This window comes from Bos grunniens, chromosome 15 (genome assembly GCF_055505025.1).
Source record: "Bos grunniens cultivar Pamir isolate PY7600 chromosome 15, Bosgru_T2T1.0, whole genome shotgun sequence".
NCBI lineage: Eukaryota > Metazoa > Chordata > Mammalia > Artiodactyla > Bovidae > Bos > Bos grunniens.
The window spans coordinates 6,020,655-6,092,743 of NC_141179.1; the positions used below are offsets into that span (position 1 = coordinate 6,020,655).

Here is a 72,089-nt window from a genome sequence, read left to right on the forward strand (position 1 = left end):
TAAACATGTATCCACTCTTTTTTAGATTATTTTACCAAATAGGGCAATGGAATATTTCTTGGCCATAAAAAAGAATGCAATAATGCCATTTGCAGCAACATGGATGGACCTTGAGTTGTTTTTTTTAAGGAATTTGTATTTTTTGTTCAAAGAGTTTTAAGACTTTGATGTCTGTGATTGAAAAAGCTGTATCCCATTCTTTCTAATTTTTATTCCCCTGGTAGAATAATTCAGTATGGGACCTGTATAACATCTGAATCAGAATCACTTGGTTTGTTTAAACTGAAGAGTTCAGTGCCCCATTCTAGAACTGCTGAACCAGAAGGTCTTATTGTGAAGCCAGGAGCCTGCTTTTGGCATGCTGCCAGGTAACTCTTAGATATTTAGGAGCTGATAATTATTTTATTTAGTTTTCAATATGTGATAAAGTGAATCTCTGTTTTGCTTTCCTTGTTAAACTTTTCGTTATGTAATTTTAAAGCTATTCATCAGTTAGGGTGTTTTGTGGCTTAAGACAACTTTTTGTGAGGGCTGGAACTTTCTCTCTCCACTCTGTACAGAGACACACAATCTTATCTTCTGATAACCTCCTAATAGTACCCTAGTCCTAAGCACTAGTGAAACTTGTACTGTTATTACAAGTTTGTCTATATCTGATACCCTCCACTTCCACCAGATTGTAAATTTCTTAAGCATGAGGGTGCACAGTATATAATAGGTTTGTTATACAATAAATGTTTCTTGTTATGAATACCAAATACCTTTTATATTGCTGTTTAACTGCTTCATATCTGTTAAACATATATTCTCAACATGAGAGAGCACCTAAGCATAGATTTACTTATAGTTCCTTGGTATCCTTTACACTTCTGGGTACATAGTGAGAGATGAATGTGAGTAAACCACTTCACTTTACTCACAATATGAGTAAATAAGAATTCATACTTTTAAAAATAATTTAATATAAAACTGAGCAAATTTAATTTATATATTGAAGCAAAACAGGAAGAAAAAAAAAACCAAGCCTTCACTTAGTCATTTCTGGAAGAATAGCTCAGCAGGGCTGAGTGACATTGTGTTTACAAACATGGTTTCCATAGCTGAGTAAGCTTTTGCATGACCAGCTGAGCCATTGTCTCCTGATGCGTTGTTATTTCTAGCAAGAGCATGAGGTTGGCAAAATTATCCAAAATATTACATCCCAGATCATTCTAGATACAGCTGAGAAGCTTGGTTTTCAAAACAGGAATGTGTAACTAGTAAAACTAAGTGGAAACGTTCTTAGTTTTAGGCAGATGATTTCTTTTTCTCTAATTAAAAGCACATTTAGATGGATATTGTTTGGGGATATATGACTCTCTTAAAACAAGTTTCCTGTTTCTGTTTCATCTCTGAAACAGACAGAACTTTTCTCCAGTTCTGTCTGAGAATAAGTAACTAATGCAATTTATTCAACAGTATACAAAAATCAATGAAAAGAAATAAATCTTAGATTGAGAATAATGTTTTGAAGATGTTGTACTTAGGCTTCTGAATTAACAAGCTATCCTATTCTTACAGGGTTAAGCCTGAGTGATCACCCTCAGACCAGCTTAATGTGATATTTTGTTTGCACCCCACTTTCTCTATATCCAGGTTCTGTCTATTGTCATATTCAGTTCATAAAACTATCTCATAGCAACTTCATGGCAACTTAATGGAAAGAAGGGAACTAATGTTTGGAGATTCTGTTATGTGCTTAGTACTCTAAAAATGTTATCTCATTTAATCCTTAAAATTCTTGAGGTGGATTTTATAATCCTCAGTTGACAAATTTAGATTCAAAAAGTCACACAGATGATAACAGAGTTAACTAATGCTTAATACCAAGATTTTTATTTTCATGTTTGGTATTCTCATTACTGTTTGAGAAACTAGTACTGTGTAGTAAATGGTCAGTGAGCTTTGCTGAGTGAATGAATGGATTCCATGGATGACTAATATCTTTCGAATATCACCTCGAATCTCTCTGATGCTTCTTTTTTCCCTCCTCCCTCCCATTCCCACTGCCTCTCTCTGGCTCTCTTTCTTTCTTTTCCCTATGGTAAACATTTATTTGAATGAATTTGGGGGTCACATGACCCACCCTCTTCCATGTGTAGAAGTCACCTCCACAATATGTCCTTGACACAAAGCCCTCCATCCCTTGTTGGCTTTGTTCTGGAAAACAAAGCTCATTAATTTGTGAGGCAGCCTGTTTCATTCTTGTGTGGTCCTTATTAGAAAGACTTTCCTTGTACTGAGATAAAATCTGATTCTAAGTGGGAAAATAGCATGGCATGATGGGGAAAGCATAGGTCTTGGGTCAGAAAATTGGAATTTGGACCCCAACATTTTCACTTTAGGCAAGGGCCAACTTCTCTGGACCTGCTGCCTCACCTAAAAAATGGTGGTAGTTGGTAGTGCCTGCATTGCCTAACTCTTGGGGTCATTATGAGAGCCACATTTTGTGGTTCACAGAACATGGGACCATTCTTTCCAAAGAACGGAAGTGAAGTGGAAGTGTTAGTTGCTGAGTTGTGTCCAACTCTTTGTGACTCCACAGACTGTAGCCCACCAGGTTCCTTTGTCCATGGAGTACTCCAGGCAAGAATACTGGAGTGGGTAGTCATTCCCTTCTTCAGGGCATCTTTCCAACCCAGGGATTGAACTTAGGTCTCCCTTCTGCATTGCAGCGGATTCTTTACCATCTGAGGCACCAGAGAAGCCCCGATAAAAAGTTAGTTGTTCCTGTTTCACCCTCAAGGACTTCATAAAATAATTCTACTCATTGTTAATGAAAACAATAATGTGTTTCACTACATCTTCCTTTCTTTAGACTAAAGAACTCTATTTCCTTACACATATTCAAAGATACAAGATGAACGGGTTTTATATAAAAAACCTCCTGGTTTCCTCCTCCTGAATTCTATTACATCAAATGCTTCTTCGAAGGGTGCCCCAGAACTGGATCCCACACTGCAGAATCATCCTTACTAGCATAGAATGCAGTGTCGTAATAGTCCTTGGCTTGGATATGCTGCTTTGATAATGCAACCTCAAATTACACAAGTGTTTTCACCCATTACATTTCACAGCTAAGCTATATTGAGTTTGTGTTTGAGTAAGAGTCAAGTTTTATATTGAGTTCAGTTCAGTCGCTCAGTCGGTCCAACTCTGAGACCCTATGAACTTCAACACACCAAGCCTCCCTGTCCATCACCAACTCCGGAGTTCACTCAAAATCACGTCCATCGAGTCAGTGATGCCATCCAGCCATCTCATCCTCTGTCGTCCCTTTCTCCTCCTGCCCCCAATCCCTCCCAGCATCAGAGTCTTTTCCAATGAGTCAACTCTTTGCAGGAGGTGGCCAAATCACTGGAGTTTCAGCATTAGCATCATTCCTTCCAAAGAACATCCAGGGCTGATCTCCTTCAGAATGGACTGGTTGGATCTCCTTGCAGTCCAAGGGACTCTCAAGAGTCTTCTCCAACATCACACTTCAAAAGCATCAATTCTTCGGCACTCAGCTTTCTTCACAGTCCAACTTTCACATCCATACATGACTACTGGAAAAACCATAACTTTGACTAGACGGACCTTTGTTGGCAAAGTAATGTCTCTGCTTTTGAATATGCTATCTTGGTTGGTCATAACTTTCCTTCCAAGGAGTGAGCATCTTTTAATTTCATGGCTGCAGTCACCATCTGCAGTGATTTTGGAGCATAAAAAAATAAAGTCTGACACTGTTTCCACTGTTTCCCCATCTATCTGCCATGAAGTGATGGGACCAGATGCCATGATCTTAGTTTTCTGAATGTTGAGCTTTAAGCCAACTTTTTCACTCTCTTCTTTCATCTTCATCAAGAGGCTTTTTAGTTCCTCTTCACTTTCTGCCACAAGGGTGGTGTCATCTGCATATCTGAGGTTACTGATATTTCTCCCGGCAATCTTGATTCCAGCTAGTGCTTCTTCCAGCCCAGCGTTTCTCATGATGTACTCTGCATAGAAGTTAAATAAGCAGGGTGACAATATACAGCCTTGATGTACTCCTTTTCCTATTTGGAACCAGTCTGTTGTTCCATGTCCACTTCTAACTGTTGCTTCCTGACCTGCATATAGGTTTCTCAAGAGGCAGGTCAGGTGGTCTGGTATTCCCATCTCTTGAAGAATTTTCCACAGTTTATTGTGATCCATACAGTCAAAGGCTTTGGCATAGTCAGTCAAGCAGAAATAGATGTTTTTCTGGAACTCTCTTGCTTTTTCCATGATCCAGTGGATGTTGGCAATTTGATCTCTGATTCCTCTGCCTTTTCTAAAACCAGCTTGAACATCAGGAAGTTCATGGTTCACATATTGCTGAAGCCTGGCTTGGAGAATTTTGAGCATTACTTTACTAGCGTGTGAGATGAGTGCAATTGTGCGGTAGTTTGAGCATTCTTTGGCATTGCCTTTCTTTGGGATTGGAATGAAAACTGACCTTTTCCAGTCCTGTGGCCACTGCTGAGTTTTCCAACTTTGCTGGCATATTGAGTGCAGCACTTTCATAGCATCATCTTTCGGGATTTGAAAGAGCTGAACTGGAATTCCATCACCTCCACTAGCTTTGTTCATAGTGATGCTTTCTAAGGCCCACTTGACTTCACATTCCAGGATGTCTGGCTCTAGGTGAATGATCACACCATGGTGATTATATGGGTCGTGAAGATCTTTTTTGTACAGTTCTTCTGTGTATTCTTGCCACCTCTTCTTAATATCTTCTGCTTCTGTTAGGTCCATACCATTTCTGCCCTTTATCGAGCCCATCTTTGCATGAAATGTTCCCTTGGTATCTCTAATGTTCTTGAAGAGATCTCTAGTCTTTCCCATTCTGTTATTTTCCTATATTTCTTTGCATTGTCTGCTGAGGAAGGCTTTCTTATCTCTTCTTGCTATTCTTTGGAACTCTGCATTCAGATGCTTATATCTTTCCTTTTCTCCTTTGCTTTTCGCTTCTCTTCTTTTCACAGCTATTTGTAAGGCCTCCCCAGACAGCCATTTTGCTTTTTTGCATTTCTTTTCCATGGGGATGGTCTTGATCCCTGTCTCCTGTACAATGTCACGAACCTCCATCCATAGTTCATCAGGCACTCTGTCTATCGGATCTAGTCCCTTAAATCTATTTCTCACTTCCACTGTATAATCATAAGGGATTTTATTTAGGTCATACCTGAATGGTCTAGTGGTTTTCCCTACTTTCTTCAATTTAAGTCTGAATTTGGCAATAAGGAATTCATGGTCTGAGCCACAGTCAGCTCCTGGTCTTGTTTTTGCTGACTGTATAGAGCTTCTCCATCTTTGGCTGCAAAGAATATAATCAATCTGATTTTGGTGTTGGCCATCTGGTGATGTCCATGTATAGAGTCTTCTCTTGTGTCATTGGAAGAGGGTGTTTGCTATGACCAGTGCATTCTCTTGGCAAAACTCTATTAGCCTTTGCCCTGCTTCATTCCATATTCCAAGGCCAAATGTGCCTGTTACTCCAGGTGTTTCTTGACTTCCTACTTTTGCATTCCAGTCCCCTATAATGAAAAGGACATCTTTTTTGGGTGTTAGTTCTAAAAGGTCTTGTAGGTCTTCATAGAATGGTTCAACTTCAGCTTCTTCAGTGTTACTGGTTGGGGCATAGACTTGGATTACTGTGATATTGAATGGTTTGCCTTGGAAACCAACAGAGATCATTCTGTCATTTTTGAGATTGCATCCAAGTACTGCATTTTGGACTCTTGTTTACCATGATGGCTACTCCATTTCTTCTAAGGGATTCCTGCCCACAGTAGTAGATATAATGGTCATCTGAGTTAAAGTCACCCATTCCAGTCCATGTTAGTTTGCTGATTCCTAGAATGTCAACATTCACTCTTGCCATCTCCTGTTTGACCACTTCCACTTTGCCTTGATTCATGGACCTGACATTCCAGGTTCCTATGCAATATTGCTCTTTACAACATTGGACTTGCTTCTATCACCAGTCACATCCACAACTGGCTGTTGTTTTTGCTTTGGCTCCATTCCTTCATTCTTTCTGGAGTTATTTCTCCATTGATCTCCATTAGCATATTGGGCACCTACCGACCTGGGGAGTTCCTCTTTCAGTATCCTATCATTTTGCCTTTTCATACTGTTCATGGGGTTCTCAAGCCAAGAATACTGAAGTGGTTTGCCATTCCCTTCTCCAGTGGACCACATCCTGTCAGACCTCTCCATCATGACCCACCCATTTTGGGTGGCCCCACATGGCATGGCCTAGTTTCATTGAGTTAGACAAGGCTGTGGTCTGTACAATCAGATTGACCAGTTTTCTGTGATTATGGTTTCATTGTGTCTCCCCTCTGATGCCCTCTTGTAACACCTACTGTCTTATTTGGGTTTCTCTTACCCTGGATGTGGGGTAGCTCTTCCCGGCTGCTCCAGCAAAGTGCAGCTGCTGCTCCGTACTTTGAACGAGGAGTATCTCCTTACCACCGCCTCTCCTGACCTTGAACGTGGAGTAGCTCCTCTCGGCCCTCCTAGGCCCACGCAGCCACCACTCCTTGGACCTGGGGTTGCTCCTCTTGGCTGCCGCCCCTGACCTTGGGCGTGGAGTAGCTCTTCCTGGCCGCCACCCCTGACTTCGGGCATGGGGTAGCGTTCCCAGGCCACCGCCCCTGACCTCGGACGTGGGGTAGCTCCTCTCGGCCACGCTTCTGCGAGGTCCTTTGCAGCCGGCACGCTTCTAAGTTTTATATTAGATGCTGTCAATTTAAGTTTTTCAGGTCTTGTATTCATGTGATTATGTTTTTTAACCCAAATGTAGACCACTACATTTATTTATTTTTATTTAATTCATCATGGCTTTAATCCATTATTACAGCCATTGTAACTTTTTTGACTTCTTATTTTTACCTACTAATGTATAGCTACCTCTCCAAATTTTATGACATCAAGAAAAATGATAAACTAGTCCTTTCTGGTCTTAGCCACATTATTGGGAAAAAAGTTCAATAAGGTAAGCTTGAGAAGAAACTTGTGTCTTTTCACTAAAGATTTCCCTCTAATTTTAGTTACTGAACAGTTTATTGCAGTTATCTGTGATAGAACTGCTTCTCCCTTGTAGACCATTCCGTGGTCTTCTTCAGTTCAGTTTACTCACTCAGTCATGTCCGACTCTTTGCAACCCTATGAATCGCAGCACGCCAAGCCTCCCTGTCCATCACCGTCTCCCGGAGTTCACTCAAACTCATGTCCATCGAGTTGGTGATGCCATCCAGCCATCTCATCTGTCATCCCCTTTTCCTCCTACCCCCAATCCCTCCCAGCATCAGAGTCTTTTCCAATGAGTCAACTCTTTGCATGAGGTGGCCAAAGTATTGGAGTTTCAGCTTTAGCATCATTCCTTCCAAAGAACATCCAGGACTGATTTCCTTCAGAATGAACTGGTTGGATCTCCTTGCAGTCCAAGGGACTCTCAAGAGTCTTCTCCAACACCACAGTTCAAAAGCATCAATTCTTCGGCGCTCAGCTTTCTTCGCAGTCCAACTCTCACATCCATACATAACCGCTGGAAAAACCATAGCCTTGACTAAACGGACCTTTGTTGGCAAAGTAATGTCTCTGCTTTTCAATATGCCATCTAAATTGGTCATAACTTTTCTTCCAAGGAGTAAGCGTCTTTTAATTTCATGGCTGCAGTCACCATCTGCAGTGATTTTGGAGCCCAAAAAGATAAAGTCTGACACTGTTTCCCCATCTATTTCCCATGAAGTGATGGAACCAGATGCCATGATCTTCGTTTTCTGAATGTTGAGTTTTAGCCAGATTTTTCACTCTCCTCTTTCACTTTCATCAGGAGGCTTTTTAGTGTATCTAAAGGTTGTCAACTACAAATTGGCACTTGCCAAGAGTCATTTGCCAGCGACTGAACAACAACAAGGGCATTTGCCATCTGCCTCTGTTGAGATTGAACCTTGTGGTGCTGCAGCTGTTGACCTTCGACACCCCTTGAGGGAGTGCAGGGTGGAGTGAGGCACTCTCTCAGTTAGGAGTGAGGCACACTCCTAACTATCTAACTCTCTTTAGATAGGTATTTTCAGGAACTGATTTCATGATCCCAACTCTTGCGTCTCTTCATATCTAGAAAAATCACTAAATCCCTTCATGGTGGCATTAGCTCCTCTTGACTAGCAGAAAACGTTTTGTAAAGTAAGTGCTTGATTGCACTGAACTCCCCCTTCACCAAAATCTTATGTATTGACCTTCCCCACTGCCTCTTTGGAGCAGGCTCTCAGGGCTATCTGAGGTGCTGCCTCCTGGGCTGCAGTCCTCATTTTGCCCCAAGTAAAACTTAATGGACAACTGTCAAGGGGTGCATCTTTCTTTCTTGACAGGCTTAACATAGTGCCTGACAAATAGAAGCTGCTCTAAGAGTTTATAATTGGAGAATTAACAAGGGAATGAATTAACGTATTAGGCAGTATGCTTTGAGTTAGGTTATTCAGCTAGATATCTACCCATCTAACCTAGCCAGCATCCAACTTACATTTTCCTTTTTTTAAATTCACAAATGTACTAAGACAGTTTGTCAGATAGACCCTAAATCAATAGAAATCTTTCCTTGATCTATTGATTTAATAACCCTATTTTAGAAGGAAATTAGATCTGCTGACAAGACTCGATTTTGGTGAATCCATCCATACTTCCCAGGACAGGGAAGCCTGGCATGCTGCAGTTTATGGGATTGCAAAGAGTCGGACAGGACTGAGCGACTAAACAACAATAATCCACACTCATTGGTAGTTAACGCCTATTTCTTCTTAAGTATCCACATAGTTTCTGGAAGTTTCTTACTTCCTCCAGACTTTGCTTCGTGGTCTCCTTACCTAATTACCATCTGTTGTGGGATGTACATCTGGGCAAGTACTTGCTCCTCCATCACCTTCCTATCCCTTCCCTGCTCCCTATTTTTATACTTTCTCTGCTCAGTCATTTTAAGGCACACGGTTTTCCTTACGTGCACTATTGAGAATAGACTCCTCTTTGCCTTGAGTTCTCCTATTTATCCCTCTCCTTTCCTACCTGGATTCTTTTCTTTAGACTAAAATTGTAAAAAAGTAAATTTATAACTGTGTTGAATAAAATGTTGTATCCCAAGATTGCATTTTTTAGAACAAATATGAAAGAAATACATTTTATCTCTACCTAAACAAAACTAAAATTCATGCAACCAATACAAGTACATTAAAAAAAAAAAAATCTACTGACAGATGAGTGGGTCAGTGGTACTCAGATGGAGAGGAATTATTGCAGCTTGGGTGATCAACAAAGATCAAAATAGAAACCTTCTGAATAATCATGATGTGTGGTATTTTGTAAGGCTAGTTCTGATTCCTTCAGAAGACTAAAATATTCCATTACGTCGTTGTGAATTCTGTTTTACTTACCAATCTAACTTACCTCTTGAGTCATAGTTTAGATTTTGTCATAAGGACAGGTTTGGCTTAGGTTGGTTTTCTGGGAATAGAGTTAAATGAGGTCATTGATGTGTATTTATGTTTGGCTTAAGGAAATCGCCTCTTGTTTGCTGAAAGCATATACACAATCCTCTGCTATTTCCTGTATTTCGATAACAAGTAGTATTTTCTGGAGTGGAAAATATGTGTTATTCTCTTAAAGGTTTACTGTAATCTTAATCTGAAATTAATTAGTAGCTGCATTTCTTTACGTTTATTCACATATTTTGCCAATCCTTTTTACTGCCAAGTTCAAGGGTATCATTTTGTTCCACACGCCAGCTTTTCCAAAAGTTTATCCATAATGCTACTATCTTTTTCATTTGAGTTATTTTGAAGGCTGCTTTTTATTTTTTATGTACGAATTGTATGATTTTATACTTAGAATGTTGGTTTACGCCATTTGGTAGTTATCATGTAACAAGATATAATCTCTGAGCTTTTAATTAGTAGAAAAAAAATATACAAGTCAGAAAGCCTAGGAAGGAATGTAAAAGAAGTCTTAAAATGCAGTCCCATAAGTACTGTCTCAATCAGGAACTAAATTACCATGTGATGTAAGGATTGTGTCTATTTCTTGTTCAGTCGCACAGTCGTGTCTAACTCTTTGTGACCCCATGGAAGCAGCATGCCAGGCTTCCCTGTCCTTCACTGTCTCCCGGAGTTTGCTCAAACTCATGTCCATTGAGTCAGTGATGCCATCCAACCATCTCATCCTCTGTTGCCCCTTTCTTGTCTTGCCTTTAGTCTTTCCCAGCATCAGGGTCTTTTCTAATGAGTCAGTTCTTCACATCAAGTGGCCGAAGTTTTGGAGCTTCAGCTTCAGCATCAGTCCTGCCAATGAATATTCAGGGTTGATTTCCTTTTAGATTGACTAGTTTGATCTCCTTGAAGTCCAAAGGACTCTCAAGAGTCTTATCGAACACCACAGTTCAAAAGCATCAATTCTTTGGTGTCTAATTCTAGGGGCACACTGAGGATCTCAATGAGTACTGACATAACTACAACTCATGTTAACTACTGTACTTCCTCTAGGCTACCACTGAAGCTTTATTAAATTCATTTATTTATCTATTTTTCCTATTAGACTGTGTGTTCCTTGAGTGCAGGGTCTGGGAAAAGCATTTCAGTTCAGTTCAGTTCAGTCACTCAGTTGTGTCCGACTCTTTGCGACCCCACGAATCGCAGCACGCCAGGCCTCCCTGTCCACCACCAACTCCCAGAATTCACTCAGACTCATATCCGTCGAGTCAGTGATGCCATCCTGCCATCTCATCCTCTGTCATCCCCTTCTCCTCCTGCCCCCAATCCCTCCCAGTATCAGAGTCTTTTCCAATGAGTCAACTTTTTGCATGAGGTGGCCAAAGTACTGGAGTTTCAGCTTTAGCATCATTCCTTCCAAAGAAATCCCAGGGCTGGTCTTCAGAATAGAAGCAGAGTAACTAAAAGTATGGTTTAAAAAATGCCTCTGACAGAACACTTTCTAACACCATACACAAAAATAAACTCAAAATGGATTAAAGATCTAAACGTAAGACCAGAAACTATAAAACTCCTAGAGGAGAACATAGGCAAAACACTCTCTGACATACATCACAGCAGGATCCTCTATGACCCACCTCCCAGAATATTGGAAATAAAAGCAAAAATAAACAAATGGGACCTAATTAACCTTAAAAGCTTCTGCACATCAAAGGAAACTATTAGCAAGGTGAAAAGACAGCCTTCAGAATGGGAGAAAATAATAGCAAATGAAGCAACCGACAAACAACTAATCTTAAAAATATATAAGCAACTCCTACAGCTCAACTCCAGAAAAATAAATGACCCAATCAAAAAATGGGCCAAAGAACTAAATAGACATTTCTCCAAAGAAGACATACAGATGGCTAACAAACACATGAAAAGATGCTCAACATCACTCATTATCAGAGAAATGCAAATCAAAACCACTCTGAGGTACCATTTCACACCAGTCAGAATGGCTGTGATCCAAAAGTCTACAAGTAATAAATGCTGGAGAGGGTGTGGAGAAAAGGGAACCCTCTTACACTGTTGGTGGGAATGCAAACTGGTACAGCCACTATGGAGAACAGTGTGGAGATTCCTTAAAAAACTGGAAATAGAACTGCCTTATGATCCAGCAATCCCACTGCTGGGCATACACACTGAGGAAACCAGAAGGGAAAGAGACACATGTACCCCAATGTTCATCGCAGCACTGTTTATAATAGCCAGGACATGGAAGCAACCTAGATGCCCATCAGCAGATGAATGGATAAGAAAGCTGTGGTACATATACACAATGGAGTATTACTCAGCCATTAAAAAGAATACATTTGAATCAGTCCTAATGAGGTGGATGAAACTGGAGCCTATTATACAGAGTGAAGTAAACCAGAAGGAAAAACACCAATACAGTATACTAACGCATATATATGGAATTTAGAAAGATGGTAACAATAATCCTGTGTACGAGACAGCAAAAGAGACACTGATGTATAGAACAGTCTTATGGAGTCTGTGGGAGAGGGAGAGGGTGGGAAGATTTGGGAGAATGGCATTGAAACATGTAAAATATCATGTATGAAACGAGATGCCAGTCCAGGTTCGATGCACGGTACTGGATGCTTGGGGCTAGTGCACGGGGACGACCCAGAGGGATGGTATGGGAGGGAGGAGGGAGGAGGGTTCAGGATGGGGAACACATGTATACCTGTGGCAGATTCATTTTGATATTTGGCAAAACTAATACAATTGTGTAAAGTTTAAAAATAAAATAAAATTTAAAAAAATGCCTCTGACAAACTGTAATTTTGAAAAATTACTCTTTTGATACCAGTGTAACAAGCTATAGAAGAGTAACAGCAGTGTCCTCTTTGTAGTTTTGTAGTTATCGTAAAGATAAAATGAAACACTGTAGGTAAAGGTAAAGTAATTTGAAATGTAAAGAATTTGTCTAAAAGGAGGAACCATGAGTGAAAAGGCTCAAATATTTGCCCATAAACAAGATTAAAAGGTAGATGGAAAATTGGGCAAAAATGTTGGTGATATACAGGCCAGATGAAACATTGTTAAATAAATAAAATAATGGCACCCCACTCCAGTACTCTTGCCTGGAAAATCCCATGGACAGAGGAGCCTGGTAGGCTGCAGTCCATGGGGTCGCTAAGAGTTGGACATGACTGAGCAACTTCACTTTCACTTTTCTCTTTCATGCATTGGAGGAGGAAATGGCAACCCACTCCAGTGTTCTTGCCTGGAGAATCCCAGGGATGGCAGGGCCTGGGGGGCTGCTGTCTATGGGGTCGCGCAGAGTCGGACACGACTGAAGCCACTTAGCAGCAGCAGCAGCAGTGACTCAGATGGTAAAGAATCTGCCTGCAGTGTGGGAGACCCAGTTCAGTCCCTGGGTTGGGAAGATCCCCTGGAGAAAGGCATGGCAACTCACTCCAGTATTCTTGCCTGGAGAATTCCATGGACAGAGGAGCCTGGTGAGCTACAGTCCATGGGGTTGCAAAGAGTCAGACATGACCGAGCAGCTTTCACTTTCACTTTTTCCCAAGGTCACAGTGCTGGTAGGCTGGTTTCACTGCAGGGAACATACGACATTAAAGGTTGGCATGGTTCTTTTCAGGATTTAGCACACTTGAAGAAGTTACATCCAACTCTCAGTGGCATCTCTCTTCATCAGTTTAATTTAAGAAGGATCCCCTTGGCCAAAAGCCCATCTTCATCCAGCCTCTATCCAGCCTCAAGGTGCACAGCGGGGAGACAGTTTTCATGCCAGGGTTTCTGGAATTCCCAAGCCAGAAATCCAGTGGTTTCATAACCAACAATATCAATTCTACCAACAAAAGATGTGGTTTTCCACTTTGAGGAGTCCAAAAGATTGGCTTTAATACTTATAGTTGATGCTTACTCAGAGCATGCTGGGCAATACTGTTGCAAAGCAGCCAATAGTGCTGGGGAAGCCACTTGTGCAGCTACACTCACAGGGACTCCAAAAGGTAAAGGAAGCCCACCTTGCTTCAAAGACTTTGACCTGCTTCAGCCCTGCTCCTCCCACTGTTACTAATGAGAGTCTCTGCTGTGTGTCTCAGTGCATACTGTGGCTGGTCCATCATTTACTAACAGTTCCCCCTAAGTCCTCAACTATGGTTTAACCAATATACTTGAAATCTCACTGAAGTATGTGTTCAGGGCATTACACCAGTTATTATTTGGGAAGATACCCCTAGAGGAGGGCATGGTAACCCACTCCAGTATCCTCACCTGGAGAATCCCATGGTCAGAGGAGCCTGATGGGCTACAGTCCATAGGGTTGCAAAGACTTGGATACAACTGAAGTAATAGCATACACAATGAAAACATATGTCTACACAAAAATTTCTATATGAATATTAATGGATTTTCTTTTCAGTCATTATCATCAAAACCAAGAAATAATAAAAGTTTACATCATCTGGTGAATGGATAAAGACACTGTGGATATGCATAGAATGAATACTATGAAAGGATAATAGAAAGGAAAGCAATAGAAAGAAGAAAAAAAAAAACCTGATACATGGATATATCTGAAATGTATTCAGTTCAGTTCAGTTCAGTCGCGTCTGACTCTTTGCGACCCTGTGAATTGCAGCACGCCAGGCCTCCCTGTCCATCACCAAGTCCCGGAGTTCACTCAAACTCATGTCCATCGAGTCAGTGATGCCATCCAGCCATCTCATCCTCTGTCGTCCCCTTCTCCTCCAGCCCCCAATCCCTCCCAGCATCAGAGTCTTTTCCAATGAGTCAACTCTTCACATGAAGTGGCCAAAGTATTATACTAAGTGAAAGAAGTCACATTAAAAAGGTTTCATACTGTATAATTTCATTTATATGAGATTTTGGACAAGGCAAAACCACAAGGACAGAAAAAAAAATCAATGATTACTAGGGAGAAGAGTTAGGGGGAAAGAGAACAAGATGGAACTTTTTTTTTTTTTGCCACACTATGCAGCATATAGGATCTTAGTTCGCAAACCAGGGATCAAACCCGTGCCTCTTGTATTGATAGCATGTAGTTTAATCACTGGACCACCTGGGAATTCTCAAGAGAGAATTTTTTAGGGTGATAAAACTACTCTATATTTTGACTGTACTGATGATTGCAATAATAAAGAGGTGTCACAGCGTCGGACACGACTGAGCAACTGGACTGAACTGAACTGAACTGATGGTTGCATGAATGTGAATGTGTGCATGCATGCTAAGTCTCTTGAGTTGTGTCTGACTCTTTTCAACCCTATGGATCATAGTCCAATAACTTCCTCTGTCCATGGGATTCTCCAGGCAAGAATACTGGAGTGGGTTGCCATGCCCTCCTCCAGGGGATCTCCACGACCTAGGGATCCAACCCCCGTCTCTTAAGTATCCTTCATTGGCATTGGCAGACAGGTTTTTTGCCACTAGCACCACCTGGGAAGCCCTGCATGAATGTATCCTTTGGTTAAAGTTCATAGAAAAGGGAAATTATCACTTTAAAAATATAATATCTTAATTACCCTTACTGTGTGTGTGTGTGTGCTTAGTCGCTCAGCCATGTCCAACTCTTTGCAGTGCTACGAACTGCAGCATGCCAGGCTTCCCTGTCCATCACCAACTCTGGGAGCTTACTCAAACTCATGTCCATCGAGTCAGTGATGCCATCCAACCATGTCATGCTCTGTCATCCCTTTCTCCTTCCACCTTCAATCTTCCCCAGCATCAGGGTCATTTCAAATGAGTCAGCTCTTGGCATCAGGTGGCCAAAATATTGGAGTTTCAGCTTCAGCACCAATCCTTCCAATGAATATTTGGGACTAATTTTCTTTAGGATTGACTGGTTGAATCTCCTTGCAGTCCAAGGGACTCTCAAGAGTCTTCTCCAACACCACAATTCAAAACATCAATTCTTCGGTGCTCAGTGTTCTTTATAGTCCAACTAGCTCAGTTGGTAGAGAATCTGCCTGCAATGCAGGAGACCTGGGTTTGATCCATGGGTTGGGAAGATCCTACTGAGAAGGGAAAGACTACCCACTCCAGTGGTCTGGCCTGGAGAATGCCATGGACTGTATAGTCCATGGGGTCCCAAAGAGTCGGACACAACTGAGCAACTTTCACTTTCACTTTCTCACATCCATACATGACTACTGGAAAAAGCATAGCTTTGACTAAACAGAACTTTGTCGGCAAAGAAATGTCTCTGCTTTTTAATATGCTGTCTACATTGGTCACAGCTTTTCTTCCAAGGACCAAATATCTTTTAACTTCATAGCTGTAGTCACCATCTGCAGTGATTTTGGAGCCCCCCAAAGTAAAGTCTCTTATTATTTCCCCGTCTATTTGCCATGTAGTGATGGGACTAGATGACATGATCTTCGTTTTTTGAATGTTTAGTTTTAAGCCAGCTTTTTCACTCTTCTCTTTCACTTTCATCAAGAGGCTCTTTAGTTCTTATTCACTTTCTGCCATAAGGGTGGTGTCATCTGCATATCTGAGATTATTGATATTTCTCCTGACAATCTTGATTCCAGTTTGTGCTTTATCCAGCCCAGTATTTCCCATGATGTACTCTGCATATAAGCTAAATAAACAGGGTGACAATATATAGCCTTGACATACTCCTTTCCCAATTTGGAACCAGTCTGTTGTTCCATGTCTGGTTTGAGCCACAGTCAGCTCCTGGTCTTCTTTTTGCTGACTGTATAGAGCTTCTCCATCTTTGGCTGCAAAGAACTAATCAGTTTGAGTTCACTATTGATATCCATGTATAGAGTCCTCTCTTGTGTTTTTGGAAGAGGGTGTTTGCTATGACCAGTGCATTCTTTTGGCAAAACTCTGTTAGCCTTTGCCCTGCTTCGTTTTGTACTCCAAGGCCAAATTAGCCTGTTACTCCAGGTATCTCTTGACTTCCTACTTTTGAATTAGAGTTCCCTGTGATGAAAAGGACATCTTTTTTTGGTGTTAGTTCTAGAAGGTCTGGTAGGTCTACATAGAACCATTCAACGTCAGCTTCTTTGGCATTAGTGGTTGGGGCATAGACTTGGATTACTGTGATATTGACTGGTTTGTCTTGGAAACAAACAGAGATCATTCTGTCATTTTAGAGATTGCACCCACGTGCTGCATTTTGGACTCTTTTGTTGACTATGAGGGCTACTCCATTTCTTCTAAGGGATTCTTGCCCACAGTAGTAGATATAATGGTCATCTGAATTAAATTTGCCCGATCTAGTCCATTTTAGTTCACTGATTCCTAAAATGTTGATTTTCACTCTTGCCATCTCCTGTTTGACCACTTCCAATTTGCCTTGATTCATGGAACTAACATTCCAGGTTCCTATACAATATTGTTCTTTACAGCATTGGACTTTACTTCCATCACCCGTCTCATCCCCAACTGGGCGTTGTTTTTGCTTTGGTTCCGTCTCTTCATTCTTTCTGGAGTTATTTCTCCACTCTTCTCCAGAATCATATTGGCACCTACTGACCTGGGGAGTTCATCTTTCAGTGTCATGACTTTTTGCCTTTTCATACTCTTCATGGGGTTCTCAAGGCAAGAATACTGAAGTGGTTTGCCTTCCCTTCTCCAGTCAAAATGTTATTTAATATATGCAAATTTTTATAAATATATAAGAAAAAGGCAAACACACTAATTTATAAACATGCAAAGGATTTACACTAACAATTTACAAAATAAAAATACAAGTAGCCCATTAACTTAAAGATGCCTCACTAATATAAAAGACTGTGGAGGGAAATTGGCCAAAACAGTGGAGTAGAAAGACCCTGATCTCACATTCTTGCCAGGCATACCAAAATCACAACCATTTGCAAAAAAAGAAAAAATAAATCAACGAAAAAGACTGGAAACTACTGGAAAAGATCTACAACTAAAGACACAAGGAAGGAACCATAATGAGATAGATAGAAAGGGCAGACTTTTGATATAGTCAAGTCCCATAACCCTGGGTGGATAAACAATAAATAGGAGAATAATTACAAGATGTTCTCCTAAAGGAGTGAGTTGTCTGAGTCCCAAGTCATGCTCCACAACCTAGGGGCATTGGCTTTGAAGGGGTTTACTTTCAGGAGCCAAGAGGGCTGGGACAGTAGAAACTTCACTTTTAAAGGGCTTATACAATATCTCACACACTCTAAGAGCTAGGTCAGAAGCAGTAATTTGACAGAAGCCCAAGTCAGACCTACCCGCTGATTTTGGAAGTCTCTTGAGAGGCAGGAGGCAACTGGAGCTCAAACTGGGGACATAGACACTAGTCTACCACCAGGGGGCAGGCACCAGCTCCAGAATTGCCCTGGGCTCCAGCCCCGTCCTCCAGGAAGCCTGTTTGTTCCTTGGGACCAGACTCACCTATAAGAGCACAAAGACAAGCCACAAAAAAACCTCAGCCCTGTAGCTTGCAGACCTAGACCACACACTAGCAAGCCAAATCCTGCCCTGTGACTAGCTAGGCCCTGGCCCCACCTACTAGCAGGCCAACACAAGCTTTGGGACAACTCAGACCCTGCATCCAACCTGGTCAGGAACTAGCCCCACCCACCAGTGATCCAACACCAGCTCTGGGATTCCTGGGCCCTGCAACCAGACTTTAGGATGTAACTCTGCCTATCAACACTAGCCCCAGGAAATAGCTTTACCCACTGTGGGCATTCTTGCCTGGAGAATACCATGGACAGAGGAGCCTCATGAGCTACAGTCCATAGGGTTGCAAAGAGTTGGACATGCCTAAAGTGACTTAGCATGCATGCACTCACACCAGTGAGCAAGCAACACCCCCAGCGACTCCTGGACACTGACTCCACCAATCTGAGCCAAAACTAGCCCTGGGGCCCCCTAGGGTTCCGTAGTCAGATGCCATGTGACCTGGTCCTGCCAACTTGTGGTCAACAGCCTTTGCACAAGGCAGGGCCTGGCAACCAAGCATACCAAACCACTGACATAGTCTGCCACAACAGAAGGACCCAGGCAGCCCCCATAGGGGGACGCCTAGAGCATACAGCTCAGCTGACTAGAAGGGAGTGTGTTGCTGTAACATATAGGACATCCCCTACAAAAAGTCACTTCTCTAAGGCTGGGAAAAGTAACCAAGTTACCAGATACATAAAAATAAAAATAGCAACTTAGGCAAAATGAGACAACAGAGGAACATGTTCCAAAGGAAAGAAGAAGATAAAATCCCGTGACTACTGGTTTTTCCAGTATTCACATACAGATGTGAAATTTGGACCATAAAGAAGGCTGATTGCTGAGGAACTGATTCTTTCAAACTGTGGTGCTGGAGAAGATTCTCAAGAGTCCCTTGGACTGCAAGAAGATCAAATCAGTCAATCCTAAAGGAAATCAACCCTGAATATACATTGAAAGGACTGATGCTGAAGCTGAAGCTCCAGTATTTGGCCACCTGGTCCAAACAGCTGACTCATTGGAAAAGACCCTGATGCTGAGAAAGGTTGAGGGCAGGAGGAGAAGGGGGTAACAGAGGATGAGATGGTTGTATGGCATCATTGACTCAATGGACATGAGTTTAAGAGAGATAGTGAAGGACAGGGAAGACTGGCATGCTGCAGTCCATGGAGTTGCAAAGAGTCAAACACAACTTAGCAACTAAACAACAACAACACAATTCCAGAAAAAGAGCTAAGTGAACTGGAGAGAGACAACCTACTGAAATAGGGGTCAGGGCATTGATCATCAAGATGACCAAAGACCTCAGGAGAAGAATACATACACAGAATGAAAACTTATAAGCATTTAATAAAGAGTTAGAAAAAGAAGAAGCAAACAGATAAAGAATACAAAAACTGAAATTTAAAAATACACTGAAGGAATGAAGAGTAGATTAAATATTACAGAGGAATGGATCCACAAGCTGGAAGACAGAGAAGTGGAGATTACTGATAGTGAACAGAAAAAGAGAAAAAATAATGAAAAGAAATGAGGACAATTTAAGAGGCTTCTGGGGCAACATGAAGCTTGCAAACATTTATATTACGGGGGTCCTAGAAGGATAAGAGAGATATAAGAGGGCAATGAACATATTTGAAGACAAAGTAGCTGAAAACTGCCATAACTTGGGAAAGGAAACAGACATTTAGGACCAGGAAGCAAGGAGAGTGCCAAACAAGATGAAGTCAGAGAACCACACCTAGATACATTGTAACTAAAATGACAAAAATTAAAGAGATATTACTAAAAATAGCAAGGGAAGAACAGCTAGTTACAGGATTTCCCTGGTGGAACAGTGGATAAGAATCAGCCTGCCAGTGTAGGGGGCATGGGGTTTAATCCCCAGTCTGGGAAGATTCCACATGCCTCAGAGCAACCAAGTCTGTGTGCCACAACTACTAAACCTACTACTACTAAACTACGAAACCTAAACTACTGAGTCTGCATAACAACTAATGAAGCTTGTGCCCCTAGACCCTGTGTTCTGCCACAAGAGAACCCATGGCAATAAGAAGCCCTTGTGTCGCAGCAAAGAGGGGCCCCTGCTCCCCACAACTAGAGAAACCTGTGTGCAGCAACAAAGACCCAGCACCACCAGAAATAATAAAATAAAATATCTTTTTAAAAAAGCTAATTACAAACAAGGAAACTCCTGTAAAATTCACAGCTGAGTTTTCAGCAGAAACTCTGTAGACCAGAAGGGAGTGGCACAATGTATTTGAAGTGATGAGCGGGAATAATGTACAACCCAGACACTCTACTCAGCAAGGATCTTGTTCAGATTTGGTAGACAGATCAAAAACTACAGACAAGCACAAGCTAAAAGAATTCAGCATCACCAAATAAGCTTTCCAAAAAATGTTAATGGAAATTCTCTAAGCCAAAAAAGACAACAACTAGAAACATGAGTATACAAAGGGAAAAATTTCATCAGTAAGGGCAAACGTAAAGTAAAAGTAGGAAATCCTCCATGCACAAAGCTACTTGGAAGGTTAAAAGCAAAAGTAGTAAAATCAGCTATCTCCACAATAATCAGTTAAGGGAAACACAAAACAATTAGATGAAAAATCTAATCAAAACAATAGTCTTGAGGGGAGGAGAGTACAAATGCAGAATTGGCAAAATGCATCTGAAATTAATAGATCAGCAACCTAAAATAATCATATATATTTTTATAAACCTCATGGTAAACCAAAAATCCATAATAGATACATATACAGAAAAAGAAAAATGAATCCAAACATAATACTAGAGATAATCATCAAATCACAGAAGAAAAGAAACAACAGCAAAACCCCACAAACAACCCCAAAACAATTAACAAATGGCAGTAAGCACATATATATTGATAATTAATTTAAATGTAAGGTGAATTACATTTAAATATAAACAAACTAAATGCCCCAATCAAAACACATAGAGTGAATGAATGTATACAAAACTCGTATATATGCTGCTTACCAAGAGATTCACTTCATATCTAAAGTCACACTCAGACTGAAAGTGAAGGGATGGAAAAGGTATTGCATGCAAATGGAAATGAAAAGAAAGCCAGGATAGCAAAACTTACATCAAATAAAACAGAGTTTAAAATAAAGACTGAGAGGACTTTCAAGATGGCAAAGGGATAAGACAGCGAGATCACTGTCCTCCCCACAAATATATCAAAAATATATCTGCATGTGGAGCAACTCCTACAGAACACTTCTGGATGCTAGCAGAAGACCCCAGACTTTCAAAAAGGCAAGCTAATCCCATAGAATGAGGTAGGGCAAAAGATATAAGAAAAAATAAACAAAGGATTTTGAATGCACCAGTGTCTTGGGAAGAGAGTTGTGAAGGAGGAAAAGTTTCCACACACTCAGAAACCCCCTCACAAGTGGAGACAGAGGAGAGCTTCAGAATTTCAGAGAGGAACAGAGCAACAGATGTTTGGATGGAAGCAAAATGGACAGAATTCATCACAGAAATTGTTGCCAACGTGCACTTCCCAGTGGCCTCGGTATTTGCATGTCCCCCGCGATAAGTGGGGGTGGGGTGCTGAGGCTCAGGCTCCGAGGGTTGGAGCCCAGGCAGAAGACCGGGATTGGCTGTGTACTATCTGGAAGTGGCAGTATGGCACAGATGAGGGGGCCAGGAAAAAGCCTGGCCCTGCCAGGAAGGCAGGAGATGATTGTCGCTGGAACCCTCTAACTCCACAAGCTCGAAGGGCCCCGCCTTCATGCGTGCCATAGGTAGTACAAGCCTTGGCTGTGGACTGCGACTCCAGAGATTGATATGCTGCTGGCTACCACCAAAGCCTGTGTGAGTACCAGAGGCATGGGACAAAACACCGACGTGGTCCCAACCCCAAAGGTAGCAGCTGCCACCAACCTGTGAACAAGCACAGGCCACTGCCCACAGCTCCCTGGGAGCCCGAGCAGCCTGGCTCTACCAAGGGACTCACAGTCTGGGGGCAACTCCCCTGAGGGGGTGCACGAACCACCTCAGACTGCAGTAACTTCCCACAGACCTCGGCAGCAACAGGCAGTCCCCACAACCCCCAGCTGTTGCTGCTGTACTCCCCCATCTCTCCAGCCCGACTGAGCAAGCGAGTCCTAATAAACTGCTTTTGCGCCCTTTTGTCTGGGCAGGGAACAGATCTGGAGAGCGGCCTACAAACAGAAGGGAGGTCAGATCGAAGCTGAGCAGAGGCTGTGTGACCAAAGAAGAGGAAGGGAGTTGGCTCCTGCAGTCATAGGCGCATTGGTTAAATCTCCACAATTTGCCTAAGACTGTGGACTTTGCGGGTAACTGTGGACTTTGGAAAAAAGTACAAGCTGGAGTAAGGCCACATCTGAGTCTGAGCTGACCTCACAGCAGCCGCAGCAGGTCCAGAGACCGTCCGAGAAATTGGAGGACTTTTGGGGTGGGCAGATTGGCTGGGGCTTGAGGACACAGCCAAGGACAACGGAGGACATTCTTCTTACTACAACTCTCTCTCTCTTTTTTTTTTTTTTGTATTTTTTCATTTTCACATTGTCCTATTGTTCTTTTTCATTATTCCTTTAATTTTTATAATTTACTTTTTCTTTTTAAAAAGTTTTTCTTTTAAATAAATTTATTTTATTTTGTTTTTTCCTATTTTTGCAGTACTCTTTAGTTATTTTGCATTTTTCCATGTTTTTAATTTTGTATTTTGCTAGTCTGGTTTTTAGTATGAGTTTTCACTTATAGGTTTGTTTATTGGCTTGACTGTACTCTTCTTTTTTTGGTTCCTGTTTTTATTCTTTTTTTTCTTCTTTTTTCCTCTCTTAATTTCTCTCTGTGACTGTGTGTTTCTTTGGGTGTTCTTGTCTGCTGAGTGTTGCTTTCACCATTTGTCTTGGGGTTTTATCTGTCCATTCTTTTTCTTTGTTTGTTTGTTTCTATGTTTGTTTGAGTTTCTTTTCTTCTTTTTATTTTTAAATTCTTTTTTCTCTATATATTTTTTTCTGTCTTTCTTTTTCTCTTCTTCGCTGTGTGGCTTGAGTAGTCTTGGTGCTACAGTTAGGGGTCAGGCCTGAAGCTCCAAGGTGGGAGACCCAAGTCCAGGATGGTGGACCACCAGAGAACTCCTGACCCCATGAAACATTAATCAATGAGAGCTCTCCCAAACGCTGCCACCTCAACGCTAAGACCAGGCCCCACCCAAAGGTAAGCAAGCTACAGTGCCAGAGGCTTTATGCTAAACCTTGCAGCAAAAGAGTAACACAACACTGCCCACTAGCAGATAGGCTGCCTAAAGCCATAACAAGCCCACGGACACCCCAAAACACAGCACTGCCCTTCAGAGACAGAAGATCCAGGTCCACTTATCAGAACAGAGGCACCAGTCCCCTCAACCAGCAAACCTTCCCAAGGCACTGGTACAATCCCAATCACAGGGAGGACTGTGAATAAGAGGACTAAAGACCTGAAACATGCAGAAAGGCTTCAAACAGTAAATTAAACAAAATGAAAAGAAAGAAAAACATGTAACAGATAAAGCGCATGTGTGGGTGCTAAGCTGCTTGAGTTGTCCAACTCTGTGCAACCCTGGACTGTAGCCTGCCAGGCTTTTATGTCCATGGAATTCTCCAGGCAAGAATACTGGAGTGGCTTGCTATGCCCTCCTTCCAGGGATCTTCCTAATTCTTCTGGGGATCTTCCTAATCCAGGGATTGAACCTGTGTCTCTTATGTCTCCTGTATTGGCAGGTGGGTTCTTTACCACTAGCACTGCAAGGGAAGCCCAACAGATGAAGGAACATGGTGAAAACCTAAAATATGAAACAAATGAAGAGGAAATAGGCAATTTATCTGAAAAAGCTTTCACAGTAATGATAGTAAAGATGATCTAAAATCTTGGAATTAAAATGGAGACATAGATAAATAGAATGGAGGCACAGATTGAGAAGATATAAGAAATATTTAACAAGGACTTAGAAGAAATAAAGACTAGACAATCAGCAATGAGTAACACAATAACTGAGGTTAAAAATACACTAGAGGGAACCAACAGCAGAATAACTGGGAAGAAAAGGAAGCTGGAAGATAGAATGGTGGGAATAACTGAAGCAGAGCAGAATGAAGAATGAAAAGAAATGAGGACAGTTTTGGAGACATCCAGGACAACATTAAATGTTCAAATTATATGGGTCCCAGAAGAAGAAGAGAAAAAGGATGTGAAAAAGTATTTGAGAAAATTATAATTGAAAACTTCCTTAACATGGGAAAGGAAATAGCCATCCAAGTGCAGGAAGCCCAGAGAGTCCCATACAGGATAAACCCAAAGAGAAACACACCAAGACACATATTAATCAAACTAATGAAAAATAATAAAAAGAAAAATATTGAAAACATAAAGGGAGGAGCAACAAATAACATATAAGGGGATCCCCATAAGGCTAACAGGAGATCTTTCAACAGGAATTCTGCAGTCTAGAAGGGACTGGCAGTCTAGAAGGGATTGGCAGGATCACTTCAAGTGATGAAAGGAAAAAACCTACAACCAAGGTTATTCTACCCAGCAAGGATCTCATTCAGATTCAGTGGAGAAATCAAAAGCTTTACAGATAAGTAAAAGTTTAGGGAATTCAACACCACCAAATCAGCTTTACAACAAATGCTAAAGGAACTTCTCTAGACAGGAAACACAAGAGAAAGAAAAGATCTGTAAAAACAAACCCTAAACAATAAAGTAAATGGTAATAGGATCATTCATATCAATAATTACCTTAAATGTAATGGAAAAGACAGACTGGCTAAATGGATACAAAAACAAAACCCCTGTATATGCTGTCTACAAGAGACCCACTTTGGACCTAGGGACACATACAGACTGAAAGTGAGGGGCTGGAAAAATTATTCCATGCAAATTGAAATCAAAAGAAAGCAGGAGTAGCAATACTCTTCAGATAAAATAGACTTTAAAATAAAGACTGTTACAATAGACAATGATAAATTTTACAATTTATAGCCGGGGAATATAGCCAATACTTTATAATAAGTAGAAATAGACTATAACTTTTAAAATTGTGAATCACAATGTTGTACACCTGAAATTTCTGTAATAATGTACATCAACTATATCTCAAGAAAAAATATACAAAGGACTGTGAATTTAAGTGCTGTATCATTTTTTACCTATTAAATCAGCAAAGATTATGGAGTGAAAGTCAAGTTGCTCAGTCGTGTCCGACTCTTTGTGATCCCATGGACTGTAGCCTACCAGGTTCCTCCGTCCATGGGATTTTCCAGGCAAGAATACTGGAGTGGGTTGCCATTTCCTTCTCCAAGGAAATAGTAATTCATGATTGAGGGTGCAGGGAAATGCCACTCTCACAACCTGTTGATGATGGTATAAACTGATACTTCCTTTTTAAAAAATTTACTTATTTTTAATTGAAGGATAATTGCTTTACTGATACTTCCTTTTGAAATCCAATTTAGCAATATGTTTTCAAAACCTTAGTTTTACAACCATTTTGGCAAGAAAGTTCACATCAAGTTTTTAAAATATTAAAATAAATATTAAATTAAAAACATTAAGAATGTTTACCAAGATTTTCTACAAGATTTTTCATGAAACCTAGTAATTGGTTGAAATCTAATGCTGACCAATAGGGCACCAGATATATAAGTTGTTTATTGATACAGTGGATTACATTTTAGTCGTTAAAAATAATGTTTTAGATGGGTAGTTATAGGAAGATCTTCACTCTATATTTTTAAATTTAAAAAGTGAATTATAACACAGTATGATTATCACGACTCCATTTTTATAAACTGATTTATGTAAAGACCTAAAACATATGTATATATATCACCAGTTGTTTCTAAGTAGTGGGATGACTTTGACTTCCATGACTATGATTTTTAAGGTTGCCTTCTTATGTAAATTTAAAAAATATACTATTTTTATCATGAATACAGTGGAGCTGGCACTTACATACACTAACAGGAATGTAAAATAATACATTCAAGGGTGTCAATGGGCAATATGTTTTACAATTATTAAATTGTGTGTATATTTTGGCCTAGTCATTCTAATTCTTGGAATTTATTCTAAGAATTAGTCATATCTATGTATAAAGATTTGTATGCAAAAATTTTCATTGGATTTTATTTATAGTGTCAGAAAATTGGAAATAGCTTGAAAATTGAACATAAAAGGGTTGGTAAAATATGTTATGGCACAGGAATCTGAAAAAGATGGCATAGATAATCTTCTATACAAAGCAGAAATAGAGACCCAGACGTTGAGAACAAATGCACGGATGCCAAGGGGGAAGGTGGGGATGGGGTCAATTAGGAGATTGGGACTGACATGTATGTACTATTGATAATGTGTATAAAATAGACAACTAATGATAACCTGTAGTGTAGCAAAGGGACTCTGCTCAGTGCTCTGTGGTGACTTAGATGGGAAGGAAATCCAAAGAAGAAGGACACATGGTGATATACATATTTCTATGTCATTCTCTCAAATCATCCCACCCTCACCCTCTCCCACAGAGTCCAAAAGTCTGTTCTTTACAACTGTGTCTCTTTTGCTGTCTTGCATATAGGGTCATCGTTGCCATCTTTCTAAATTCCATGTATATGCATTAATATACTGTGTTGGTGTTTTTCTTTCTGACTTACTTCACTCCGTATAATAGGCTCCAGTTTCATCCACCTCATTAGAACTGATTCAAATGCATTCTTTTTAATAGCTGAGTAATATTCCATTGTGTATATGTACCACAGCTTTCCTATCCATTCGTCTGCCGATGGACATCTGGGTTGCTTCCATGTCCTGACTATTGTAAACAGTGCTGTGATGAACATTGGGGTACATGTGTCTTTTTCAATTCTGGTTTCCTTGGTGTGTATGCCCAGCAATGGGATTGCTGGGTCATACGGCAGACATAGATGTAAAGAACAGACTTTTGGACACTGTGGGAGAAGGTGAGGGTGGGGTGATTTGAGAGAATACCACTGAAACATGTATATTATCATATGTGAAATAGATCACCAGTCCAGGTTCAATGCATGAGACAGGGTGCTCAGGGCTGGTGCACTGGGATGACCCTGAGGGATGGCATGGGGAGGGAGGTGGGTGGCGGGGGTTGTTCAAGATGGGGGACACAGGTACACCCATGGCTGATTCATGTGAATGTATGGCAAAAACCACTACAATATTATAAAGTAATTAGCCTCCAATTAGAAGAAATAAATTAATTAAAATATATATATATTAGAAAAAGAAAAATATAAAAAAGAAAGAGGATATATGTATCTGCATAGCTGATTCACTTTGCTGTACAATAGAAATTAACACATTATTGTAAAGCAACTATACTCTAAAGTTTTTTTAAATATTATGGCACAGAAATTGGTTACATATATTATGGCCATTATAAACTGCATTGTATGTTCATTACAGCACTATTTACAATAGCTAGGACATGGAAGCAACCTAGCTGTCCATCAGCAGATAAGGAAGTTGTGGTACATTTACACGATGGAATATTACTTGGCTATAAAAAGGAACACATTTGAGTCAGTCCTAATAAGCTGGATGAACCTAGAGACTATTATACAGAGTGAAGTTAAGTCAGAAAGAGAAAGACAAATACCATATGTTAACGCATATATATGGAACCTAGAAAGATAGTACCGACAATGCTATGTACAGGGCAGCAAAAGAGACATAGATGTGAAAAACGGAGTTTTGCACTCACTGGGAGAAGAAGAGTGTGGGATGATTTGAGAGAACAGCACTGAAACATACACATTACCATATGTAAAATAGATAGCCAGTGTGCATTTGATGTATGAAGCACGCACCCAAAGCCGGTGCTCCGTGACAACCTGGAGGGCTGGCGGGGAGGGAGGTGAGTGGGGGATTCAAGGTGGAGAGAACACATATATACTTATAGCTGATTCATATTGATACATGGAAGAAGCCATCACAATCCTGTAAAGTAATTATACTCCAGTTAAATAAATAAATTTTAAAAAGAAACCATATTGTAGAAGACTTTTTAATGTCACAAAAATGTTAGTGGTATGTATGTGTTATGGTAAGTAGAAAAATCAGATTTCAAATGATATGTATATACAGAATGATTCTGATTTTGAAAAATAAATTATATTATTAAAAGTAAAAAAATTCCTTCTTATGATTTATCTGTATTTTATGCTATCTCTTCAGTGAACTGGAGATACTTTTGTATAATATATTTAATTTAAACAATATGAAGAATTATAAAAATGCAGCATATTTATGTTAGCATTTTCTAAAAAGACCACTTTAGTAGAGTTGAAGTCATGAGGCTAAAACATTTTTAATAATAATAATTGCTACTATTAATTTAATAGTTACTGCAGTCCAGACACTGCAAAATTCTTTGTATGTCCTTGTAATAACACTACCAAATAGGAATTACTGTATCCTGACTTCAAGGATGTTGAGAGTGAGGCTTAGAAAGATTAAATGACTTGCTCATGGTCACCCAACCAATAGAGGATGGAGATAGGATTTGAATGCTGATTTGTCTTTTAGATTCATGCTCTTGACTTTATACTGCCTTCATTCTCAGTTAAGCAGTTACAGATTATTTAAAAATCAGTTATTTTAGTGCCAGTTATGTAATTTGGTGTATTATCTAGACCTCTTTCTTTGTTCTTTCTTCTCTGCTATCTTTTTACAAATCTTACTCCCCATGATTGGAAAATGTGTTCTATGCTTGATACTCCTGTGAGAGATTTGATACAGAGACATGTCAAAACTGTTTGTATTCAGGGTTTGGGTTATCCATTTATATTTGAATCCAGGTTATTCTTATCTCCTTTTATCAGTAGTCACTGAGAGCACTTTTGTATCAAAAGCCTGAAAACACTATCTCTCTCTTATATCTCTTAGATCTATGTGATAGATTCTGATTTTTTCTCTTTTACATAAGCTTGATTTTTTTTTTTTTCCTTCTGACTGTAATAGGGAAGAGCAAATCTGACTCCATATTGGATCTGTTCCTTTTACTTTAACCTGTGTATTCTATTGCTTTTGTTACAAGTTAAGAATGTTGCCTATAGCTTGAAATATACATGATAGTCTTTTCTCAAGGCTCTGATCTTTAAAGGTATAATACTTACCCACTCATATAGAGATAAAGAGTTGCAGAACAGAGAATAACTTTGTCTTTCAGGAGGTTTACAGGAGTATCATGACATGACCTACCTGGACAGTTGCAAGAACAAAGGATTCTGACACCAAAATATTTGCAACAACCAACCACACCCCCTCCACTTTTAGTATAAAAGAAGCCTGAATTCTAATTTGAGAAAGATGGTTCTTTGGGACACTAGTCCATCATTTTTTCAGACTCTGACTTTCTGAATAAATCATTATTCCTTGCCCCAACTACTTATCTCTGGATTTATTGGCCTGTCGTGAGATGAGCAGTATGAGCTTGGCCTTGGTAACATCTAATATGTGTTTACTTGTTGAAAAATTTCCAGCCCTCATATCAGTTTGAATTAGCTGAAATCGAGTGGCAGTGGAGAGTGGGGACATCGAGCCATGCATTTGTAAGTCTTGGCTGCAATCCCTTGCAAGTGTTGACAGAGCAGTGAAACTTGGGGCAGCCTTATAGTCTGGAGCATCTGGAAGTCTATAAAGTGATGCTAAAGCGAGTAGCCACATCCTAGTTACTCTATACCCCTTGCTTTATTTTTCTTTGCAGCACTGATCATTACCAGTAATTATAGTTCCATATGTTTGTTAGTTTATTCTCTGTCCCCTCTCTGTCTCCATGGAAGCAGGGACAATCTTACTCATAACTCAGTCTTCAGTAGGATAAGTGGAATCCTACTAGGATTCACCTAGAAGAATGTCTGGATATAGTCTAGGCATTTAGTAAGTATTTATTAAATCAACAAATAAAAGAACTGTGACAATGAATGACACAGAGAAGAGATAAGAAGAAAGATTGTGAGGGGAGAAAAACTAGGTAGGAAGGTTATGGAGGTAGGTTTAAATTAAAGATTTCCCCCAAGTGACTGTTCTGTCCATAAACTAGACTCCTGCAATATTTTCCCTATTTAAAAGCAACAAAGTCTCCATTAGCAAAAATGTAGTTGTGAAGGTTAAATGAACACAGTCCACAATGATTTTACACAACTATTGTATCCACAAAATTGGAAAAAAAATCTTCAAAGTCCTTAGGTGACCTCAGCTATTGTATCACCAAATTCCAGTTAAGGCAAACAAATCCACAGCATGTCTCTGCCTGCTGGGTGGAATTCTCGTCTTCTTTCCCTCTTTGAGAAGTTCTAAAAATGTGTGATTAGCAGTCAAACTTCAAAGCAGAGAGCCAGAGGAGGGCTTGACAAGAGCAACTTGAAAAGTATTTGAAATCTCTCTGCCAGTAACTAGTTAGTATTTTACTCAATTAAGCTCTTTTATGTTCTTCTCCTATTACCTGCATTTATCCACAAATTGCAAGCATCATTTTAGTTCCTTTCTTTCTGTGTATTGACTTGTTCAGCTTCCTATGAGTCAGTTTGCAAAGGGAAAGGGGGAACCAACATTTCTGAACTCCTATTGTACCAGGTATGGCACTGAAAACTTCATATGGATCATCCCATCTAATCTTCACAATACTCTGAGAGGGAGATGGCATTGAATCCATTTAAGAGATTAAAAAATTGAGGCTCAAAAGGTAACTGTCTTGCCTAAAATCACACAAATAATGACTGGCAGAGGCAAGATGCAAATGAATTCTGCCAAAATAACACCACAGTTCTTATTGGTGGTGGTTGTGGTCAGACACTTCAGTTGTGTCTGACTGTTTGCAACCCCATGGATTGTAGGCCACCAGGCTCCCCTATCCCTGGGATTTTCCCAGCAAGAATACTGGGGTGGGTTGCCATCTCCTTTTCCAGGGGATCTTCCCAACCAAGGGATCAAAACCACATCTCCTGGATCTCCTGCACTGCAGGTGGATTCTTTGCTGCTGAGCCACCAGAGAAGCCCACAGTTCTTATTGGTTTGTGGCTATTTATGGGCCCTGTGCTGCACATCAGCCTTGCTTTGTTAAATGTTTTCTTGCTGAATAGTTAAATTTAACAGAGTATTATTGTAGGTGTACCATTGTCTACTCTTTTGGTAATAGTTTTTCCTCCCCTTTTATCATATACATATATAGTCAGTCCTTTTCCTCCAAAGAATTCAGTGATCTTTGCACTTTTAAAATGCCTGAAAATTCCAGACAGAATATGATCAAATTATGAGACGTTGTATAGTCTAAAATGGCATTTCTGTCCAGTCTGATTCTTCCCCAGGTATGTGGGCCCGTGGGTGGCAGTGGTACTGTGTAATGTTAGGGTAGCAAGGAGGTAAGTAGAGAGAGAGGTACAGATGGCTCTCTTAGGTAAACCTCAGCGTGGGATGAGGGGCGCTCTAAAGGACATCGCTTTCTCCCTACCTGTCCCCACACTGGTATTCCTCTGGTATCCCTGAGCAAAGCCTAGAAGAAGCTTCCCTGGGCTCAAGGACTAATCACTGACAGAGGTTTCCTGACTGTGCTCACCCACTGTGATGCTCTCCTGTCTCTTCTGTGCTGTGTGCTCCCCCAGCTCCACACTCTGATGTCAGGGTGGCAGGTTTATCAAAATGTTTCTTACCTCCCCAAACCAGCGCATCCTTTTTGTGCCCCCCATAATCTGTGCGAGAAGCCTTCAAGTCATCCTGGACTTTCCTAATGCTCCAATATTCAGTTAGTCACTAGCTTCTGTCATTTGTATTTCGTTTTTTACTTTTTATTTTGTATTGCTATATAGCCAATTAACCATGTTGTAGTAGTTTCAGGCAAACAGTGAAGGGACTCAGCCATACATATACATGTATCCATTCTCCCCCAAACTCTCCTCCCATCCAGGCTGCCACGTAACACTGAGCAGAGTTCCCTGTGCTATACAGTAGGTCCTTGTTGGTTATCCATTTAAAATAGAGCAGCGTGTACATATTCATCTCAAATTCCCTAACTAGCCCTTCTTTTCATCCTCCTCCCTGGCAATCATGTGGACATTTGAAATTCTAAAGCTTGTACTGAGTCTGTCCCATCCATCCATCCAACCATCCATCCATCCAACCATCCATCCATCCAACCATCTATCCATCCAACCGTCTATCCATTCTTGTGTGTCTGTTGTGTTCTAGATGTTGTATAAGATGCTGTGAATTCAGAGATGATTGAGATGTGGACCTAGTTTTCACTTTTACATTATAGCTCAAAACACAAGCCAAAATTTCATTACCTAAAAATTAAGTTTCTACACTTCAGTATGGTGGCGTTCAGGGTTCTCTACTACCAGGACTCCAGGGCCTCTCCAGAGTCCAGTCCCACACCTGTCTCCCCTCATGCGGTGTTCCCATCAGACTGTTCTGCGACCCTCCACACCTCTACCCTTTGTCTGTGCCCAGACTGATTCCCCAAGACTTTACCTACTGAAAACCCTACTTACGCCCTAAAGCTCAGCTCAAAGGCCTGCACCTCTTTGAAGTTCTCTCCATCATCTACTCAGAGTTAGTACTTTTTCTTCTTGTTCTCACAGTGCTTGTGCCTCAAGAATAGGATTTACTTCAATTAGCTTGAGATAAAGCATCATTATCATTGTTGCTCCCCTACTAGATTAGAGACACCTCTAAGGCAATAACTTGATTCATTCCACTTACATGGCTCAGTAAATCTCTTGTTGGCTACGACTGTTCAGCAAAGAAAAAAATTATGGTTATATGATATTCATATTGAATTATCTGATATAATTCAACTTAATTCTTAATTCTGTTCCTTTTTCCTCTACCTCACTTTCCTCTTGGTCCCTAGTTCCTCCATTTTTGGTGTATAAATTTGTCCTCATCAAGTGATTCTATTGAGAGAAATATTTGACTGCCACCGACCTTGGCAGGAGGTACCTCACATCATGTGAAAAGCAGATTCATCCTGGGTTCAAATCCTGACCCATCATGTGACCTTGAGACTATTAAGTTATCCTTTCCATACCTCAGCTATAAAAACGGTAGTTAATAAGGCTCACCTTATAGGATAGTTGCAAGTATTAACTGAAATATATATGAAGCATGTAAAATAGTGTGTGGAACATAGAAAGTACCCAATAAAGGTTAGACCTAATACCATTTCCAAAAAAAATGCTGTGATGACATTTAGATTCTATAAGAACACAAGGCAGAATAATAACATATAGTAAGTTCCTTTGAGTGTATAAAAACATTTCTTGGGTAGTATGATTCAATTAGTGAATCATTTGTGAATTAATTTTCTCAGTATATTATACTTCAAACTAAATATTACTCAAGAATGATGACTTAAAATTTGAAGCATTTGGCATTAACTTTAAGGCTTATTAAAAGAAAACTTACATACTTTCTACTTACACCCTGTAGCTCCTCTTCCTCACTTGTCTTTCTCATACCTCTATATGTCTTAGTCATTTATCCTAGTGAGGAAGTCTTTACTTTCTTTGCTGAAATCTATGTTCCGTATCAATTCTTCGGTGCTCAGCCTTCTTCACAGTCCAACTGTCACATCCATACATGACCACAGGAAAAACCATAGCCTTGACTAGACGAACCTTTGTTGGCAAAGTAATGTCTCTGCTTTTGAATATGCTATCTAGGTTGCTCATAACTTTCCTTCCAAGGAGTAAGCGTCTTTTAATTTCATGGCTGCAGTGAAGAAGGCTGAGCGCCGAAGAATTGATGCTTTTGAACTGTGGTGTTGGAAAAGACTCTTGAGAGTCCCTTGGACTGCAAGGAGATCCAACCAGTCCATTCTGAAGGAGATCAGCCCTGGGATTTCTTTGGAAGGAATGATGCTACAGCTGAAACTCCAGTACTTTGGCCACCTCATGCAAAGAGTTGACTCATTGGAAAAGACTCTGATGCTGGGAGGGATTGAGGGCAGGAGGAGAAGGGGACGACAGAGGATGAGATGGCTGGATGGCATCACTGACTCGATGGATGTGAGTCTGTGTGAACTCCGGGAGTTGGTGATGGACAGGGAGGCCTGGCGTGCTGCGATTCATGGGGTCGCAAAGAGTCGGACATGACTGAGCGACTGATCTGATCTGATCTGTTGTTCCTTATCTTTGAAACAGCCTGTTCAAACATTCTGTTGCTCCCAGAATTCTTTTCTGACTGATCCTACCTCACTCTAAAGGCCCAAAAGGTGGAAGCCCTAAGGAGCTTACATCTGCTGCTGCTGCTGCTAAGTCGCTTCAGTCGTGTCCGACTCTGTGCGACCCCATAGACGGCAGCCCACCAGGCTCCCCTGTCCCTGGGATTCTCCAGGCAAGAACACTGGAGTGGGTTGCCATTTCCTTCTCCAATGCATGAAAGTGAAAAGTGAAAGTGAAGTCGCTCTGTCCTGCCGGACTCTTAGCGACCCCATGGACTGCAGCCTACCAGGCTCCTGCGTCCATGGGATTTTCCAGGCAAGAGTACTGGAGTGGGGTGCCATTGCCTTCTCTGGAGCTTACATCAATTGTCACATTATTTAGCATTTGTTTGTCATACTATTTATAAATAGTTTAAATCAGTCTCATGTATGTTTTGCCTGTAATTAGATATCCAGTTCTCCAAAGGCTGTGTTATTTTGCCCCCAAGATTTTTCATCCCACTCTTTGCAGTGAGAAACTCTTGATGAGAAGATGCTGAAAAAACAAAAATTGTTTTTTCATTTTGTTTTGTTTTGAGTCTAAACTCCTTTAATTATTGCCTTTGTTTATAGTTATTTCAGGGTTGGTGAGGACAGGACTTTGGATGGTGAGGCAAAAAATTTCTTCTCTTCTTACAAGACTGCGGGGAAGGCTCAGAGTTGGCCGGAAGCATGAAGAAGACTCAACAGAGTCAAGCGCCCACTGGGGAAATGTGGGGCCGTCTGTTGGTCTCCACAGTGTTTGTAATGTGACAAGGAAACCACCTGGGGGCTGGCATCCTCCCCTTTTCTTCCTGGGGAAAGATCTGGTCCTAAAACCCAGAAATGGCTCCAAGGAAGGTCTGAGATTGGAGTAATGCTCGTCACAGAAGAGCCATCTTCCAGGCCTGGTCCTAGATAAAGTAACCATTCTGTATCAATGAACTGAAGAGGACTCCTCTTGACTGGGGTTTTAGATTTCTCTTGCAACTCAGTTTCATCTCATCTTTGCTCTGTCGCTCTGTGGGTACCAACAGCCTTGGCCAACTTTGAGGAAGTGCACAGTACTATTATTTGCTCTGACTATTCCACACGAAGATTCCAAATAAAGATGAAGCAAAAACTTTGGCAATTATTCTTGCCTTAGACAGATGAATGGCTATAGTCCGCCTAGTCCCTTGATTGCACCTGTCTGTATCCTGACCACTATGAACATAGATGTTCAGAATATATGTTCAGGGAGAGAGCAAGTACCATGGTGTGGAGTTCCTCGGGTGGCTAACTTCTGTCCCTCCACATCAGCATGTCCGGTCTGTCTATGCTCTTATTATGTGGCTTTGGTTCAGGATGATCATGCTGTGCCTGCTGTCAGCCATGTTCACTGCCCAGCTTTTCTTGTCAAAGAGGCCTGTATGCCTAACGCAGTGCAAGTAGGTCCCACTGTCCAGATTCCTGTCCTTGTAAAGGGAAAGGTCAGTGATGATGATGACAGATGCCTGTTTAACTTCAGGTTATACATCTGTATAACAACAATAAGGGCATACATGTTGGTGGCCGCCAGAACCTTCTCTTTACCATCTCAGGCACTCAGTTATGGCAGCCCTCTGCTCCACCATCATTTCACCACATTTCACCTGGTTGCCTTCTTTTGAGAGCCCTGCTGTCAGCCACGTGTTTTAGGGGACTGGCAGCAGATGGTAGCTTAAGCAACGGTGATGGCCCATGGAGGCTACACAAGGCCTGCAACTTCCATGTCCATTGCTGCACAGCATGTATTACTGCTGCACGATGTCCACTGTCTCCTCCTTCCGCTTCAGTTGGATGTTTGATTCTGGGACAAATTTCCATAGAGTCTTCAACAGTATTAGGGGAAAGCAGCATCTGGCAGTTGCTGGGTAGCATCCTTTGGATGCAGGTGCTCTGATCTTGACAGTGGTGAGTAGCTATCATCATGTCAACTTCATCCAGATCAAACCTTGATCTTGGAGTCCATGAACTTGAGCTTGTAGTACCAGACCAGAATTGTACCAGGGATAAGGTGCTCCCTGATCTCTGACCCTGGTGCCCAATTTATTGCCTTGAACAGCATAAGCTATCTTGAGTTCAGGGAAGATTTTTCCTTCTGCTCAATCACTTTTCCCATTTGAAAGACCAGCTTATAAGTCTGGGAGAGGCACAGACAGTGGGGCATCCAACTGCACGACTAACACAAAGGCAGCTGTTTTAGCTGCTCCAGACTAAGACAGGGCAACTAAGTTCTGCAGGGCTTCAGCAAATGTCAAAGGCAGCGTGTTCTCTTGCATTTTGGATGGATAGATGAAGCCCATGGTATAGACTCCTCACAAGACTTACTGAGTGTAGGGAGGAGTTTGGATCTTGTTGTAGGTTTTCACCTGGTTTGTGTTATCAGTAGAGTTGCTTCTGATCAGCTTGTTGAGTAAAGAGGACAACTCTGGCCTCTTTCTGTCCTTCGTCTGTCTTCTCTGCATCAGCGTTGCTCTTGTTTCCTGCTTGTCCACTGCTAGGGCCCACAAGGAGGCCTTGAGTGGGAGGCTGGTGCTGTGAACTCGCCAGCTCACACTGCCTGATTGCCAGATGGGGATAACAAAAATTGTTTTCCAACAGAAATGGGAGAATATTATCACACAACTACATTAGAATGAGTGCTGAGGAGGTTTCGCACCAAACATAGTTTGGTTTATATATGACACAGAAGTAGAGAATATGAACTGAACTGAGGATGGAAAATGAAAACCAACTAAACTCTCGAGAGCCAGTTGTCTGTTGTATTCATAATTTGCTCACTCATTCATTCAGAATGTTTTCAGAACATATGACCCTAGGTTCTATGGCAATTCAAAATGCGTTAAGGCATTGTATACCCCTATAAGAAACATAATCGAGTGATGTTGGGTAGGGGAAGAAAAACCAAGGGCCCACCAGGCAGAAAGAAACACTGTAAGATGCAACTTGACATACTTTTACAACAGCTGAGACTGATAAACCTGCTCCCGACACCAAACCTACTGCCTGCATTTGCGTCCCTATTCTTTGACTTACATACATGTTACTATGGATGAAATTTACACATTCCTGTTTAAGCCAAGCCCCTTCATGTAGTAAATCACATCTTTTCTTGCCTACATGAGGACAGGACTCTAGCAATTTTCACTGTGTACTGCATCATTACTTTTTTAAACAGCTTTATTGAGATATAATTCACATACCATATAATTTATCCATTTAAAGTATATAATTCAATTTTTTTGCATATTACATTATTAATTTTTTAAATTGTGGTAAGATATATATATATAAAACAAATTTGTCACTTTAACCATTCAACTCAATGGCAGTGACTATATTCACAATGTAGTGCAACCATCCTCAGTCTCTATTTCCATGAATTTCCATCACTTTAGACAGAAACTCTATAATTTTGAGGCAATAACTCTCATTTTTCTCCACTCTCAGCCCCTGGAAACCTCTAATCTATTTTTTGTTTCTATGAATTTGACATCTATTCTAGATGTTTCATAAAAAAGGGATTGCATAATGTCTGGCCTTTTGTGTCTTGCTAATAGCACGATGTTTTCAAATTCATCCATGTTGTAGCATGTATCAGAACTTCTGTTTTGTGACTGAACAATATTTTATTACATACATAAGCCACATTTTCTGTATCTGTTCATCTGTTGATGAACATTTGGGTTGTTTCTACCTTTTGGCCATTGTGAATGTTTGACTTCCTGTTTTTAATTATGTTGGGTAAATGCTTAGGAGTGGAATTACTGGATAGAATATGGTAATTCTTTGTATAGCTTTTTGAGGAACCACCAAAATGTTTTCCATAGTAGGTGTACCATTTTACATTTCCATCAGAAATGCATGAGAGTTCCAATTTTTCTCCATCCTTGCTACTGCTACTGCTAAGTTGCTTCAGTCGTGTCTGACTCTGTGTGACCCCATAGAAGGAAGCCCACCAGGCTCCCCCGTCCCTGGGATTCTCCAGGCAAGAACACTGGAGTAGGTTGCCATTTCCTTCTCCAATGCATGAAAGTGAAAAGTGAAAGTGAAGTCGCTCAGTCGCGTCTGACTCTTAGCGACCCCATGGACTGCAGCCTACCAGGCTTCGCCATCCATGGGATTTTCCAGGCAAGAGAACTAGAGTGGGATGCCATTGCCTTCTCCATCCTTGCTACTGCTGACACTTATTTTTTTGTTTAATTGATTGTAACCATTTTAATAGCTACAAAGTGATTCTGCTTATATTTCTTTAATGACCAGCGATGTTTAGAATCTTTTCACGTACTTATTTCATGTTTTTATCTTTGGAGAAATGTCTACTCAAGTCCAATATTTTTCAGACTGGATTGTCTTTTTATTGTTGAGTTATATGAATTCTTTATATGTTTGAGATATTAAACTTTTATCAGATATATGATTTTAAATACTATCAACCTTTAGCTTTTTTTTTTCACTTTCTTGATAATACTTTGATGCAGAAAAATTTTTTAATTTTGAAAAAATTAAATTTATTTTTTCCTTTTGTTGCTTCTGCTTTTAGTATCATATCTAAGAATCCATTACCAAACCCTAGGTCATGAAGATTTACTCCTGGTTTTGTCTAAGAATTTAATGATTTTTATGTCACTGATCAATTATAAATTAATTTTTGTATATGATGTGAAGTAGGAGGTTCAGCTTTAATCTTTTGCATAGGGTAAGTCCAACGTCCCACAACATCTGTGAAGAGATTATTCATTGCCATTGAATATATTTGGCACTCTTGTCAAAAGTCAGTTGACCGTAGATGTATGGGTTTATTTCTGAACTCTCAATTCTTTTCCATTATGTCTAAACTTATGCCATAATCATGCTGCTGCAATTACTGTAGCTTTGTAACAAGTTTTGAAATTGGAAAGTGTGAGTGCTCCAATTTAGCTCTTTTTCAGTACTTTTTTTTGCTCTTTGAGGCTTTTTTCCACATGAATTAAAGGAATGACTTTTTAATTTCTGGAAATTAGGCTGTAGGAATTTTGACAGGAATTGCATTGCATCTGTAGATGCAATGTACAAATATTAAAATTTGTACCATGAACATAGGATGCATTTTTGTTTATTTAGATCCTCTTATATTTCTTTCAGCAATATTTTCTGGTTTTCAGTGTATCACTCATCTCCTTGGTTAATTTATTCCCAAATATTTTACTGTTTTAGATGTAATTGTAAATGGAATTGCTTTCTTAATTCCTTTACAGATTATTGCTAGTATATATAAACACAACTGATTTTTTGTGCATTGATCTTATACCCTGAAGCTTTGCTATATTCCTTTATTGGTTCTACTAGCTTTCTTGTGGATTCTTTAGAATTTTCTCTATATAGGATTGTGTTATATGTGAATAGAGACAATTTTACTTCTTTCCTTCCAGTTTGGATGTCTTCTACTATTTAATTTTTTTCCTCTGGCTACAACTTCCATTACAACATTGAATGGCTGGTGAAAGAACTCATCCTTATTTTGTTCATGACCTTAAAGGAGGAAAGCTTCTAGTCCTTCAAAACTATTTTTTTTTCTAAACCTATGGGTCTTTCATAAATGTGCTTTATCATATGGAGGAAGTTCTAGTCTATTCCTAATTCACTCCCCTTCACTTGTTATCATGAAAGGGGGTTGGAGTTTGTAAAATGCTATTTCTGTGTCAGTTGAGATGATCAGGTGGGTTTTTTTTTCTTTCATTCTATTAATGTGATATATTACATTGATTAATTTTCTTTTGTGGAACCACCATTGAACTCATGGAATAAATTTCATTTGGTCATGGTATACAATTCTTGTCATAGTCTGTTGGATTCAATTTCCTAGTATTCTCTTGAGGATCTTTGCATCTATATTCATCAAGGATATTGATCTGTAATTTTCTCTTTTTCTGATGTTTTTTTTTTTTTTTTTCTGATGTTTTTATCGGTGTTTCACACTAGATAAAGACTAAGGTAGTGCTGTTTTCATAGTACAAATTAGGATGCTTTATCTCCTCTTCTACTCTTTGCAAGAATTTGAAAAATATTGGAGTTAGTTCTTTTTCAAATGTCTGGTAGAATTCACCAATAAAGCTGTCTGATCCTAGATTTTTCTTTGTTAGGAGATTTTTTGATTCCTGATTCAATCTCTTTACTTGTTATAAGTGTTGAGATGTTCTATTTCTTCTTGAATCAGTGTAGGTAGATAATTTGTGTGTTTGTAGGAACTGGTTCATTTTATCGAGGTTATCTAATTCGTTGGATTACAGTTGTTCACAGTAAAGGATAATGATCATTTTTATTTATGATGACTGACAGTAGTATCCCCATTTCCATTTCTGATTTTGGATATATACTTCTCTTCTTTCTCAGGATGCTATTAATTTTCACTCCTCCTCCTCCCCTGCATCCTCTTCCTTCCCTCTTCAATCCTTCTCACCCACTCTTGCTTGCCTTGTTCTCCCCATCTTCTTCTATCTGCTTTTCTTCCTCCCTTCCTTCCTTCCTTTATTTCCCCTTTTCTTCCTCCTCCTTTATTATTTCTATCAGAAGGCAAACATACTGTAGAGTAGTCCAGCTTCAAAATAAAACCCTCGCTCTTGCCTGGAGAATCCCAGGGATGGGGGAGCCTGGTGGGCTGCCACTTATGGGGTCGCACAGAGTCGGACATGACTGAAGCGACTTAGCAGCAACAGCAGCTCGGCAACTTTGCCTCAAGTCCAGATCTGCCTCAAGTCTCTGCTTTGCTCTACAACAGAAGCCCTTGAAAGAGTGATCTGTACCAGCTGTCTCCAGTTTCTTTCCACTAGTTCTCTCTTGAAGCCATTTCAATTAGGTTGTCAGTGAAGCATCTCTTGTCTAATTCCCTAACAACCTCCGCGTTTAGTCATAATTTGACTGGTCCACTTTCAGTACTCTGAACTCTCCCGTAACTCCTTTCCTTCTCAGTGATCTTTGACCTCATCACTTTAAACACCACCGATATACAGGAGACTCCCAGGTGACATATTTCTAGTTCTGACAACCTCTGTTTTGAACTCCAGGATAGTAAATCCAACTCTTTGCAACATCTCTATTTGTATGTTTAACGTCTCACACTTAATAAGCCCCAGTCTTTTTCTTCATATCTCCTCTTCCTGCGGTCTTCATTTCAGTAAATGCCAACCTCAGGTTTACAGTTATTCTTGCCAAAAAAATCTTCAAGCTGTTCTTGACTTTTTTTTCCTTTCAGAATCTGCATCTAATCCATTAGCAAAATCTGTTTGTCTTTTTAAATATACAGAATATGACCTTTCTCCCCATCTGGACTGCTATCATCTTGATCCCAGTTATCATCATCTCCCCTTATTGTAATAGCCTTGAGAGAGTCATTTCCTAGGCAGGTTGATAAGGAGTCTAGGGGTCCCCAAAGAGAGAGGGGTCTGGAATTCTCAAGGAGGAAGAAAGGACAAACTTTTTTTCTTTCTCCACATTCCTTAGGATTATATACCAATGATGTATCCTGCCTAAGGACAGTCTTTGGATTCAACCTTCTGTTATCTTAAAATGTTAATTATGGGAGTAGACCTGGTCTTTACAAGGATGTATCTTGCCTGAGGACAGTGTTATCTTAAAATGTAAATTATGGGAGTAGGTCTGATGAGGTCTTTACAACCTCCAGACATTCTTTGGATTCACTGGAGAGTATATAACTTCATTGTTAACACTAGCAAGCGGGTACTCTTTCTGCCCCCTTCTGATGCCTATGTCAGAAGCTTTCTCTATCTCCTTTATACTTTAATAAAACTTTACTACACAAAAGCTCTGAGCGATCAAGCCTCGTCTCTGGCCCCAGATTGAATTCTTCTCCTCCGGGGGCCAAGAATCCCGGTGTATTCGCGTGATTCAACAACAACCTTTCAGCCTCTTTATAAAATAATTGATTGGGCTGGATTGGGACCTTTGTTGCATCGTGCAGCATCTTTCACTGTGGCATTCTGGCTCTCTAGTTGTGGTGTCCTGGCTTCAGTAGTTGTGGCGCGCAGGCTCAGGAGTGGCCTCACACCGGCTTAGTTGCTCCGTGGCTTGTGGGATGCTAGTCCTCAACCAAGGATTGAACCCTCCTCCCCTGCACTGCAAAGTGGATTCTTAACCCCCAGACCACCAGGAAGTCCCTGTAAATAGCTTCTTAACTGATATTCTTAACTGATACAGCTTTTGTGTTCTCCTCACTGAACCAGAGTGTTCTTTTTGAACACTGAGTTGATTTATTCCTTTGTTCAAAATCCTCCAGTTTGTCCTATCTCTCCTGAGTAAATGTTAAAGTCCTACAAAGCTTTATACAATCTGTCCTCTGTTAAATCTTTGGGTTTATTTCCTGCTACTCGCCACCTAGCCCACCAGCTGTAGCCCTCGAGTGTTCCTATGGTTCCTAGTGATTTTGGTGCTTGCCGTTCCTCTGCTGGAGGGCTCCATTTCTCACAGCCTTGGCTCATTCCTTCTATTCAGGAATGTGCAGCACCCACCCTCCTACCCCCCACCCCTTCCTGAACACTCTGTGTGTTGTGCCTGCACTTTTTCTCTACAGAATTTGTCACCATCTGTCACGCTACTGTTGTTGTTCAGTGGTTCAGTCGTGTCTGACTCTTTGTGACCCCACAGACAGCAGCATGCCAGGCTTCCCTGTCCTTCACCATCTCCTGAAGCTTACTCAGACTCATGTCCATTTGGTTGGTGATACCATCCAACCATCTCATCCTCTGTCATCCCCTTCTCCTCCTGCCTTCAATCCCTCCCAGCATCAAGGTCTTTTCTAGTGAGTAGGCTCTTCGCATCAGGTGGCCAAAGTATTGGAGCTTCAGCTTCAGCATCAGTCCTTCCAATGAATATTCAGGACTGATTCCCTTTAGGATGGACTGGTTTGGTGTCCTTGCAGTCCAAGGGACTCTCAAGAGTCTTCTCCAACACCACAGTTCAAAAGCATTAGTTCTTTGAAGTTCAGTCTTCTTTATAGTCCAACTCTCACATTTGTAGATGACTACTGGAAAAACCATAACGTTGACTAGATGGATCTTTTTTGACAATGTAATGTCTCTGCTTTTTAATATACTGTCTAGGTTTGTCATAGCTTTTCTTCCAAGGAGCAAGCATCTTTTAATTTCATGGCTGCCATCACCATCTGCAGTGATTTTGGAGCCCCAGGAAAGAAAGTGTCACTGTTTCCATTGTTTCCCCATCTATTTGCCATGAAGTGATGGGACCACATGCCATGATCTTAGTTTTTTGAAGGCTGAGTTTTAAGCCAGCTTTTTCACTCTCCTCTTTCACTTTCATCAAGAGGCTCTTTAGTTCCTTTTCACTTTCTGCCATAAGAGTGGTGTCATCTGCATAACTGAGGTTATTGCTATTTCTCCCAGAAATCTTGATTCCAGCTTGTGTTTCATCTGCGTATAAGTTAAATAAGCAGGGTGACAATAAACAGCCTTGATGTGCTCCTAGTCCATCATTCCATGTCTGGTTCTAACTGTTGCTTCTTGACCTCCATACAGGTTTCTCAGGAGGCAGGTGAGATAGTCTTGTATTCTCATCTCTTTAAAAATTTCCCACAGTTTGTTGTGATCCACACTGTCAAAGGTTTTAGCATAGTCAATGAAGCAAATGTAGATGTTTTTCTGGAATTCTCTTGTGTTTTCTATGATCTAATGGATGTTGGCAATTTGATCTCTGGTTCCTCTGCCTTTTCTAAAACCAGCTTGAACATCTGGAAGTTCTCAGTTCACATACTGTTGAAGCCTAGCTTGGAGAATTTTGAGTATTAATTTACTAGCATGTGAAATAAGTACAATTGTGTGATAGTCTGAACATTCTTTGGCATTGTCTTTCTTTGGGATTGGAATGAAAACTGACCTTTTCCAGTCCTGTGGCCACTGCTGAGTTTTGCAGATTTCCTGGCATATTGGGTGCAGCACTTTCACAGCATCATCTTTTAGGATTTGAAATAGCTCAGCTGGAATTCCATCACCTTCACTAGCTTTGTTCCTATTGATGCTTCCTAAAGCCCACTTGACTTTGCATTCCAGGATGTCTGGCTCTAGGTGAGTGATCACACCATCGTGGTTATCTGGATCATTAAGATCTTTTTTGTACAGTTCTTCTGTGTATTCTTGCCACCTCTTCTTAATATCTTCTGCTTCTGTTTGGTCCATATCATTTCTGTCCATTATTGTACTCATCTTTGCATGAAACATCCCATTGGTGTCTCTTTCTTGAAGAGATCTCTAGTCTTTCCCATTCTATTATTTTCCTCTTTTCCTTTGTATTGATCACTGAGGAAGGCTTTCTTATCTCTCCTTTGTATATTCTTCGGAACTCCTCATTCAGATGGATATATCATTCCTTTTCTCCTTTGCCTTTCACTTCTCTTCTTTTCGAGGCTATTTGTAAGCCTTCCTCAGACAACCATTTTGTCTTTTTGCATTTCTTTTTCTTGCAGATGGTTTTGATCACCACCTCCTGTACAATGTTATGAACCTCTGTCCATAGTTCTTCAGGCACTCTGTCTATCACATCTAATCCCTCGAATCTATTTGTCACTTCCACTGTATAATCATAAGGGATTTGATTTAGGTCATACCTGAATGGTCTAGTGGTTTTCCATACATTCTTCAACTTAAGTCTGAATTTGGCAATAAGGAGTTCATGATCTAAGCCACAGTCAGCTACAGGTATTCTTTTTGCTGACTGTATAGAGCTTCTCCATCTTCAGTTGCAAAGAATATGCTCAATCTATTTTGGTATTGACCATCTGGTGATGTCCATGTGTAGAGTCTTCTCTTGTGTTGTTGGAAGAGGGTGTTTGCTATGACCAGTGCATTCTTTTGGCAAAACTCTGTTAGCCTTTGCCCTGCTTCATTTTGTACTCCAAGGCCAAATTTGCCTGTTACTCTAGGTATCTCTTGACTTTCTACTTTTGCATTCCAGTCCTCTATGATGAAAATGACATCTTTTTTGGGTGTTAGTTCTAAAAGGTCTTGTAGGTCATCAGAGAACTGTTCAACTTCAGCTTCTTGGCATTTGCGATTGGGGCATAGACTTGGATTGCTGTGATATTGAATGGTTTGCCTTGGAAATGAACAGAGATCGTTCGTCATTGTTGAGAATGTACCCACGTACTGCATTTTGGACTCTTTTGTTGACTATGATGGCTACTCCATTTCTTCTAATGGGTTTTTCCCACAGCAATATATATAATGGGCTCCCCTTTGGGGTCAGCTGGTAAAGAACTCACCTGCAAGGTGGAAGACCTGGGTTTGATCCCTGGGTTGGGAAGATCTCCTGGAGAAGGGAAAGGCTACCCACTCCAGCATTCTGGCCTGGAGAATTTCATGGACTATATAGCCCTCATCTGAATTAAATTCACCCATTCTGGTCCATTTTAGTTCACTGATTCCTAAAATGTCAGTGACTCTTGCCATCTCCTTTTTAACCACTTCCCATTTACTTTGATTCATGGACCTAACATTCCAGGTTCCTGTGCATGCTATATACTTCACTTATTTGGCTGATTATTTACTGTTATCCTGACAGAAATTTGCACTCCAAGAAAGTAAGAATATCTGCTTTATTTTTGTTTCTGCTTCCATACCCACACCTTGAATAATACCTGGCAGAAGAAATAAACATTTGTTCAGCAAATGACTAGAAATTACATCCTCATGACATAATCTTGTATATTCTCCTGTTGCCTTTAGTGATTTTCTATTCCCTGCTTTTCACATATGACTTTATTATTTATTATTGCCAACACATTTATTCATTGCTCAAGTCAACCATTTTACAATAAAAAAAATGAGGCCTTGGGGTTTAAGACACTCACCTAGAGTTATGGGCGGATTTGGTGACAGAGCCTCAAGTACAAGCTGAAGCTCTTGACATTCATCTTCCAGGTGGTCTGTGTGACTCTTTCTCAAACTGCTTGGCTTCTAACCTCAAAAGAGGAAAATTGTTTGGGTTTGGCAGTTCAGACTCACTGCTCTGGTCTGATTCCTCACCCTCTGTCTTCTTTCTGTATTGGAAGTGATATGTTTTTCCAGCCGCAAGTAACAGGCCCATCTTTATGTTTCTCAATGGAGCATGAAACCTCTTTATGCTCTGCTGGTTTTCAGGAACACTTAGGCAATGCTGGGATGTTAGGTCCCAGGTCACTTGGAATCACGGAACTTCCAGAGTGAACGGGAACAAGAGGTTCTCCCAAGCCAGCTTTTATAGCTGAGGCTCCTGAAGCCCAGAGTTAGGGTATGAGGAGGCAAGATGACACAGGTTTGTATGACCAACGTGGTTTCTGCATGTTAAGCTTCCTGCCAAGGGGGCGGTCCTAAGATGGTGGAGGATAGGATGGGGAGACCACTTTCTCCCCCACAAATTCATCAAAAGAACATTTAAACGCTGAGTAAATTCCACAAAACAACTTCTGAATTCCGGCAGAGGACATCAGGCACCCAGAAAAGCAGCCCATTGTCTTTGAAAGGAGGTAGGAAAAAATATAAAAGGCAAAAAAAGAGACAAAAGAGGTAGGGATGGAGCTCCATCGCAGGAAGGGAGTCTTAAAAAGAGAGAAGTTTCCAAACACCAGGAAACACTCTCACTGCAAAATCTGTGTTAAGCCTTGGAAGCACAGAGGGCAACATAACAGGGAGGAAAAATAAATAAATAATTCAAACCCACAGATTACGAGCCCAACAGTAACTCCCCCAGTGGAAAAGCAGCACAGACGCCTGCTCCCGCCACTAGCAAGCTGGGGCTGGGCAGGGAGGCGCAGGCTGCATTGCTTAGAGTGAGGACCAGGCCTGAATGCCCCGAGGGCAATCTGAGGGAACTAACTTGGGCTAGCAAACTAGACTGTGGGATAGCTACCACAGGAAAAGCCCTAACCTAAGACACCGCCAGGCCCACGCACAGAACAAAGGACTGAACAGAACTAGCTGGCTGCAGACCATCCCCCTCCTGTCACAGGCAGCCAGGGCCAGAAGGGGGCAATCACAGCCCCAGAGAGACATTATCTACCAAACTGCAAACAGGCTTCTTTGCTAACTAAGATTTCTTGGGGTTCTGGACAGTCAACATCTGTCTGAGAATGTGTGCCAGTTGTACATCCAGAAAACCGAGCAGCAGGGACAGGGGAGGCGATAAGTCGCAGTGACCACGCTCGCCAAACACCTCATCACCTGAGCTGCTCAGACCTGGGAAGAACACAAAATGCAAGCGCAACCGAGCCTGCGCCTCTGACAACTACCCGAGTGCCTAAACTTGAGCAGCTTAGACGTGGGAGGTGCATGCAGCCCAGGGCAGGCCTCGGACGGTTTCTGGCGGAGCAACCTAGAGCCTGAGCAGTGTGGCCCATGAGTGGGGGCAGGCCCAGTGTGGCTGAGACACTGCGAGCACATGCCAGTGTTATTTGTTTGCAGTGTCCCTCCCTCCCTACAGTGCGACTGAACAAGTAAGCCTAAAAAAAGTGTCCACCACCGCCCCCCTTGTGTCAGGGCAGAAATCAGACACTGAAGAGACCAACAAAATAGAAGAAGCTAAAACAGAGGGAACTGCCATGGAAGTGACAGGTGCAATAGGTTAAAACCCTGTAGTTAGTACCGACTATGTAGGAAGGGGCCTATAGATCTTGAGAAATATAAGTCAGAACAAGGAACTATCCAAAAATGAACTGACCCCACACTGCCCACAAAAACACCAGAGAAAGTCCTAGATATATTTTTATGATCATTCTTTTTTTTTTTTAATTTTAATTAAAAAAAATTTTTAAGTCCTCTATTACTCCTTTACAGAGAAGGCAATGAACCCACTCCAGTACTCTAGCCTGGAAAATCCCATGGACGGAAGAGTCTGGTAGGCTGCATCCATGGGGTCGTGAAGAGTCAGACACGACTGAGCGACTTCAATTTCACTTTTCACTTTCATGCACTGGAGACGGAAATGGCAGCCCACTCCAGTGTTCTTGCCTGGAGAATCCCAGGGATGGGGGAGCCTGGTGGGCTGCCGTCTATGGGGTCGCACAGAGTCGGACACGACTGAAGCGACTTAGCAGAAGCAGCAGCAGTGGCAGCAGCATTACTCCTTTAATTTTCATTTTTATAACCTACTATTACTTTGCCAAAAAAAGACCCTATGTTTTAAAGCAAACTTCATATACATTTTTTTTTATAATTTTTGTGACTTTTTTTTTCCCTTCTTATTTTCTTTAATATTGTATTTTTGAAAATCCAACCTCTACTCTAGATTTTTAATCTTCGCTTTTTGGTATTTGTTATCAACTTTGTACCTTTAAGAACCCAATCTTCAGTACCCATTTTTACTTGGGAGTGAATTACTGGCTTGACTGTTCTCTCCCCCTTTGGACTCTCCTTTTTCTCCACCATGTCACCTCTGTCTCCTCCCTCCCCCTTCTCTTCTCTACCCAACTCTGTGAATCTCTGTGTGTTTCAGACAGTGGAGAACAGTTAGGGAACTGATTACTGGCTGGATCTGTCTCTCTCCTTTTGATTCCCCCATTTTATCCTCCTGGCCACCTCTGTCTCCTTCCTCCCTCTTCTCTTCTCTGTATAACTCCGTGAACATCTCTGAGCGATCCAGACTGTGGAGCACACATAAGGAAGTGATAACTGACTAGCTTGCTCTCTCCTCTTTTGATTCCACCTCATCTCATTCGGGTCACCTCTAACTCCCTCCTCCCTCTTCTCTTCTCCATGTAACTCTGTGAACCTCTCTGGGTGTCCATCACTGTGGAGAAACTTTTCATCTTTAACCTAGATGTTTTATCAACAGTGCTGCATAGGAGGAGAAGTCTTGAGACTACTGTAAAAATAAGACTGAAAACCAGAAGCAGGAGGCTTAAGTCCAAATCCTGAGAACACCAGAGAACTCCTGACTCCAGGGAACATTAATCTACAGGAGCTCATCAAACGCCTCCATACCTACACTGAAACCAAGCACCACCCAAGGGCCAATAAGTTCCAGAGCAAGACATACCACGCAAATTCTCCAGCAACACAGGAACACAGCCCTGAGCTTCAATATACAGGCTGCCCAAAGTTATTCCAAACCCATTGACATTTCATAACTCATTACTGGACACTTCATTGCACTCCAGAGAGAAGAAATCCAGCTCCACCCACCAGAACACCGACACAAGCTTCCCTAACCAAGAAACCTTGACAAGCCTCCCGTACAACCTCACCCACAGTGAGGAAACTCCACAATAAAGAAAACTCCACAACCTACCAAAATACAGAAAGGCCACCACAAACTCAACAATATAAACAAGATGAAGAGACAGAGGAATACCCAGCAGGTAAAGGAGCAGGATAAATGTTCACCAAACCAAACAAAAGAGGAAGAGATAGGGAATCTACCTGATAATGAATTCCAAATAATTATAGTGAAAATGATCCAAAACCTTGAAATCAAAATGGAATCACAGATAAATAGCCTGGAGACAAGGATTGAGAAGATGCAATAAAGGTTTAACAAGGACCTAGAAGAAATAAAAAGAGTCAATATATAATGAATAATGCAATAAATGAGATAAAAAACACTCTGGAGGCAACAAATAGTAGAATACTGGAGGCAGAAGATAGGATTAGTGAAGTAGAAGATAGAATGGTAGAAATTAATGAATCAGAGAGGAAAAAAGAAAAACCAATTAAAAGAAATGAGGACAATCTCAGAGGCCTCCAGGACAATATTAAACACCACAACATTCGAATCATAGGAGTCCCAGAAGAAGAAGACAAAAAGAAAGACCATGAAAAAATACTTGAGGAGATAATTGTTGAAAACTTCCCTATAATGGGGAAGGAAATAATCACCCAAGTCCAAGAAACCCAGAGAGTCCCAAACAGGATAAACCCAAGGTGAAACACCCCAAGACACATATTAATCAAATTAACAAAGATAAAACACAAAGAACAAATATTAAAAGCAGCAAGGGAAAAACAACAAATAACACACAAGGGGATTCCCATAAGGATAACAGCTGATCTTTCAATAGAAACTCTTCAGGCCAGGAGGGAATGGCAAGACATACTTAAAGTAATGAAAGAAAATAACCTACAGCCCAGATTACTGTACCCAGAAAGGATCTCATTCAAATATGAAGGAGAAATCAAAAGCTTTACAGACAAGCAAAAGCTGAGAGAATTCAGCACCACCAAACCAGCTCTCCAACAAATGCTAAAAGATCTTCTCTAGACAGGAAACACAAAAAAGGTGTATAAACTCAAACCCAAAACAATAAAGTAAATGGCAACTGGATCATACTTATCAATAATTACCTTAAACATAAATGGGTTGAATGCCCTAACCAAAAGAGAAAGACTGGCTGAATGGATACAAAAACAAGATCCCTATATATGTTGTCTACAAGAGACCCACCTCAAAACAGGGGACACATACAGACTGAAAGTGAAGGGCTGGAAGAAGATATTCCAAGCAAATAGAGACCAAAAGAAAGCAGGAGTAGCAATACTCATATCAGATAAAATAGACTTTAAAACAAAGGCTGTGAAAAGAGACAAAGAAGGACACTACATAATGATCAAAGGATCAATCCAAGAAGAAGAGATCCATTCAGTTCAGTTCAGTTCAGTCGCTCAGTTGTGTCCGACTCTTTGTGACCCCATGAATCACAGCACACCAGGCCTCCTTGTCCATAACCAACTCCCGGAGTTCACACAGACTCACGTCCATCGAGTCAGTGATGCCATCCAGCCATCTCATCCTCTGTCGTCCCCTTCTCCTCCTGCCCCCAATCCCTCCCAGCATCAGAGTCTTTTCCAATGAGTCAACTCTTCGCATGAGGTGGCCAAAGTACTGGAGTTTCAGCTTTCAGTTTCAGTTTTAGCATCATTCCTTCCAAAGAAATCCCAGGGCTGATCTCCTTCAGAATGAACTGGTTGGATCTCCTTGCAGTCCAAGGGACTCTCAAGAGTCTTCTCCAGCACCACAGTTCAAAGGCATCAATTCTTCAGCACTCAGCCTTCTTCACAGTCCAACTCTCACATCCATACATGACCACAGGAAAAACCATAGCCTTGACTAGATGAACCTTTGTTGGCAAAGTAATGTCTCTGCTTTTGAATATGCTATCTAGGTTGGTCATAACTTTCCTTCCAAGGAGTAAGCATCTTTTAATTTCATGGCTGCAATCACCATCTGCAGTGATTTTTGAGCCCCCAAAAATGAAGTCTGCCCCTGTTTCCACTGTTTCCCCATCTATTTCCCATGAAGTGATGGGACCAGATGCCATGATCTTTGTTTTCTGAATGTTGAGCTTTAAGCCAACTTTTTCACTTTCCACTTTCACTTTCATCAAGAGGCTTTTGAGTTCCTCTTCACTTTCTGCCTTAAGGGTGGTGTCATCTGCATATCTGAGGTTATTGATATTTCTCCTGGCAATCTTGATTCCAGCTTGTGTTTCTTCCAGTCCAGCGTTTCTCATGATGTACTCTGCATAGAAGTTAAATAAGCAGGGTGACAATATACAGCCTTGACGAACTCCTTTTCCTATTTGGAACCAGTCTGTTGTTCCATGTCCACTTCTAACTGTTGCTTCCTGACCTGCATACAAATTTCTCAAGAGGCAGAATAGGTGGTCTGGTATTCCCATCTCTTTCAGAATTTTCCACAGTTTATTGTATACATATATAGGCACCCAACATAAGAGCACCACAATATGTAAGACAAATGCTAACAAGTATGAAAGGGAAATTAACAATAACACAATAATAGTGGGAGACTTTAATACCCCACTCACACCTATGGATAGATCAACTAAACGGAAAATTAACGATGAAACACAAACTTTAAATGATACAATAGACCAGTTAGACCTAATTGATATCTATAGGACATTTCACCCCAAAACAATGAATTTCACCTTTTTCTGAAGTGCACACAGAACCTTCTCCAGGATAGATGACATCATGGGCCATAAATCTAGCCTTGGTAAATTCAAAAAAATTGAAATCATTCCAAGCATCTTTTCTGACTGCAGTGCAGTAAGATTAGATCTCAGTCACAGGAGAAAAACTATTAAAAATTCCAACATATGGAGGCTGAACAACACGCTGCTGAATAACCAACAAATCACAGAAGAAATAAAAATATGCATAGAAATGAATGAAAATGAAAACACAACAATCCAAAACCTGTGGGATACTGTAAAAGCAGTCCTAAGGGGAAAGTTCATAGCAATACAGGAGTACCTCAAGAAACAAGAGGAAAGTCAAATAAATAACCTAACTCTACACCTAAAGCAACTAGAAAAGGAAGAAATGAAGGGTTAGTAGAAGGAAAGCAGTCTTAAAAATTAGGGCAGAAATAAATGCAAAAAAAAAAAAAGAGAGAGAGAGAGAGAGACAATAGCAAAAATCAACAAAGCCAAAAGCTGGTTCTTTGAAAGGATAAATAAAATTGACAAACCATTAGCCAGACTCATCAAGAAACAAAGGGAGAAAAATCAAATCAATAAAATTAGAAATGAAAATGGAGAGATCACGACAGACAACACAGAAATACAAAGGATCATAAGAGACTACTATCAGCACTTATATGCCAATAAAATAGACAACGTGGAAGAAATGGACAAATTCTTAGAAAAGTACAACTTTCCAAAACTCGACCAGGAAGAAATAGAAAATCTTAACAGACCCATCAGAAGCACGGAAATTGAAACTGTAATCAGAAATCTTCCAGTAAACAAAAGCCCAGGTCCAGACGGCTTCACAGCTGAATTCTACCAAAAATTTAGAGAAGAGCTAACACCTATCCTACTCAAACTCTTCCAGAAAATTGCAGAGGAGGGTAAACTTCCAAACTCATTCTATGAGGCCACCATCACCCTAATACCAAAACCTGACAAAGATGCCACAAAAAAAGAAAACCACAGGCCAATATCACTGATGAACATAGATGCAAAAATCCTTAACAAAATTCTAGCAATCAGAATCCAACAACACATTAAAAAGATCATACACCATGACCAAGTGGGCTTTATCCCAGGGAACAAGGATTCTTCAATATCCACAAATCAATCAATGTAATATACCACATTATCAAATTGAAAAATAAAAGCCATATGATTATCTCAATAGATTCAGAGAAAGCCTTTAACAAAATTCAACATCCATTTATGATAAAAACTCTCCAGAAAGCAGGAATAGAAGGAACATACCTCAACATAATAAAAGCTATATATGACAATCCCATAGCAAACATTATCCTCAATGGTGAAAAATTGAAAACATTTCCCCTAAAGTCAGGAACAAGACAAGGGTGCCCACTCTCACCACTACTATTCAACATAGTTTTGGAAAATTTGGCCACATCAATCAGAGCAGAAAAAGAAATAAAAGGAATCCAAATTGGAAAAGAAGAAGTAAAACTCTCACTGTTTGCAGATGACATGATCCTCTACATAGAAAACCCTAAAGACTCCACCAGAAAATTACTAGAGCTAATCAATGAATGTAGTAAAGTTGCAGGATATAAAATCAACACACAGAAATCCCTTGCATTCCTATACACTAATAATGAGAAATCGAGAAATTAAGGAAACAATTCCATTCAGCATTGCAACAAAAAGAATAAAATACTTAGGAATATATCTACCTAAAGAAACTAAAGACCTATATATAGAAAACTATAAAACACTGGTGAAAGAAATCAAAGAGGACACTAACAGATGGAGAAATATACCATGTTGATGGATCGGAAGAATCAATATAGTGAAAATGAGTACACTACTCAAAGCAATCTATAGATTCAATGCAATCCCTATCAAGCTACCAATGGTATTTTTCACAGAGCTAAAACAAATAATTTCACAATTTATATGGAAATACAAAAAACCTTGAATAGCCAAAGCAATCTTGAGAAAGAAGAATGGAACTGGAGGAATCAATCTGCCTGACTTCAGGCTCTAATACAAAGCCACAGTCATCAGGACAGTATGGTACTGGCACAAAGACAGAAATATAGATCAATGGAACAAAATAGAAAGCCCAGAGATAAATCCACGCACATATGGACACCTTATCTTTGACAAAGGAGGCAAGAATATACAATGGAGAAAAGACAATCTCTTTAACAAATGGTGCTGGGAAAACTGGTCATCCACTTGTAAAAGAATGAAACTAGAACACTTTCCAACACCATACACCAAAATAAACTCAAAATGGATTAAAGATCTAAATGTAAGACCAGAAACTATAAAACTGCTAGAGGAGAACATAGGCAAAACACTTTCCGACATAAATCACAGCAGGGTCCTCTATGACCCACCTCCCAGAATATTGGAAATAAAAGCAAAAATAAACAAATGGGACCTAATTAAAATTAAAAGCTTCTACACAACAAAGGAAACTATAAGCAAGGTGAAAAGACAGCCTTCAGAATGGGAGAAAATAATAGGAAATGAAGCAACTGACAAACAACTAATCTCAAAAATATACAAGCAAGTCCTGCAGCTCAATTCCAGAAAAATAAATGACACAATCAAAAAATGGGCCAAAGAACTAAATAGACATTTCTCCAAAGACATACAGATGGCTAACAAACACATGAAAAGATGCTCAACATCACTCATTATCAGAGAAATGCAAATCAAAACCACAATGAGGTACCATTTCCCACCAGTCAGAATGGCTGCGATCCAAAAGTCTACAAGCAGTAAATACTGGAGAGGGTGTGGAGAAAAGGGAACCCTCTTACACTGTTGGTGGGAATGCAAACTAGTACAGCCATTATGGAGAACAGTGTGGAGATTCCTTAAAAAACTGGAAATAGAACTGCCTTATGACCCAGCAATCCCACTGCTGGGCATACACACCAAGGAAACCAGAATTGAAAGGGACAGGTGTACCCCAATATTCATTGCAGCACTGTTTATAATAGCCAGGACATGGAAGCAACCTAGATGTCCATCAGCAGATGAATGGATAAGAAAGCTATGGTACATATACACAATGTAGTATTACTCAGCCATTAAAAAGAATACATTTGAATCAGTTCTAATGAGGTGGATGAAACTGGAGCCTATTATACAGAGTGAAGTAAGCCAGAAAGAAAACACCAATACAGTATACTAACACATATATATGGAATTTAGAAAGATGGCAATGATAACCCTGTATGCGAGACAGCAAAAAAGACACAGATATATAGAACAGTCTTCTTGACTCTGTGGGAGAGGGAGAGGGTATGATGATTGGGGAGAATGGCATTGAAACATGTATAATATCATATAGGAAATGAATCATCAGTCCAGGTTTGATGCAGGATACAGGATGCTTGGGGCTATTGCACTGGGATGACCCAGAGGGATGGTATGGGGAGTGAGGTGGAAGGGGGGTTCAGGATGGGGAGCACCCGTTGTGGATTCATGTTGATGTATGGCAAAACCAATACAATATTGTAAAGTAATTAGCCTCCAATTAAAATAAATAAATTTTTTAAAAAGGATAAAAGCAAAGTGAAAGATAATATAACAACAACAAAAAAAGCTTCCTGCCAGTGACCCAATAACCACTTTTGACTAAACGTCTTTTCAAACTAGAAATTTAATTTTTAATCTCCCAAATGCAGGTTATACATTTCTTATCTAGGAAAATGGATTTTGTTTCCCTTGAGGTATTCCTTCTATGGCCAAGTCTTCATTAGTCCAGAAAGAATGATACATTTTAAAGATTTTGGGTTTTCCTGTACCCTATTCCTTAGGCCCTCATATAAAGGAGTGTAGGCCCCACTGCCAAGGGAGAGGCAGGTACAATAGGACCTCAGTGAGGCCTTCCTCTATGCCCATCATCAACAGAGCTACCATATAACCTACATAAATGGAACATGAAAATGTGCTATATCAAGAAAGTTGTCTGGAGTCACTTAGCTAGAGAATAGCAAAAGAAGGACTATAACTAGGGTTTTTACTCTAGGTTTCATTTTTTATGCAGAATATTTTATTTGTGTATTTGATAACTGTACAGATATCTCTGCCCTCATCTTTATCTCTGTATTCTTACTGAACTACAAAATTCCTAAAGAATGAGACTTGTATCTGTTTAACTCCATCAGATGTATGAACATCAGATGGTCCGGGTTTCATTTTTGTTTCCATTGCAGTGGAATTGTGGTATGTTTTGGACAGAATAATAGCTGGTTACCACAATTGACCAGAGAGCTGCAATATCAGTAGGGCCTTGTCATTCTGGACATTCATTTAGTCACATTTATTACATCCTTTCCATTGGCCAAACGTTTGCTAGGATCTGGAGATACAAAATGTATATAAGCCTTGCCTTGCTGATATTATTAAAGACAGACATGCCAACAAGTAAAAACAGCCATGTGTATTAAGTACTATCACAGAGAAATTATGGGAAAGAAACCCAAACCTAGGTAAGAACAAGTATGAATTCTTTAGATGAAATTGGAGTAATCAATAAATGAGGAGGAGAAAATATAATCCAAATAGTAGGAATTGCACATTCACAGACAAGCAGGCAAGATGAAGCCTGGCATTTTACCCAGAATCACATGTTATTCAGGTGGGAGTTCCACGGGGAGGAGGATGTGCTGAAGATCACAAGTGAGGTTTTAAGGAAATTACTTGTGCAGTACACCATTAAAGACTTTGAAAAAAAAAAAAAGGACACAATTACTCACCAGGTTGGGAGATGGAAGGAAACTCCCTAAGACAGAGACCAACGGAAGATTGGTCAGTGATCCACAGTTTGATTCAATTCACTCAGTGCTGTGGGCACCGTGCTGAAGATCCAGGATATGTCTAAGACTGATGAAAAGTTCTGAGAAGTGAAAAGAAAAGGATGTTCTCTAAAATATGAAAAACTGCAGAAATAAAATTTCATCTGCTGAATTAAAACCTCTAAAGAATGTACATTGTGTCAGTGGCAAAAGTTTGTTTTCAAAACAATGATTTGAGTAGGTTTTCTCACTTTGCAAGAGTTGCAAAGAATGCAAAATTTTGCTGAGAAATCAGAGCCAACCAAAAAGTGTTACTCCAAGGTAAATATTCAAAAGAAAATTTAAAAACTCTTTGTACATGAAAAGAAATATTAGTTTATGGAGTGGTAGGTGGATTTTAATGTGTTTTTCACATGGTGCGGGATAGGACCCCTGAAAGTCAGAATTCCCAGGATTTCTGAGGTCTTAAAATGGCCCTGACCTTCAGCAGAGGAGCTGTGAAGTCATATTTAGGAGGTAGACTTGGCAGTGTAAGAGGATAGAGAGGTTTTTTGGTGCAGTGTTACTGGGTGGAGAAGAAAGTTTATTCAGGCAGAAAGAACCAAGAATTCACAGCCTGCTCTCGTCTCAGTTTTGACGCTCGTTGGCAGGGATCTTGGGAAAACCACTTCAGTTCCCTGTGCCTCATTTTCCTCCTCTGGAAAATGTGTAGTTGGTCTAAAATCAGCTGTCATGTGGCCCACAGAAATAGTTGGCTGACACAATGTATTTTTGATTAAATTTTTATTAAGGTAACACATAGATTCAGTTTCAAAAAGTCAAAAGTATATCAAAACTTGTAACAATAGAATAGTGGTTCCCTGCTTTACCCCTCCCTAACTTTGAGTCCTGCTTCCAACAGGCAATAACTTTTAATCCAATAGTTTCTCCTAGTGGTCCCCTTTTAAAAAAAAGTAATGTGTTTATTCCATAATGCTTTAATTTTTCAATTTTAGTTCTCATAAGAGCTTAAATTAGGGTGAAGTAAGTACAGCTCTCACATTTCACAATATTTACTTCAGGCAAAATATTTGTGGGGGTGCCACAAAAGTTAGAAATCAAAATAAGTAAAATTTTAATGCAATATTTGAAATAATCAAAATTATGCAACTTTTTTTTATGAGTAAAATATCAAAATTCACAATAAAGGCAGGATCTGACAGGGCTGCGAATAGGAGGAAATGAGTGAAGCTGAACTGTACAGCATAGAATAGGATTCTGTCTGTCCTTAAGCTCTTGCTATTGGCGAGTAGGAATTCCCACCCTGCAAACTAGAATTTAGCTCTTCTCTGTCACACCCTAGCTCCCCTATTTTCCTCCCTCATCCCCTTCCACCTCATTAGGAATCACCTGGGGGCTTCTAAAAATTGTCACAGCCCAGTCTGTGTGCCAAACCAATTAAACTAGAATGTCTGGGATTGAGATGGAAGGCCTCAGTGTTTTTTTAAAATACCCTTGCATGATTCTACTGTGCAGCCCAAATTGTAAACCTCTGCAATAGAGTGACATCACAATTTCAACTGAATGACTGTAAAGTGCTTACATCATTTGAACAATACACAGTTGTTCACAGTTAAGCCCATAATGTACAATATTTATGTTTTGATATTGCATAAGTTTTCTTTTATCCTTGTTTAATTTTTGTATATTGATCACTAATTTATCCCAGAAGTCTAGCAGAACTCTGAAATGGTTTTCAATCAAACACAGCATCTATTCAGTTCAGTTCAGTTGCTCAGTTCGTGTCCGACTCTTTGCGACCTCATGGACTGCAGCATGCCAGGCCTCCCTGTCCATCACCAACTCCCAGACTCATGTCCATCAACTCAATGATGCCATCCAACCATCTCATCCTCTATCGTCCCCTTTTCCTCCTGCCTTCAACCTTTCCTAGCATCAGGGTCTTTTCCAATGAGTCAGTTCTTTGCATCAGGTGGCCAAAGTATTAGAGTTTCAGCTTCAGCATCAGTCCTTCCAATGAATATTCAGGACTGATTTCCTTTAGGATGAACTGGTTGGATCTCCTTGCAGCCCAAGGGACTCTCAAGAGTCTTCTCCAACATCACAGTTCAAAAGCATCAATTCTTCTGTGCTCAGCTTCCTTTATGGTCAAACTCTCACATCCATATGTGACCATTGGAAAAACCATAACCTTGACTAGATGGACCTTTGTTGGCAAAGTAATGTCTCTGCTTTTTAATATGTTGCCTAGGTTGGTCATAACTTTTCTTCCAAGGAGCAAGCATCTTTTAATTTCATGGCTGCAGTCACCATCTGCAGGGATTTTGGAGCCCCCCAAAATAAAGTCTCTCACTTTTTCCATTGTTTCCCCATCTACTTGCCATGAAGTGATGGGACTGGATTCCATAATCTTGGTTTTTTGAATGTTGAGTTTTAAGCCAACTAATAAAAAGGTAATTTATTAGGGGCATACATTTTCCTGGAGACATCCCCCTTGGAGTTATTCTCATGGTCTGCTTTGGCCTGCTGTGCAGCCATCATCCTGGGACCTCCCTTTCTCCTTTTCTAGGTTTGGTATCCATTTTCCTGGTTCTCGTGCCATATTTATGCATAGTTGTTCAGATCCTCCTATTCTGGAACATTTCCCTGTACTAATTCTTTGATAATTTTCACCTTTCCATTTTTTTCCCTGAAATTGCTATGATGTAGTTGTCATATTAATCCTATAATTTTCTTATATTTATGACATTCTGTTGTTGTTGTTCTAATTCCTAGGAAATGCCCTCAAATATTATCTCTTAATACTTCTATTGATTTTTAAAGTTATACTTTAATATATTTTTGCCTTCTGGTTTTCTTTTTTTTTCTGAGTGCTTCTCCCCCCGCCCCCACACTTAGCATTCACACCTGTTTCATGACTGTGATAGTAACTACTTCTACACTTCTGAGGATGTTAATATTCTCACTATAGTTTTTCAAGTTCTCTTCTGTACTGCCTCTGTCTCCTCAATGTACTTGTTCTTGTTGGTAAGTTTTGGTTTCTAGCTTTCACATTAGACCCTTTCCTTGAGTTTTGGGAAATCCTTGCCTCTGTATTAATTTTTAAGAGTGAGGCACTCCCACAGCCAGTATCAAACTTAATGGTGAAAAACTGAAAGTATTTCCTCTAAGATTAGGAATAAGACAAGGATGCCCACTCTTACCACCTTTATTCAGCATAGTATTGGAAGTCCTAGTCATAGCAGTCAGACAAGAAAAATAATAAAAGGAATCTAAATTTGAAAGGAAGAAGCAAAACTGTCATTGTTTACAGATGAAGAAAATCCTAAATATGCTACCAAAACTATTAGAACTAATAAATAAATTGAGTAAAGTTGTAGGATACAAAATCAATATACAGAAATCTGTTGTATTTCTATACAAGTATAACAAACTATCAGAAAGAGAACTTAAGAAAATGATCCATATTCAATTGCAATAAAAAGAATAAAATATACAGGAGTAAATTATACTCTGAAAACTGTAAGACACTGATGAAAGAAATTGAAGATGACACAGACAAATGGAAAGATACACTGTGCTCATGAATTAGAACAATTAATATTGTTAAAATGAATGTTTTAGCTAAAGCAAGATACAGATTTAGTGCAATCCCTTTCAAAATACCAGGGGCATTTTTCATATAACTAAAAAGTAATTTTAAAATTTGTATGGAAACACAAAAGACTGCAAATAGCCAAAGCAATCTTGAGAAAGAAAATCAGAGTTAGAGATATTACATGCTCTGGTTTCAAACTAATTACAAAGCTATAGTAGTCAAAACAGTATGGTACTAGCACAAAAACCAGACACATAGATCAATGGAACAAAATAGAAAGCTCAGAAATAAACTCATGCTTATATGGCCAATTAGGCTATGAAAAATGAGGCAAGAATATACAATGGGGTAAAACAGAGCCTCTTCAATAAATAGTGTTGGGAAAATTGGATGGCTACATGGAAAAGCTGCCTGAATGGGAAAAGATAATTGCAAACAGTACATTCAATAAAGGGTTAATGTCCAAAATATACAAAGAACTCATGTACCTCAACATCAAAAACCCCCCAAATAACCCAATTTAAAAATAGGCAGAGGACCTGAATAGACATTTTCCCAAAGAATATGTACAGACAGCCAACAGAAACATGAGAAGTTGCTCATCATGACTAATCATCAGGGAAATGCAAGTCAAAACCACAATGAGACCATTTCACATCTCTCATTATAGCTATTATCAAAAATATAATAAATAATAAATGTTGGAAAAACATGAGAAAGGGGGATCCTTGTGTGCTGTTTGTGAGAATGTAAATTGGTACAGCCAATATTAGAAAACAGTATGGAGGTTCTTCAAGAAATTAAAAACAGAACTACCATATAATCCAGTAATTCCACTTCTGGTTATTTATTTGAAAAGAACAGAAGTACAAATTCAAAAAGATGAACACCAATTTTCATTGCAGTATTATTTACAATAGACAAGATGTAGAAACAACCTCAGCATCCATCAACAGATGAATGGATAAACAAATATGGTAATAAATATATACAATGGAATATTAGCCATAAAAAAATAAAATTTTGACATTTTGACAAATAGATGGGTGAATCTGGAGGGTGGATGAATCTGGAGGGTGTTATGCTAAGTGAAATAAGTCAGAGAGAGAAATGCAAATATTGTACAATCTCACTTATATATGGAATCTAAAAAACAAGCCAAAAATTAAAATAGATTCATAGATACAGAAAACAAATCAGTAGTTGACAGAAGGGTGGCAGTAGAGAGTGAAATAGGTGAAGGGGATTAAGAGGAACAAAATTCCAGTTATAAAATAAATAGTCTACTGGGATGTAATATGATCAATAATATTGTAATAAGTTTAATTTGGACAGATGATTATTAGACCTATTGTGATGATCATTTTATAATATATGCAAATATAAAATCATTCTGTAGTATAGCTGAAACTAACATAATATTGTATGTGAACTAAATTTTAAAAATCAATTAAAAAATAAAACTCTGTTCACGTTAGAAGAAGATATTAAAATAATAAATTGAACCATTAAAAAAAAGTGAGGCACTAAGAAACTGCTTGAAACCTCGATGTGTGAACAGGTTGGTGTGTAGACTGCAGGGTGCTGACCTAGCTACATTCTTTGTATGTGTGTCTGCCCCCTCCTGCCCCTCAATTATTAGCATCTGTAGACCTTTTCTCTTGAGTACTTTGAGGGGATAAGCTTGATTGTCAGGTTTCTTAGAATTGAGGGTGATGGTGGGAAGTAGGGTGGATGGAGGAGCCTGTCTAGTTCACTGTTCAGAATATAGATCGTTAATTGAATCTCTCTGTTTTCACCAAAACATCAAAATCAGGGCAGGCTCTACCCACATAGACTGTATTTCATTGGTCTAGGGCTCTTAATAATCTCTCAAAGCTCATCAGCTCGCTCTAAGTCACAGTTAGGGAGGATGAAATCTTCACTGCAGTACAGTAGCTATGACAGAAGGAGAGGCAGAAGAGACAAGTCCTTGCCTGTGTCAGCAGAGGCTTCAGAGAAAAGTCATCTTGGAACTGGGTTCACCTGGTGAATTTAGAATTCCAGTCCCTAGGAAAAGGCAACTGGATACATCAGTTCAGTTCAGTTCAGTTCAGTTGCTCAGTCGTGCCTGACTCTTTGCGACCCCATGAATCGCAGCACGCCAGGCCTCCCTGTCTATCACCAACTCCCGGAGTTCACTCAGGCTCACGTCCATTGAGTCAGTGATGCCATCCAGCCATCTCACCCTCTGTCGTTCCGTTCTCCTCCTGCCCCCAATCCCTCCCAGCATCAGAGTCTTTTCCAATGAGTCAACTCTTCACATGAGGTGGCCAAAGTACTGGAGTTTCAGCTTTAGCATCATTCCTTCCAAAGAAATCTGAGGGCTGATCTCCTTCAGAATGGACTGGTTGGATCTCCTTGCAGTCCAAGGGACTCTCAAGAGTCTTTTCCAACACCACAGTTCAAAAGCATCAATTCTTCAGCTCTCAGCTTTCTTCACAGTCCAACTCTCACATCCATACATGACCACTGGAAAAGCCATAGCCTTGACTAGATGGACCTTTGTTGGCAAAGTAATGTCTCTGCTTTTCAATATGCTATCTATGTTGGTCATAACTTTTCTTCCAAGGAGTAAGCGTCTTTTAATTTCATGGCTGCAGTCACCATCTGCAGTGATTTCTGAGCCCAGAAAAATAAAGTCTGACACCGTTTCCACTGTTTCCCCATCTATTTCCCATGGAGTGATGGGACCAGATGCCATGATCTTCGTTTTCTGAATGTTGAGCTTTAAGCCAACTTTTTCACTCTCCACTTTCACTTTCATCAAAAGGCTTTTTAGTTCCTCTTCACTTTCTGCCCATCTGCATATCTGAGGTTATTGATATTTCTCCCGAATATCTTGATTCCAGCTTGTGCTTCTTCCAGCCCAGCGTTTCTCATGATGTACTCTGCATAGAAGTTAAATAAGCGGGGTGACAATATGCAGCCTTGACGTACTCCTTTTCCTATTTGGAACCAATCTGATGTTCCATGTCCAGTTCTAACTGTTGCTTCCTGACCTGCAAACAGGTTTTTCAAGAGGCAGGTCAGGTAGTCTGATATTCCCATGTCTTTCAGAATTTTCAGTTTATTGTCATCTGCACAGTCAAAGACTTTGGCATAGTCAATAAAGCAGAAATAGATGTTTCTCTGGAACTCTCTTGCTTTTTCAATGATCCAGCGGATGTTGGCAATTTGATCTCTGGTTCCTCTGCCTTTTCTAAAGCCAGCTTGAACATCTGGAAGTTCACGGTTCACGTATTGCTGAAGCCTGGCTTGGAGAATTTTGAGCATTACTTTACTAGCATGTAAGATGAGTGCAATTCACATCCAAGGTAAGAGAAACCCAAGTAAGATGGTGGGTGTTGCAAGAGGGCATCAGAGGGCAAACACACTGAAACCATAATCACAGAAAACCAGATATATATATAGTCTGTGAGGGGGGCGGGGAGGTGGTGGTGCCATCCAGGGGAGAAAAGCTGATTTGTTGCACCAGTGCCGCTGGAGAAACACCAAGACTGTGGGCACCTTCTGGCTCTCCTTTCCTCACAAGTCATCAGAATGGTCTCTCACCGTTCTGTAATTCCCCAAATTGTGCCTTATGGTCTGTCTATATGTTGAATTCATAATCTCCCAATTAAGTTGTATGCCTTAGTCTTACTGGCAACATGTTTGAAGGTCATCTTCTGAAAAGCTTTCTGCAGGAAACACAGCCCGCTGACTGCGGTTATCCATCTTCTTGGTCCCCAGCGGCACCTCCTTACCTCACCTGGTTTGGGTGCTGGGCTCTCCCCATCTATTAACCGCCAAGCATGACTGGGCCCTTCATTGCACCCGAGGGGACCAGCGCCAAGCACAGGGTGCAGCCTGTGTGGCTCACTTAATATGCCTCTTATGTTCTAGGCAAGTGCTCCCTGTTCATAACCTCCTTTTTGAGGAATAAATTCTAAATTGCAAGAATACACCTCACATCTCCACTTTGCCCTTTCTCTTTTGACCTTTTGAAAGCCTTCTCAGTTACCTTTGTGATCACCAACTTCACTCATTTTGATTGGCAGAAGAGGAGTCAAACAGAGAAAAGGAACATGTCAGATCTTGTCTTCACCGGGGCAAGAGAAAACAGGAAAAATTGAAACTGTATGTACCTTCAAAAACAAATAGTTAGTACATCAAAGCATTCATATGTGAAGAATGGTCTGGGCAAACATAAAAATGTCTTGTCTTATCAGTAGGTGTGGCAGGGCAAATAAAATCAGTCCCTTTGAAAGAGCTGCTTACCTACATTTGAAGGCAGTGCCTTCATGAATGGGCTTCCCAGGTGGCTCAGTCATAAAGAACGTACCTTCCAGTGCAGGAGACGTAAGAGATGCCTGTTCGATCCCTGAGTTGGAAAGATCCCCTAGAGAAGGGCATAGCCACCCACTCCAGTATTCTTGCCTGGAAAATCCCATGGACAGAGGGGCCTGGTGCATTACAGTCCATAAGATCACAGAGTCAGATGTGACTGAAGCAACTTAGCACGCAGGCATGCCTTTATGATTAGCCAGACCCTGGGTTAAAATATCGGAGGTGAGGGAGGGAAAAGACAGGCATCACGTGGTTTAGTAAGTGGGAAATGTCATCAGAATTTCCCAGTAGGGAAACCTGTGGTTTCATGATATGCAATCACTTTTCTCTAGTGTTTCTCCAATTGGCTGGTCATTTCACCTCTCTATATCTCTGTTTTTCTCATCTGTAAAGTTCAGAGGTTGGACTCGAGGTCTGTACTGCCCACCAGGGTATCTACTGCTGCTGCTAAGTCACTTCAGTCGTGTCTGACTCTGTGCGACCCCACAGACGGCAGCCCACCAGGCTCCCCCATCCCTGGGATTTTCCAGGCAAGAGTACTGGACTGGGGTGCCATCTCCTTCTCCAAGGGTATCTTCTAGCCACATGTAATTATTGAACATTTGAAATTGTGTTGTAAGTATGAAAGACATGCTGGATTTTGAAGACTTCATGCAAATATAGAATGTAAAATATCTTATTCATAATTTTTTATTTAATATATGTTGGGGTGATAATATTTTGGATATATTGACTTGAATAAAATATGTATCAAAATTAATTTCACTTTCTTTCCCCCAGATTTCCCAGAAAATTGGAAAAAGTAACTATTGCATATGTGATTCTCATTGTGGATCCTGTCATATTTCTATTGATTAGCACTACCCTAGATAGTATTTAAGGCTCCTCTTAGCTCTCCAATTCTATGACTCTAAATGTTCTTTTAAGTACTGATTCCCTGCTAGTTACTCAGGAGCAGAAACAATTCAGAGAACATTTAAAGTAATTCTTGCCATCACGAAGCTCAGAATCTCACTCTAGAGGCTAAGCTTAGGTCAATGGAGAGTTCTTAGACTGGCCTTTGAATCATCAGCACCTGGTATAATCCTTAATCTAATATCTGGCTCAATTAGCAAATATGGGAAATTAGAGAACAATTAGTGTGGATATATTTAAATTAACAAGATTTAAGTAAAAGCAAGGTAGCTCTGAGTGAACTCAATGTTTTATTTTAGGGCAAGTCCTAATATACCTTGCATATTTAAGCATTCTTTTACCAAGAAAGTGAGACAATTTCTTTCCTTGCTATTGTCCTCTATATAAAGCTGTTGGTTAGTATGCTGCCTCCTGTTTGAGAGCAGAAGAATCAGAGAAATTTAGAAGTATGAGGATGCAAAATGCTAATAAATTAAGGATGTATAACAGATTAATTTTAACCTTTAAAAATATTACCAATACTTAAGAGGCATACATTTAGAAATTACCTTGGTAGCTTTTTGCTCATTGATATTCAAATACTGAATGGCTCAATTAATTTGAAGGGGGGCGGAGAAGAAACACAGAAGAAAAACTGCTGGTCTAGACATCTCAAAATAACTGATTCTAAATATTATATGGCAAAGTGAAGATGCACAGTAATTTCAGATTTTGAACTATTTTCTGGCAAATTTTTGGACTCTGTTGAAAACATCAAACATATTGGAGAAACAGTTTGATTTGACAGATTCCCTTAGCTTGAAACTTTCCCTCAGGAGGTAGGGAAAATAAAGTCATTGCTATAATTGAGCTGAGTTCTTTCATTTAGAAGTGGGAATAAATTTGCTCATTTAGATAAACCATTAGAGCCCCTCCTCTCCCTTTAATGATCTTCCTTTTCTTTTAGAGCAAATAATAGTTGTGTTCCCAGGAAGCAGGAGAATATCATTAATACTCACTCCAAGGTGGAAAGAACAAGGTGGCTCAGATGGTAAAGAATCTGCCTGTATGCAGGGGACCTGGGTTTAGTCCCTGGAGGAGGAAATGGCAACCCACTCCAGTATTCTTGCCTGGAAAATCCTATGGACAGAGGAGCCTGGTGGGCTGTAGTCCATGGGGTCACAGAGAGTTGGACATAACTGAGCTAATAACTCTTTTGCTTTCTTTCATTGAGTCATGGTCCTATCCAGGTGAAAGAATGTTTTTGCCTTTGAAGAGCCCTTTGCTCTTCACCCTAGTCCATGCCCACTTATCAGTCATAATAACAAAGTAATTTTCAGGGAAGAGCAATGTTGTTCAGTGTCCCTTCTTGCATAGAGTATATTTTTGCCTTTTCATACTGTAAAAACGTTGCTGACAAAGGTCTGTATATTCAAAGCTATGGTTTCTACAGTAGTCATGTATGGATGTGAGAGCTGGACCATAAAGAAGGCTGAGAGCTGAAGAATTGTTGCTTTCAAATTGTGGGGCTGAAGAAGACTCTTGAGAGTCCCTTGGATGGCATGCAATATCAAATCAGTCCATCCTAAAGGAAATCAACTCAATATACTTTGGAAGGACTGATGCTGAAGCGGTGGCTCTAATATTTTGGCCACCTGATGTGAAGAGTTGACTCATTAGAAAAGACCCTGACGCTGGGAAAGATTGAGAGAAGGAGGAGAAGGGGACGATAGAGGATGAGATGGCTGGATGGCATCACTGACTCAATGGACATGAATTTGAACAAACTTCATGAGACAGTGAAGAACAGGGAAGCCTGGTGTCCTGCAGTCCATGGGGTTGCAAAGAATTGGACATGACTTAGCAACTGAATAACAACAATACAGTCAGGTCCCTTACGAGCTCTCCTGTGATAATCTGAGCCGGGACTCTTAGCAGATCTTCAAATCTACTCTTCTTGAAAGTCACTCCTTCTGTCATGGGAGAAAGAGAGTACATGTTAAACTAGCTGACATGTGAAAACTAAGGCCAGGATGTTGTTCATTTTTTCAGAAACCAGCCTAATGTTTGGCTCACATAGAATTCACTAAATGGCGAATTAATGGTGATTTTTTAATAGAGCTTTGGACACAGCTCCTTCATTTCCTTGAGAAAGCTAGGAAATAGGTATTTCTGAGTCCTAAGTAGTTTATACAGAGGTTTAGAATGAATGGCTAAGAGTATATGGTGTTTCCTAAAACTTTAGTATCTTATGAAGATGTAGCTGGAGAGTTGGGCTATTTCAGGCCTGAGTTCCTTAAAAGTGAGACAGACAGGAAGAAAGCAGCCAGCTGCTTTTATGCATGTTGCAATGACAGAATGAGCACATCATCTAGGAAAGCAAATAACTGCAAATATTTTCCTGAATAAGCAGGAATGGAAGATGGGAAAAACTACTGAGAACATTTTACATTGGGATTTTTTTCACAGCTTTCCCAATCTTGGCAGTTGTAAGAGAATTGTTTTATGTGGTTTTGGTCTGTGCTTGCAACATACGGCAGCCTATTCCCGAACACAAAGAGGTATTTCAGGATGTCTGGTGAGTGACCAGTGGTTTGCCTTTTTAACTCTTCAAAATATAAAAATTAAATGGATTACTTAAAACCATTTTTGTTTTCAGGGGTTAATAATAACCTATTCCTTAGCACTAGCTTCTCTGGTTTTTATGCTATCTTATGTTCCAGTGAGGCTCTCTGAGAAGTCAAGAATGATATTCTTCTTCTTCTTCTTATTTTTTACCAAATCCAAAAGGCTTCTCTCAGTCTTTGTTTTCTATAATCTATGTGACCTCCACTTGGTATCACCGACCACCTGCTCCTTCTTGAAAACTCCTCTGTTCTTATTTCTAAGACATCATCTATTCCAGCCCTTGCTTAGTTCTTTGATAGTGCCTCTGTCTCTTCCACAGCCTCTCTTGGGTAGGTTTAATGGAAGATACAGGGACTGAATGTGTTACCAATCTCCTGTGGGTAAGGGGCCCTTCAATGGGTCCTTTGCCTGGAGTCACAAATGCCAACATTGAATGAGACTGGGTTTGGCATAGCAGAGCAGAAACTTTGTTCATTGATCAAAGAATGGAGAAGGGAGAGCTCCTGCTCTAAAGATACCTTCTCCTCAAAGGAAGGGGACAAAGGAATTTTAAGGGATAGGTGGCAGACACGTCATCAGGTTCTAGACTTTCGGGGCAGCTGGGACATGTGCAGTCTTCCACACTCCTTTGCAAATGGCACAAACTGTGCCCAGCAGAGTACAAATCCTCCCCTTAAGTGGCGATCTTAGCATGGTAATGAAGCAAAGGTGACTTTCAGACACCTCCAGGTCTCATTTGCACAGGCTCATTCCTGTGGTGAAGTCAGAGCTGGTTCTGTACAACTGGCAACTGTATATCTCTCAAAGGACGTTAAAGCTTCTCTGCCAACCATCAGGCACTTTTGAAACAAGCACAGAGATAAACAAGGCTAGTGTTTAGCTATCTTCAGCTCTCAGATACTGGTTTGGAAACACAGGAGTAAATCAAGGCATGAGTCCTTCAGCTTTGAGAGGCTGTTATGCATGACAAACGTAACTGGCTTTTCAGGATTAGAATGAGGAGGAGGGAGGGAACATAAGCACAAAATGGGACCTGAGGGAGATCCTGAGGGCCATGAGGGCTGTGCTAAAGGTTCTGATTTTATCCTACGGGAAGTGTGCAGCCAATAACATAAGAAATGTAGGATCTGTCTATCTATCTATCTTATACATACATACATATATTATATATATAAATGTATTTATATAATATATAATTAAATACATTATATATAATACATATAATTAAATACCTTATATATAATATATATAATTAAATACATTATATATATAAATATAAAATGATTACTTTGTGTTTAAATGAAACACTCCAAATTCAGAGGAAGAATGGGAGTCAACAGTGGAAGCAGAGAACCTGGTTGGTCAGGAACAGATGCTGACTTGGGCAAGTGTGATGGTGAGGGGTATAGAGCGTGCTTGAAGAATTGAAGAGTTATATTAAAAGATCCAGTTTCAAGGCACTTAGAGCTTTTCCTCTTTCTATGGCCGCTCCAAGCAGCTTGCAGGACCTCAGTTCCTCCACGAGGGACTGAGCCTGGACCCATGACAGTGGAGTGCTGAGTCCCAACCACTGGACTGTCAGCAGATTCCTGCCACACAGAGTTTAGAAAGAGACTCTGATGTAAAAAATGACAGTACTTGAGGAATGGCAGAAAGCAGCATGTGAATTTCACCAAGGGGATAAAGGAAGAAGTCATCAGCTATAGTTCAGGTAAATCAGAGGAAATCTCATGGAGACCCTTCTAAGTATTTAAATTTGGCTGATATTGGGATTGTAAGGGTGGGGGTGACAAAAAACGGCTGGACAAGAATTAGTGTGCATTTCCTGAAGGGCCTTGTTTGGACTTTATTCTGTGGGGTTGGGAGTCATGTAATGTTTAGAACACTGGAGGGTGGGGTTTGAATTTGAAACCATCATTCCGGTAGCAGTGAAGAGACTGGTTAGAGGAAGGGTGGACTGCAGCCAGGAAACCAGCTGGAGAGTCTCTTGTGGTTACCCGGGTTAGAGAGGGTGAGGTCAGGAATTAAGGCAGTAGCAGAGGAGAGGGTGAGGAGAGGACAGAATAAGGAAACACGGAGATGATAAAATTGACAGGTTTTCTGAATGATACACGAGCACTGTTAAGGATAGGGAGAAATCCAAGTCCCATTCCATGCTTCTGGTGTGGGTAACTGGGCAGGTGACAGGGCCAATGACCAAAACAGGGACATACTTGAGGCAAACAATGATGGATTTCATTTGGAACTGGTGAGGCAGGTGAGCCTCTGGAATGCTGCATGGAGATATCCGGTAAGTAGGTGAACAGAACGATCTGGGCCAGACTGGAGACACATACACGCAGTAGTTATCATGACATAGATGCTGAGTGAAGAAGCTTCCTGCAGGTGGGAGTCCACTTCTTCTAGTAGATCCCCTAGTTTATCTGTTTAGTGCTTTGTACAAAGGGGATTTCATTGCTTTGTACAAAGACATTTTAAAGTCTACTGTTAAGTTATCATCATGAGAGTAGGTTAAGTGAAAATGTTAGTTGCTCAGTTGTGTCTGACTCTTTGTGACCCCACAGACTGTAGCCTGCCAGGCTCCTCTGTCCATGGAATTCTCCAGACAAGAGTACTGCAGTGGGTTGCCATTCTCTCTTCCAGGGGATCTTCCTGACACAGGGATGAAACCTGAGTCTCCTGCATTGCAGGGGGATTATTTACCGTCTGAGCCAGTAGGTAAATTCTATGTAGATTTTGAAGCACTTTAGGACAGTATCAAGTTTGTAACAGAAGAGGTAATGTAACTGACAAGCCAGCAATGTAAATTTTAGGGCATTTTAAAGTACAGAGGCAAGATTGTACCTCATGAATTCCTCACCTAGGTTTACAGGATATTGGATGACAAACCCTTAGGGAGTGATGTACAGTTTGTCATTAAAATTATTCACACTTGCTTTACAGGCACTCTGCTGCCTTGTTTGCTTATTCTATGCAGTACGTGACTATCGCCATGATTTTAAAAGCCTTGGACAGACACCCTAGGCAAAATCAGAATACATACATTAAAAAAAAAAAAAAAGTCCCTTGCTTTCTTTTGACTGTGCTTGGTAGATTTGGGGTGCCAGGGTGTGAGTCACGAGTTTAAAGGAAAAAACCTAAACACTCAGTTATGGAATCTCAGGACTGGCTTTTCAAACATGAGTGTGTGTGTGGACCACATTCTGCAAGGAGATTTTTTTCTAGAGCTGAGAGGACCTGGGTATATAATAAGAACTCAGGATGATGGTGATGATGATATGTTGCTATAAATTCTCATAGCAACTCTATAATGTAACATTTGTTATGTAACATTTGTTACTACATCCACTCACAGAGGTGGAAACAAAGTATAGAGAACTGTGAAACATGCCCTGGGTCACACCCTTAGGAAGAAGTAAGGAAAGAACAAGAAATTGGATCTGTTGGCTTCTAGTTGCACAGAGTGGGACACGACTGAAGCAACTTAGCAGCAGCAGCAGCAGCAGCAGCAGAACTATACATAAAGCCACTCACTTGACAAATGTTTACTGGGCACCTACTAAATGCTAGACTGAGGTAAAATGTTGACTAAAAC

The 72,089-nt window shown here is 40.3% G+C and overlaps 1 long non-coding RNA gene and 1 pseudogene across 1 annotated transcript; one reads left to right on the plus strand and one right to left on the minus strand.

Moving 5' to 3' along the window:
* Positions 1-224: 224 nt before the first annotated feature.
* Positions 225-35,362, plus strand: LOC147357274 (uncharacterized). Its single transcript, XR_015141426.1, has 2 exons — positions 225-368; positions 34,834-35,362. It is a non-coding gene; the product is annotated as an uncharacterized LOC147357274 (long non-coding RNA).
* Positions 35,363-35,555: 193 nt separating this feature from the next.
* LOC147357275 (ATP-dependent RNA helicase DDX19B pseudogene) lies at positions 35,556-36,581 on the minus strand (annotated as a pseudogene).
* Between the last annotated feature and the right edge of the window lie 35,508 nt (positions 36,582-72,089).